The following is a 72,089-nucleotide window of genomic DNA, read 5'->3' on the forward strand; positions in this document are numbered from 1 at the left end:
TTATATTCATTATCAGAATTTCCGGAGAAGATAGTAAACTTTCCGACGAGGGACAGATCGAAAAAGTGTTGCCAGAGACTTAGCTCTTGTTTATGCTAACAAGGACACAACATGTCTTCTAGAGTGAAACAGATAAGAGGCATTGATTGGGAGCTTGTTTATTTTGAACATGCACAGTAAAGACTTGCTGAACTTATTACCTCATTTGACATTTTGGTATACAGAAAAGAGAACTGTTTCCAGAGACAATCCATTATTCAGGCAAAGAAGGACAATCGTTCCAGTATCTGCAACCTACAAGTAGAAACAGCAGAATCCAGAGCTAACACTATTACCTAGAATGTATTAAAGAGGTAGTTTTATTTCCTTGGATGATTCTAGATGATCGAGATTGGCAACCAAAACAGCAATCTTGTCATCCTTCAGGAGAAGAGGCGGTCGTATTATCCCAGAGCTAAGTGTTGCAGGTCAACCAATCGGGGAATCATGTACCTTTGCATTGTATTCATCATTGTTTTACTGTCACTGACGTTTCGAACTGCATTTTTTATTGGTGCACAAAATGTTCCGATCCCAGTGCACCCACCTAATGATGCAAGCATGAAACCCACAAAGGTACCCAGACCTTACATAGTTATTCCAGTCCCTAGAAGGTCTGATAGTGGAATGGGTGAACTTGAGATGGATGTGATTAGCAATGACACACACACACTTTTAGTAACAAGCAAGTTGAAAAGCCAGAGACAGGGTCAGTAGAACAAGCACGAGAAAAGGTTAATGAAAGACACACACACACAAACGATGAGTGCACCTACAACAGGTCTAGTGTCAATAACTGCAGAACCACAGTCCAAAGAATGGGAGAAGTTTGAACAACCTACAATGAGAAGTTCCACGCCAAGTGAAGCTGAAAGACAAATGTAGAAAACTGAACTTTTAAAGAGACAAGAGGAGTTGGAGAATAAACAAACAGAGACAGCGTTGACAGGCACCCACAATCCAGCAATCAAAGGGACAAGTGCAAGTCCTGCAAAACTGACACGTGTGGAGATGATAGCAGAATCAATATTGATGTTCATAGCCAGAGCCAGGAAAAGACAAGAGGACAAGGAAAGCATTACCAGACTGTCTCCTACTCAAATGGCACAGATGAGAATGCCTGGATCATGGATGGAGATGCCTGAGAATCCTCCAGCGAGAAGAAGCTATATGGATGATATTAAGGATGTGATGATAGCAAACTACATTAAAACCTTGAGAATCAGGAGAAGCACCCAAGAAGACAACAACAAACTAAACGATTACTTGGACAGCACAGCACACTTGGGAAATAACATCTGGTACCAATACATGAAAGAAGTTTGAAGACGAAATTCTGAGGAAGAATGCTTTGTGCACGCCTACCTTACAGCATAGGGAAGTCGAAGATCTTTGTAGCTGTCGAAATAGATGTACAAACAGCACACTGTCTATCACATGTAGCAATGTGCAAGACCGGAGGCCCGTTCATGGGAAGTGATGCTTCACTCAAATGGGCAACTGAAGCAACTGATCCAAATGAAGACAATTATGTCCAGGACATAAAGACAAGAAACAATGGAAAAACAAAGAACATTGTGATCAGATATGAGAAGACTGGAGATAAAGGAGCAGAGATCAGAAGAGAAGCAAACAAGACACTGAACGTTCAAGGGAAAACTCCAGAAGCAGCTCGGGTTGGAAGGACAGAGGCCAAATGCAAATTTGGGGAACAGTGCTTTCACCAGAAGGATGGGAGAAAGGAGTAGTGAGCTGCAGAGCATGGATGGTCATTGGTCGTTACCAGGTTACCATTGACATAGTGCAGAATGGATGCAAGCCCTTATGGCCGAGACTTGCTAAACTATTGACAGGGGTCGAGGACAGAGGAGGACCCTTGCAGATAGTACCATTGGAGAGCCTGAAATTCTGCTTCAGAAATAATGGTACAAGAAAAATGGGAGAGAATCAGAATTGTGGCTGAGTCTTTGACGCTCTAGGAATGGTACATGGTACTGCAGTGATCATGGATCATTATTGGGCATGTGGATCCAAAGCATATATCAGATTGCCGAAAAATTGGAGAGATATATGCACACTAGTGAATGTCCATGTTCCAGGGTTGGTGATTCCAAAAAGTGATTTGAATATTGACAGTTTTCCGAAAGCAGATGCTCACCTGAGAAAGAAGAGATCTCTAGAACTGATGAGCCGAATGAAGAGAGAGAATTACTTTTCTGCTAAGTCAGAAGAAGCCTTTCATGCGATCCCAAATGAAAACAGGTTGTTCAGCCTAACCTCATCAGTGTTCATGACAATTCTGATGCCAAGAGTTCAGATTGGAACAAATACTAAATGGTTTCAGATAACCAGATGGGAGTTACTGCAGACCATCAACATGACCATAAAAGGATTCAATGCAATCAAGGAAGAGTTAAGGGCGATTCGACTAATGAATCTCCACAACAGATATGTCCTTGACATGATCACAGCTATGGATGGAGGTGTTTGTGCAAAAATCGGAGAATCATGTTGCACATTTATACCATCTCAAGATGATGAGAATAGAACCTTAACAGAAGCCATAGGTATGCTGACAAAACTACAGAATGAGATGATTGATGATGAAACTGACGAAGTTTATTTATTTTATTTATTTATTTACATTTATAAAGCGCTCACACAGCCCGCAGGCATCGAGGCACTGTTACAGGAATTGTTTGTTTTTCTTAGTTGCGTAATTGTGTTTTTTTGTCTTAGTTACGTATTTATAACGCGCTTAAACACCCGGAGGTTTCTAAGCGCGGACCCGGGGATCGAACCTGTTGCTGCTTCGTGTCGTCTTGCTTCCAAGACGCGCACGCTGCCGCTGAGCTACCCTCCCGGGACGATGACAGTTGGATTGGATCACTATTTTCATGGGTTACACAATGGATGGCAGATGCATTCAAATTCCTAGGAGCCCTGCTAGTAATGATATCGCTTGGATTCTGCGTTATCAAGATAATAATATCTCAGTGCCAGAAAACTGCAAAAAGGCCGTAGGGATGAAGATCAAGATTGATGTCGAGTCAAGCTGGAAGCCTAAGGACCTGACTGATGGAGGAATAAGGGACTTTGTAAACGCCAGCATTTATGCACCAGAAGGAACAAAGTTTCGATATCCAAGGAAATTATGACAGGAGATGGATCTATTGTAGTCCAAGTGGACAATGCCAACTAATGACTTGGAACAAAGATGAGCACATAAGAATAGCAGGAAGCTTGAAGGGAGTAATAAAGATATGGACCCCAAAGAGATATTTCTTCAGACCTCTATGTGTGGACCCAGATGATGAAGTAAAAGTGGATAAAGAGGATGAAGTAAATGTGGTTACAAAGGAAGAAGTGAAAGTGGTTGATGAAGCACCCAGAGGGGGGAGTGTAGAGGAGGTACCAAGAAAGATATATTCTCCAACCGCCATTTTGAAGTACCTGGAACATTCACACCGAAATATGTGACGTATGATGAACAAATAAAACAACAGAGAGCCGCAGTTGGGCTCTGTTCAGTACCTATCAGAAGAACAGCACATGGTGAAGTACTGACACCTAGGAACACCTGGACAGTAAGGTATCCATTGAGAAAACCATATCGACAAATGAGACAGAATGACGATTGTCAGAACACAATACCTGAGGAAGCTAAAAAGATGCTGAAAGAGGACGAATGATGACATCATAAGAACCCATACAGACTCACACTTAGAAGATATGATGTCCTATGAATGATGAAAAGAGACGAAACACCATGGATAAGTGACATCCTGAGCCTAAAGACAAATAATTGCTGTCAAGATGTCAGAAATTATGCCACATGCATGATGAAGATATTCAGTTATTTTAAACATGTACATATGCAAAGTAACCACAAGAAGCACAGAAATCGTGAGGCTTGCTTATGCTTATTAGTAAGATAGATTGCGGCAAGCGCCACCTATATATATGTCTACCTCAAGGAGCACTTTATATAGGTTTGCTTCCACTATGCACAAGAGCAGAATCAACCAAAGGTTAATAAATGTCTCAAGAGGAGAGTTTTGCAGCAAACAAATCAAGAATTAAAGACGGAGAGAAAATCATACGAAGACAATCATGCCAAGAAGCCAAGGTTGTATCGGCTTAAATAGCCCAACATTGGATACATTTAATGAGAAGAAGAACAGACTATTCTGTTCAGAAAGGTCAAGATAAGCCAAAGATGGCAGCCGACTGGCAGAATTGAATCAAATACATAAAATTGCATGAAGAATAAGATGATTTCACGTTGTCGGAATCACTTGACTAGTCAAGCTGAGGGGATGAAACTTTCACACCTACGCATGGACCTTGGCCAGGCACGGATGCCTTAACTTTCCCAGACCAAGAAGCAGACTTGAGGCCAACCACAAAGAAATAATTGACACATGACCACGGAAGTGATGATTGATTGTAGCAATAATTGGAGGGAAGCTGGGGGTGCAGACGAACTCCCGGCACCTGGCCGACTATTCTGCATGCTGCTAAGCAAGTGGAAAAGTATGAATGGGGTTAATGCCAACCCAATCATAATGGACCATGTAAACTGGAGTCCTATAGTAGTAGAACCAATGAGACGTTGTGCTTTTAATGACATTTACAGTAGCCAGTTTGAAGGAAGGGCTTAGTCGCCCCTCCTGACATTGTTTATCCTAATCCCCTCTAACCGTTACCATATACAGATATAGTGCCTATATTAAAGTTACCTTCCTAGAACCAATAGAGTTGGATGCTAAAGTTTTAAGAGTTACATGTCAGAAGAGACGAGTTTTTGGTGTAAATACTATGTTTTTTTCTGAAATTAACGGGAGTTGAAGCGAGAAGGAAGATCGAGTGATTGCTGATATTCATGATCTCCCCGTTTTTTTGTACTTGTCTTTAAACGGACTCCCTTTGACAAACTATTGAGTTGTCATTATTGATTTGATGCAAGAGTATTAATCTGCATCCCCATCCATCTCAAGGGTGCTGCTACTCATCTTAAAGTGCTGTTCGGGAAACCCCCAGTCCTATGGGCCGGCTGGAGTCCCTGCTGCACAGAGCTATGCCGCCAGATTACAAGTGGTGCTTTGGTGATGTAAATCCCTGGATTCTGGAAGATATTACCTCCGGATGGCAATACTGGATGGCAATACTGCCATACTGCAATACTGCCAATTTTTAAATGAAAAAGTGGAGAAGTTACTTCCAGCTTGCTGGAGGCAACTCCCCCACTTTTACCTCCAAAAATCTTGTAATTTGGCAGTGCTGGAAAAATTGAGGTAAACGGAATTACCTACACTTTTTTCCGTACCACCATGTACTTTATCGAAGGAAGAAGGCAGCTCAGCACTTCCCATTTTGTCAGACATTCCCATTTTTTGGACTTTCTACTCTCACAAAAGAACTTACTGGAGTGATCATTAAAGTGATCCGATTCCATTAGCCCCAGCACTTAATCGCCAACCTGTAGATTTTTTTCTTAACTCTAACATCAAAACTGAGAGGCACAATTGGGCTCAATGGCAGATTATGCGATTCTCCTTTAAACGCTTGTAATCAGATCCCACTTGAAATTCCTTTGGTTCACAAGAACATCAAAGGGTGAATGTAATGTTGGTTAGCTCAGCCAAATACATATTTGCAATATCCCATACAAGCTCAGGCACTACCCTGATCTGTGTCCCGCTACATATCTTCATTGAAAGAAACACTTGTTCATAGCTGTTTCTTTTTTCCACCACAGTCATACATTAAAAGGTTGCTATAATAACCCATTAACGTGGGACCCCATCCACCAATTTCCACTGCACCATAATTCACGATAATGCTTAGTTTGCTTAGTTTGGTTGCAGTTGCTTTCTGTGCTTGAATATGACTGATATTATTAGTGAATATTGTTTTTTTTAGAAAAGGTGGTGGTTGAATCACTGGAAATTGTGACCCTAAATATTATTAAAAGTTAAGGGAAAACGCTAAATATATAATACAATTGGATAATCAAATTTTCCTTGTTGTAGCTTCATACTAAAAAACACACAATGAAGCATGTTATGTGCATGCATTTTTCTTCTAATTATCATCGGCTGGAATTGACATTCTTTATTGCATCAAATTATCAAATTCTAGAGGTCCTCCTTAGAATCATGTTATGCTGGGTGGGAAAGCGACCGCACACCAGGCACTGGTCACACGTATTGAGTTCCCTTTTGTTGTTATCACCAAGATAAGCTGTTTGCAGCAGGATTAACTTCAGTGAGGTTTCTAAACACTACCAGTGCCAATGCAATCTGGTATTCTCTTGAAGCACGCAGTTCCCTTAATACGGGAGGTAGAGCAAGTGGCAGAGGTGCTCTTCTGCAAGTAGGAATTTCCTTTGCAATAGGGTGCACATCTGGTGAGAAGAAACGAACAGAGATGAGCAAGTCTTTCCAGCCCTTGACTCCCTGCCTCTAACCCATCCTCTTTCATAGGACTTCCTATACTTACTCGATCACTATTCTCCACTCTTGGTACTTCCTTCCTTTGGGCTAGGATGTAAAAGACAGATCTGTCAGCAATGCCATTACCCTCCTCTTCCCTATCTTTTCCTCAACTCTAAGCAAAGCTGTATTTGTGTGTGTGGTCCCACCTCTAGTTAATGCTTGGAGCTACATCCCATTCTCTTTACCGATCTGCTTTCAGGAACAAACACCCACATTTATCAATGGCCTAATGCCCCAAGTCCTTGGATTTATTATTAGAAAAATATTCAGTTGGGTATTTGATCTGTTGGTTTTTAGGGTATAGCTGAAACTATATTATTAAGCACGCTTGCATTCCATCCCTCTCGAGATGGTGGGCCCTTGTTTACTGTGCTCAGCGGGAATTGCTGTCAGCCATCTTGGCTGCTCCAGCACCATGCTTAAAAGGGGGGGTCATCTGCCAATCTCCACATGTTCCCTTTACACAAAAGGCATACATTTATGTAATTTGAATTCCATCGCAGGCACCACTTTATAGAAAGAGCTGTCATGCCATCCTCCAGAGCTTCAGTCAAGGGAAGGCCTGCACTGCTCTGAGGTATGGTTACTTGGGTGCCTGTGTGTTGCCACAGTACTCCATGACTTCTGGCACTAATATTCTTTCATGTTCAGCAAGGCAACCGAATATTGTTCAAGCATATGCCGCAGAGACCTGGTTCAATTTGTAATTTACTATCTTCAGATGCCTCTCTTATCCCTCCCTTGTTCACAAAAGCATGCCACATCCCCACAAGTAAACAACGATCTGCACTATATAATCATAGTAGATGAACCGTCACTCAACACTGCTCTAGATCAGAATGGCTTGAGTCCAGCTTTTTAACGTATCCCATAGCCTGCAGTTCCTAAAGGGCTCTTTAGAACCAGAAAGCAAACCCATAGCCATTGTGTGTGGCTCTCTGTCACTAGAGCAGATCCAATTCAGTGCATTGCATCTCTGGGTCAAGAGACAGCACATACTCTATTAACAATTCACTGCAGCAGAGAGTAAGCCTCCAGCAACGAGTACAGCTACACAAAACAGCAGAATATAATTATGGCTGTTATTTGTGTGTTAAGCTGATAGAATGTTCGTTCATCATTGCTCCTGACGGCTCGAACCATAATCCTAGCCATTCTACACAATGACCTGGAAACAAATGCTGAGCAGATCTGTAGAGTGGCAGAACACAGCCACTGCTCTAGACGGTATCCAGCACTAGCATAGCAATTCAGCAGTGCTCTTTAACATATCTCTTGACCATCAGACTTTATTTGTTGTTTATTGTATTTACATAGGAGATATATGAGTTGTTTCTACTAGAAACACTGTACATGAGCTCAAAACAATACTCATTGGAGCAGTGTCTTTTGCTGGGTGTTTTAAAGTAGTAGATGCTGATTAGTGGGCAGAAAATGATTAATGTGGTGAGGAGGAGTATACCTGCAGCGAATTGAACGTGGGACATCACACATTGAGCAATAGATGAAATATTGTGTTTTAAATGAGTCAAATAAATGCATCATTTGGGATAGAATGGTGGTAAAATGGACGGGACGATGCCTTGTAGGCCTTCTTTGCCTGTTCTCCGACTAGGAGTTGATTGCTAAGATTTCATTTTAAGACCTGAACTGTAGCAACGTTCTTAATGTCAGGTGGTAGTAAATTCCAGCTAACTAAAAGGTTGAAGGAGCAGAAGCAGGAAGCAACTGTGGGGGCAGAGAATTTGAAGTAAAGGTGACTGGAGTAAAGGGCGGAATCTGAAGAAGGACCTGTGATGCATTGAGAGTCATCCCTCATGAAGGAGGAAAGCAGAGATGGACGCCGAGCATATGTGGTTTTAAAAAATATGGGTATGCATGATCAGTAGTTTGTTGGGGTGGGGGAGCCAAAGTGTGAAGATGACAGCCCAAACGAAGGCTAGTGCAGTAGTAGAGTCAACTGAGGGCATGAGTAGAAAATCAGGGTTTTAGTTGAGCGGTGGGTATTGTATGTGTTGAAAGATTGTATGCTCAGTATGTTGATTCTGGCAACTGTGGCTTTAGATGTAATGATTTGTTGAAGCTTAAGGTCAAAGAGAACCCTAGCATTTCCTGCCTTGGGGGTTGGGTTGAGGAGGGCAAGGGTAAAGGATAGCAGAGAACAGCGAAGTGGTTGATTTCTATGAAATAGACTTCAATCTTAGGAGAGTTGAGCATTAGGCAGTGAAATACCATCCAGTGAAATATTGTAGCCAGAGAGCGAAATATTATGAAAGATAATTTGAGGTGAAGAAAAGGATGAAGAAGATTTACATCTCGTCTTACAATGAATGGTAGAAGAAGCCACAGGAAGAGATGCATTTACCAGGTTCACCATTGAAACGTGTGAATAGACATGGTGAAGAACAGACCATTTGCGAAACACCCACTGAAAGGGGCGTAGGTATGGATCGGGCAGTGTGCCATGAGATAGAAAAGGATCAGTCTTATAGGTAAGAAAAGATCCCCAAAGGGCTGACCTTCAGGGGTTGAGACAGGAGAGGGAAAGGAAGAAGGAGAGGTCGTTAAGAGCATTAAAGTGTCCAAGAAGGATGTCAGTCAATGGAATTGCAGAATTATGATCAGTGGAAAGATCATTAGATTGTAGAATTATGGGAAGTGGTATGATCACAAAGACTTAGTGCACAGGCACTGGACTGCTTTATAGAAGGGTACCCCCAGCTCCTCACTGCTACTGAGATGTGTTCCATTTTTGCAGTAGCATGTGCACATAATTGGTGACAAGGAAGTGTGCAGCCAGCAGAGGTCAAGAATTGTGAAACCTTAGCACTCACTCAGCTGCGACAAGCAGCATAGTTCGTGATTCTGAGCCAGCTGGTGTTAACAGATACCTGCTGTCTGCTTTGCATGACACACCACAGAACGTGTGTGCCCAAGTGTCCATGCAAGGCTTCACTGTTTTTTTTCCCAGCCTTGCATGGGCAATTGGTTATGTCAGGGGCAGTACTGGAGGCTCATTTTCTACTCCCTCACATCCCCACTAACTCAGGACGAAAGCAGGACTCAGTGAAAGGTGTTGATTAACATCGCTCCCTGTTCCGTACTTCCTACCTTCATCTTAGAAACATCCAATTCCATATTGTGAGGAGTGATGGAGGCAGCAGCATGGAGTCTGGAGATGGCCTGATAGAGCCGGAAAGTAGAAATAAAACGATATCTGTGTGATTGTGTGCCTGTGTATGTAAATGATGGTTGTATGTATTCTTTGACGTTGTGTGTGTGTGTATGTATGTGTGTGTGTGTGTGTGTGTGCTTACACATGTGAGGCAAACATATGTTTCTGCATTTGGATGTGCATGCATATGTGTTTGCGTGAGTGTGCGTGAATGTGATTGATCATGGACACATCTCAGCCAACATCGTGATCGCTACTTTACACATCAGGGCATGTCACATGAAGAGAAGAATGGTTGTTCCCCAGCCTGCCCCACATGGTTGTCCTCCATAATGCAAACAGTAACTCCATGTGTGACGCTGCCCACCACCCTGCCTTTATCGAGCTTGACCCCTTCTTCTTCAGGGGGTTGTCACACGTGGTGCAGATTGATTGGCTACTGATCTGAAGCGAATGACTCTGATATCCTCTGAATCAAACCTAGATGCTGGCCAGGTCAATGGCAGTTACACAAACCCGATAACCTCTTTGCCTGTTCGCCTGGAGTGCCATCTGCAAATAAGGTGGCACAGATCCATTATGTAGGCAAGCTGAAGGGTTAGGGTTCCACTCCAGATTCGTATTTGTTCTCTAAACAGACCCCTCCTGCTTACACTCCCAACGTTGCCTTCTTTTTACCGCTGAGGCTTCCTTCCTCTACATAATAACACTTTTTAAAATGCACTGCAATTCTACTTTCCATCCCTGAGAACAGCAAACTTTCCTCTCAGACCTTCCTGCATGCCAGTGCCCCACCCATGACACTCTTGCAGGCCCATTATCATGGATCTTATTTTCCAAATAGAATCCCCCAAAAAATAAAACAACACATGGTCTCCTTCTCCTTGCACTCCTTACTATGTATCTCTCATATTACGTTATGTTATGTTGATTTATTCCGAGCACCGCTACCGCCCAGGCGCGTTGAAATCCCGTCAGTACAAATTTTCAGTGGCTAGTATCCACATTGTTTGCTGTCCTCACTGAATACTGTTCTCACTGTCGTCTCCATCATTTATTTCCATTAATGTACATCCCCAGTATTGCTGTTCTCATTAATTGACGTCCCTCCCCTATTGCTGTTAGAATGTATTTGCATTTGGACATCCTTATTGACCTCATCCCAACTAATCAGAATGTTTAGAGTGCCATCAACAACTACTGGTATTTACTGTATTCTGAACATTCTGTTTTCAGACGCAGACATGGAAATGCGATTTCCAGGCAGGATTTTGTTTCAACAAGACACTTCCTCTCTGGGGTGACCCTCTTTTTCCTGTAACATGCTAATGAACACACACAATATAAAAGCAATGGAAAATGCTTTCACTTCCAAATAGAGAAACCATGTACTTTTACATGACACCTCATGCATGCTAATTTTAAACCTATTACAATTCAACCATGGTGCAACTAAAATGATTAACTTGAAGTCAACCATGACATTTAAATACTACACTATAAAACCACATTTAATTTACTAACTCAGTGTCTGTATTTACTTTACTCACTCATAAAGCACGATTTTTTACTTCAGCACAAAAACTTCAAACGTGTATTGTTACTACCACTGTGTGCTAATAGCTGTATAGACCTCCGCTTTGCCTCGGGCCATATCTTGGTGGCCGGTCATTATCCCATGATAGCTACCTATCCCTCAGTCTGTAAGGCTATATTATTGCTTCCATTGATTTGTGTTCCCCTTGAGTGTTGTCACCACTGATTGCTGTGTCCATTGGTTGTTATTCCCATTGATGGTTTTCACCATTGTCCCGTTGACTTCTGCTCGAATTGATTGCTGCCCTCATGGATATTTGTTGCTATTAATTGATTTCTACATTGTTGTCCCTATTCATTGCTGCTTAGATGTATTGCGCTTCAAATTGATTGGTGTGTCCTAGGGACTCTTTTCCCCACTGATTCCTTTTCCCATTACTAGCTGAATGATTATTTGCCATTGATTATGTATCCCATAGTTTATCACCCTTTGATTGATGTCATCCTTGATTGTGTATTCTCCTGCCTCCACTTCCGACTCACTTTTGTCCCCATTCGAGCACAGCCATCTTTGGTTGCACATCCCATGGAGTCTTGGACACTTTGATTTTTCATAAAGAGTGTCCCTGGTTATCGCTTCTTTCCTTATGTTGTTACTATTAGTGATTCTGCCACATATGATTGTGGACTCACTGAAAATGATGGGTTGTAATGCTCCAATGGTAGTCATGTGTTAGAGCTTATCTTTGAGGATCTGCAGTAGAATGCAGTACTGGGACTGCCTCCACATCTGGGAGCCCTCCCTGACAAATATCCCTTTATTGTGAAGATACAGTGAATGCCCTTGTACAGATTTAGCTCCCAAAGAGAGGACAATGAGTGGTTGATGTTTCTTGGAGTACTCTTACATTAAGTCCAGTAATACAAACACTGACCCTTCAAACCACTTTTCACCTAGCCCTGTGTCACATGCCAGCATGCACACACTCAAGTACCATTTTTAAACAGAATTTCATCACTGAGTGAAAGTACAGGAGCTCCCAGTTCCAAACAGCAGCGCACATTTCTGAGCCCCCAGCATAAGTGTTTTCCTCTAGACACATACTTCCCCACACTCACTCACATCTTCCAAATAATATACTATTGGTATACAATTAGTATGATCCTAATAACAATGGGATAAGGTGACTATGAAATTCCCTATCGCCACAAAGGCACTGGACAGGTGCTGAGATTTCAATAACAGGGGAACTATAGTGCAAGGAACTGTTTCCACTAAGGGTAATGCCTATACAACATTTTCACACTGTTTTACTTCTATGGTGGATGCTGCTACCACCCTAAGGCCTGGGTTAGTCCTACCATGACTGGATCTAAGGGTCTATTATAGTAAACAACTGGCTTTTTGTGACTGTGTGCCTGTGTGAGGATAGGTAAGACAAGTCCATTCCTTTCATGATAATGGAGTGTGAACTTCATTTTGTAATCTAGTAACCCTAATATGGGCACATCTGATAATTTCTCTCCTGTCATTGACAAATTCTTTTCTGCTTCTGGTGTCCTTGTAGGGGTTACAGCAATTGCACTTGTAGGTGTTTCAGTATCCAACATATCCACTACCCGCAATGTCCAATCACCCCTGAAAACACTAATGTGTGTGTTTCTGTCTGGGATCTAGGTATCTTCAGATTAGCTTCTGTATGGGGGCCTACTACGAATGCATGCCCTAACATAATTCCATATTCTAAATCTTGAACTCTCTCTATACAGAACTACAGTTTTCATCTGGATGCCTTGTTTCCTTTATTAGCAAATGTGGTTAGTAGTATCTGATTCCTGTTTGCAGGCTATATATGACTACAGCGTGATTCAAACATCATCTACATACTGAGCCAAAACTGACTTTCCAAGGAATTCAAGTGCATCTAAGTACATCTTGAGCTGTTGTGAGAAAATCATATGTGTTCCTGTGTATCTCTGTGGGAGCCTAGTCCACATGTACTGGAATTTCTCGGAATGCAAAAGCAAACAGAAACTGGCTATCTGGATGCATGGGAATTGAAAAGAATGCTGAGCATACATCTACGACCGTAAATTGGATAGCTGTCAGAGCAATACAAGATATTATGGATGCTGGGTTAGGGATTATTGAGAAAGCTGGTATAACTATGGCGTTGACATCTTAGAGTCCTCAAATACATTTGTGCATATCGCTTCCTGGCTCTTGACCAGCAACATTTGGTTAGTACAAGTGCTAAGTCTGGGACTATTATGCCCTGCTTTAAGAGGAAGTCTATCATGGACGCTATACCTTCTTCAGTGTCTGGGCATAATGGATATTGTGGAATCATGGACAATCTTTTGGACTGACTGACCTTAATCGTAACTTGTTCTGCATTTCTGATGCATTCTACCTCGTTGTCCTGAGCAGACTTAAGAATGTTAGAAAGGAAGCTATTGAACAATTGTACTAACTCTGGGAACCAAAGTGTGCCTGTGTGTTCTGCTCGTTTTTTTCTGTGCAATGTGCAATGTTGCTGGCACTGCTTCAGCATTTCTACGTGGGACATCTAAAAACACTCCATCGGGTGTGAAAGGCATAGTGCAGTTAAGCTTATATAACAAGTCCCTACCTAATAGATTTACAGGGGCAATAAGGAGACATCATTATCTGTAATAGGTTCCATGGTAAAAGACACTGGTTCAGTGACAGGATGTTGTACTGGGGTATTTAAGATCCCAACAGCATTGACACTTTCAGAGAATAAGTGTAAAAGTCAGAAACAAATTGCTGAGCTACTGGCACTGGTGTCAACTAATAATGAAATAGTTTTCACACTAACGTCACCCCAAACATACAGTCCATCGTGGTCTGCATGGATCAAAGAGTTCATGGTAAGGTCTTCTCTCTGGCTTCCCCAGTATTGTTCCTATCTAATGTTGGATACGTTGGCTACTTTGTCCTGAATTTCGGGCCATTTGGATTAGGATAAGATTGTTCTGATCTCTAGGTAGATGCAGATTATTCTGCTGTGGTATGCACTAACATTTGTTCTTCCAAGTGCCATCGAGTTTTCAGTAATTACAGTCTGCTGGGCTGGGGAGCTGTCCTGGCTGAGCTTGATGTGGGGCATCCTTCCTCTTCCTGGTATCATTGCCCAGAACTCTCCTGAAGGACTATTTATTTACTGGAGGGGCTTGTCCCTGGAGAATATTCAGCTGTAATACTACAAGATTGTGTTCTATGCTCTCTTTATTTTGTTCTTGGCCCATTACACAGTCGCTTACAACCATCACATGTTCAGCTAGGGATTTATTCTGCTATCCCATGTGTGTTTTTTTCAACTGTGTAGTTTGGTCTGCAGTCCAGTGACACATGTGTTGGCTATTGCTTCTTCGAAAATGTCATCGAGTTTTAATATGCCTTAATGCATGGTGAAGACTAACTTTCTATGGTCTAAATAGTCCACCAATGTCTCACATTTAATAATTTTGCGCCAAACAATCTTTTTGGGGCACAACTCTGGGATGGCATTCAGTAGCCTATTAAATCTTGAACTCTTTCTATACATAACTACAGTTTTCATCTGGATGCCTTGTTTCCTTTATTAGCAAATGTGGTTAGTTTCATCTCTGTTCTAGTTCATTTCCTTTTCCCGTGTAGTCTCTTAGCCATTGACTCTGTTGTACAGGTCTCTGTCTGACATACAGCAGCGGAGCACACTCATAATGTGATTCATACCAGCCCTAGCAAGAGTGCAACATTGGATGATGGTCTGGGAATCTTCAACATATTTCCGGGCTTCCTCACTCTTTGCCTCTCATCTAGGTACACCTAATGTGTTCGATAAAATTTGGTCTGCAAGTTACTGGTTCTCCCATAAAGCACAACATTTGGGAGTAGCAGGCACATGAATTGTAGGAGAAACCAGGCTCACGTCAACTTGGTTTTGTACCCGAGACAGAGACTTCTTTATTTGTGTTGGAAAACAAAGATCAGACAGACATGTTCACAGAAGTAGAACTGACCCCATCAACCTACCCCTTCCTGAAAACATCTGCTCTTATAAGTCAACGTCAGCTGATAGATACAAAACCTACCATGAACCTTCTCAAATTCACTGTTTTAAGCCTATGTGGTGAGAATAGGTCCTCCCACCCCAACAAATACCTTCAAACATTTCTATAATCGTCTGTCGTCGATGCATATGACTCTGGGACAAAGGTCTTACTGAACACGCCCATTAGGACACATTTTGCATTGTCAACACAGTCCTTTTGTACTTTATAAGCTCTACAAGTGTCTTCCCTCCTGTGTTCATGATAGTCATTGTCACTTAAAAATGGCAGACAGCACCTTTGAGTTCCAGTCTGCCTATTTTAACTAACACAAGATATACACAAACAAGCATTGCCAAAGGAAAAATCAGTTCATATAATGTGCAATCGAATGAGTCAGCTGTTTAAATGAAAGACTGTTAGTAAAGAGATAAAACAACATGTTGTTATAAAGAAATTCACTTTGAGCGTTAGACACAACCTATGCAAGATCAATGATTCACCCAAAATGCTAGCAATCACTTTTGAATAGCCAATTTGGCACATGAGTTTATGATAGCTACCAACTCCTACATAAAAACCGGTCCCACAAAAAAGTTTGTGGAATGCAACTCGTTTTCCCAGAAACCTAAATATGTACACTAATACACTCCAAAAATTATCAATCCTTAGATTTTCAGTGTAGTTCTCTCTTAATCCAAACAGAAGCATTAGCATCCTCATTGCCTACTGACTGTCCATTGCTAACAATCAAATCCTTGAGTAGTGGCTAGACTTTATGGAGATGGTAGCTAGTTCAAATTATTGTGATAGGAGACTTCAACCTGCACCTCTAGGAGCCCTTTCTGGTGTGTCAGCTAGAAGATCACACATGTTAAACCTGGTTTTTGACGGGTTGCTGCAGGCCCTTTCTCATGTGAAAGGCAACACGTTTGATGCAATCTTGTCTGGATATGTAACTATCATGAATATCACAATTACCAATCCTTTCCGGTGTGATCACCACCTCATATCATGCTGATCGTCCCGAATTATAAATTGGAAGTCTCATTTGCTGACAAAGAGGTCAGCCAAAGCCAATACTGACTCTACAATAAAATCAAAATACATGTTTTCAACCATCCCAGTACCCAGCCACCCAACTATCATGATGCAAAAAAAAATGACTAATATTGTTTTCACCAAGCATCTAAAAGACATTAGACATCCTAGCACCCCTTAAAATGTGAAAAAATAAAACCAGGGTCAGCGTCTTTACAAAGTGAAATGAAAAAGATGTGAACCTTCTAAAAAGAGATTAAAGTAGAGTTGGGATTCATTGGCACCAATCTATGCAGCCAAAAGATAAATCAGCATGTAAAGTCCATGTCAGTGGGTACCAAAAACCTGTTAGCCAAGAGAAAAAGGCAAACCTCCTGAGCGAATTTCAGAAGTACCAAATACAACATCTAAATTGTTAAAAATCTTTCACTGACAATCTAATACTCCTTAGCCCATGTTTTTAAAATCACATTCCGTAGAGATGGCAAAGATCATTGTAATGTCTTTCACAAAAGATACACTTTGACATTATCTGAAAGATGTACGGGCTCCAGCTGACCAAAAAACCTCCATAATGTCCCACCTCACAAATAATCCTGCTTCTCGTCTTTCCTAATAATTCCTGTGGAAGGCATGCTCGTAGCGGCCACCAAACCAAAAGACTCATCTGTGGAGACCTACCCTTGCTCATCACCCTTCATGAAGGACCATCTGGTCACACTGGTCCCCTCCATCACATTTATCATATCTCTCAGCATATGGGGTACATTCCTCCATGCTTTTGAAACCAGAATGACACCCTTCTTAAACAAAGCCTGACAGTGATCTGTATATCCTAGCCAATTTCCATCATAAGCTAAACATGTATCTGATGCCTAAATCTTGGAAAATATGCTGAAGGACCAATTTGCAAATTGTAGGCACTGCAGATATACCGAGATTATCCTAACCAACATTTGAAAGGAGATTGCAAAATTGTTGGAGGCTAACTGTCCAACAATTCTGATTCTATTGGACCTACTAGCTGCATGTCATACCATGGAGCATGGGATTCTGAGATAACATTTAGAGGTCAACAGGGATTACATGAATAGGCCTGAATTGGATCACCTCCTTTATCAATGGGAAAATATTCTGAGCCTCAATTGGCAGCCACAGATCCAAAATGTATAGCCCAGATGTTTTGTTTCTACAAGGATTTACCCTTTCACCATGGCTCCTGATTCCCCATTCCATCTGTACATGGATGACTCAAACATTCTCACATGGTGGGGAACAACCAGTGCAAATGGACAGTACACCCCACAGTACCTTATACAGATCTGGTCTTAGATGACAAATACCTTCCTATGCCTAAACAGGGAAAAAAACAAAATATTGGTATGTGACACACTTAACACTACCAACCTTCCTTTTAATTGACTGTCATCTATGGGGACCCATACTACACCAGCATCAAAGCAACTGAACTGGGTGTCACCTTCGAAGCAGAACTGTCATTCAAATACCATGTTAGTCTTCCAAAAACTAACAATTGAGTATGTAGTGTCACAAAGTATTAACACTTGATCCATTTTGGGGTAGATGGATTTTATCTCAATGAGAAGTGGAGGTTCACATTGCATGCACAATATTAATGTTATGATGGGACAAGAATGGATGCGATATTTTTACAATGTTGCAGTTTTGCATGTATCTAGAATTGTTAATTAAGGTTTGTTAAAGATTACTTTTAGTGTTACTTTGTGTCTAGTATTATATATTTAGATGTGCATACATGTAGCAACATAATGAAGATTGGGTGAAAATGATATGGGAGCACATTTTGTAACTTAATGCAATGAGATTTAAAGCACAGAGCTTCATAAAAAGTGGAACAAGGCTTTTGAATTGGAACTCCATTATGAGGGGATGCAGTAGTGTTCATCACACTTAAGCTGAGGCGTGAGTTTGTGAAATAGATGTCTAGTTGGTTCGGAAAAATGGATGGCTAAAAGCAAAAGTTTCAATTGGCATAGTGACAGCTGCAACTACATGAGAGCGGCTATTTGGATCTGAAATAGAATGCCGAGCGATGTGGACCCAGGGTTTTCAGCTTGAACATTTTTGAGCAAGTGGCCGGAGAAGCATCTGCCACTTGGGGTTAGTGGCTAAAATTGTAAAAGGGAGACTGGAAGCAAAGATGACAGTGGGGCTATGAGAAAGTCAAATAATTTAGCAAGGAAAAGGGTATAATGGGAGGAGGCCAGATGGACTGAAATGGTGGTCCCATAATGAAAGGGCACAAGAGGCTGCCAATAATAATATGCAGGGTGTCAGACTATTTGAAGAAAGGAATAGTAAGTGCCTGATGAAAGGAGCCCGTGTTAGCTGTCTACAGCCTCATAAAGTGACCAAACATAAACCACACATGTCAGATTTATTTAATATTTATTTATTTATTTATTTATTTATTTAATATGTATATAACAATTACAGTTTTACATATATAGTACATAAAATCCCATCTTTGCTCAACACATATTATACTTCTTACACTTTATCTTCACTAATTCAAATATCTCTATAAATATTTTAAAACACCATTTTATATTTCAGTTAAAATCTCTAAAATTTTCACAAAAAAACTTTTTATATTTTATAAATATTAAATTCATGTCTTTTCCAGCCATAAGACTCGTCCATATTTCAGACATTTTGCACATGGATGTATCATTGTTATATTTCATTAAATATTTTCTACGTATTCCCTTGATACTTTCACATAGGCTTATAATGTGGTAGGCAGTTTCTAACGTGTTCTTCCCACATAATCTACAGTATCGACTGTCCTTGTGGATACCGTTTTTTGCACCTAGTATAACTAGTGTGTTACAAATGTTGAATTTAAATTTTAGATACCATCTAATCGTTATACTCTCTGGGAATGCATACTGGTAAGTGGGTATACCTTCACTGAGCATCAATTGTTTTAGGAAGGAGCCGCTATTTGCTTTTTCGCCCAAATTCACTGTCATCTGTTCTTTATCTTGTTCACCAATTAGCTTTTTTAATTTAAGCTTGATCTGCGCAATGGAGTGCAACAACCAATCATCTTTATCTCTTTTTGCCCACTTATCGTAGGTCGTGTGCACCTTGTTTATGGTGACAACATCCTGTTTGATTGTAGATCTAACATATTGATCCATGACTTTTATTACAAACGTGCCATTTGAGAGACGGCGAAGCTTAACATATAGCGTGGCCACCATTAGCTCTATCCGACTATTCACACTAGTCAATCCACATTCTAACAATATGTATTCATTAGACAGATTTTTTGGCATTCTCACTAATATCTTAAGCATTTTAGCTTCGAATACTTTTAACTCTTTTTTAAAAAGGCTACCCCATATTTCCGCACCATAAAGTAAACAAGAAACAATTTTGGCAGAGTATTGCGTAGCCACAGTATTCACAGAGATATTTCCTTGGGTACCAATAAATTTACTTAGGGCCATGGTGGCTATCATGCATTTTCTCTTTGTTTAGCACCAATGTTTTTTCCAGTCGGGCCTATTATCTATAACCACTCCAAGATATTTGTATTCATTTACAACCTCAAGCTGTCTCATTTCAATCATCCATTTTATTTTATGGTTTCTAGTCAGATTTTTGGAGTCAAATTTCATCACTTTTGTTTTATCAGTATTGATGACCAGATCATTCTTATTTGCAAACTTTACTAATTCATCTAATTTTACTTGGAGGCCCTTGGGTGTGTAGTCAATTAATAAAAGGTCATCTGCGTAACCTAAACACCCAAGCACATGTCAGATTTAGCGTTGTAGGTCTGTGTCCAAGTGTAAACGGTACTTAGACTGTACTGTATGCCCGTGTTAGGATTGTGTGTCTTGCAGGAAGGAACTTAAAAAGTGGGTTGGACTTGTATTTGCAATGACATAAAATGTTTAAGGGGATGCCGCCAATGAGATTGTGAGAACTAGCTTTCCTTGTACAGTGCTAAACCATTCGAATTTTGAGTGATGGCTTTACAAGAGTACATGAGAGAAATTATATATATATATATATATATATATATATATATATATATATATATATATATATATATATATATATATATATATATATATATATATATATATATATATATATATAATACTGTATCTGTTCTGTGGTTCAGGGACATTTAGGTTAGTTCAATCTCCAAGGAGTTATCTAGCCTCTCTCCCAGCAGCCGTGTTGAAATAAATGTGGTTTAATGACAATGTGCATTCACTTCTTGAGAGGTCATTATTTTAAAGTGCACAGATCTGAGGTCTGCCCTTACATCCATCAGACCTTTTGGAACACTGACCCATCCAGCCAATCTAGAGAGGTGATCTGGCCAATACAACCAAGGAGTCTTAGATCATTTGACACTGATCTTATCAAGTTGGCAAGATTTAAGCAAGGGTGGTTTGACTCAAAATGTGGAAAATCATATTAGACTATGGGAGAACTACTGATGTTTTTAGACATGGCTGAAAAGTTTCCTGTTCGTGGAACCTTTCCCGAACCTTAGGCAGAGCTACCCAGATATCCTTGCTTTCTGAATATTTATTTATTTTATTTATTTATAAAACATTTTTGTAACATTTAGCCACATGCCCATGGGCCTCAGGGCACACACAAAAAGGACGAGAAGACAAACAAAAGGCACAAATACCATTAGAGATGACGAAAAGAGAGAAAAAAAACAGGGGAAAAACTCAGGATCCAAGTAATGACTCATGACTCAATAGAAGGGTGTTTCCTCCCCACCCTTCTCACTCCAACTGCCAGTACATTTCCCCCAGTCCTTAGTATTGGTGGAGAACCAACCACTGAATGTAACCTTCCTCTTGGAACTCACAATGCACCGTGCACCATTGTCCACATGGCTTTCTGGGGCATGGGACTGCTCTACCTTCAACTTTCTCTTCCAAAACATCTTCTTTCTCAAGCTCTCCACTCATCAACCTCCAACTCTCTGAGGGTCAGACGCTTCTCGAAGCAGAGATTTGGGGGCAGATTTATCTCCTCGGCTGGGCCTCCCTCTGGAAGAACCTCCCTGCCTCTCTCAAACTTGAGCAGAACCACCTCCATTTCTGGAAACAACTCAAGACCATCATTTTTGCTTTTGCTTTCTCTCTGCCTCTCCCCTGCTGATACACCCTGCTCTGCGCACTGGTCACCCTCTGAACTTGGGCCCAGGTTTCTGCATATCCAGTTGCCCTTGCACTGCCTATAAGCTCCCCACCAGTTAAGGGTCTGTATCTGCAATCCTACAGTCCCTTCTCTCTGCACTTATGAACCACCCGCTGGCTGCACTTGTGAGTTAACTGCACTTCCCCCTTCCCCTCCCACCTGGCACTTCTCCCCTTCCCTCGTCCCCACACTTGCATGATCTGAATGATACAAGGCATAGTAAGATCGTTATTGTGTCCTCCCTTGTTTCCCCCTCCTTGTCTTGTTGCGCCTAGAAACATTTGTGAACAGGTGCGTTATAAATGGCACAGCATATCATATCATATCATATCACCTGGTGGTTATCCTCTTCTCTGTGTAATGTTCCACATTCATGCCCCATCTTTAAGGGCTGAACAGTCTAACAGGCACCTCATTGCAAACACATAAATGATGGCATCTCTAAGAATCCCTTACCTTCCAAGTGCTCAACGAATTGGGACACCTGCCTGCTAACTCATAAATACTGGGAGTCTGACCACTTGCACCCGAAATAGTGTTAGCATCCAGTGGATCTCTGGGTGTGCTTACCATAAGAGACACTGTTCAGTACTGCTCACAACGATCAGAGGAGGCTGGTTCTTGCAGTGAGTATTGCCATACTGGTAAGATAGCTCAGCAGTTTGAGCGTTCACTGCTGCGATCTATGTTAGGTCTGCAGGTCGAAGGTTTGAAACACGGCAAGGCCAACTCAGCCTTTCATCCTTCTGAGGCTGATAAATGAGTACCAACTTTGGTTGTGATGATTTATGTATGTACATATGTTCTAAGTACAGTGCTTAGGTGCATGGGCATAATTTTAGGGGGGGTAGGGGTGTTTGCCCCCCCCAACTTTCATGGCATACCATTTTGTCCCCATTGATTTGGCTGGGGCACCTTTCTTCAGATGTCATGTCGCCCGCAACATTTTCAGCAAAGTTACTCTACTGCTTAGGTGTAAGCGCTATATAAATAACAAACTATTATCATTAATGACAGAATTTATCACCTGATGAACCGCTTTCATTTTTCCAGGTTGTTCAAATGGGCTCCAATCTGCCCAAAAAATGTAGCTACTGAAACACATTCAGTGATTCAGTGCGCAAATCTAATGAATTGATTTATTGTAACTGTTCTTGCAAATCTCAGTCACAACTGAGTTTATATCACAGGCCAGACGAAATGCGTATGAGTTACAGACAATAGGACAACGTTGTGACTGTGATGTTCTTCCAACAATAGCAACTTCTAACTGTTAATTCAGGAGCAACGGACAAGAAATGTGGCAGCCTGTAAAACATAGACAGATGCCCACATCATCCTTTTGGATGGGGAAGCGCATGCGTGGGTCCGCCCACGCATTCGATAACTGGAAAGAAAGAAAGAAAGAAAGAAAGCTTACTCTGTCTCCGCGATTCTGTATGTTGCTGGCAAATGGCGATGGTACTTGCCCATTGCTGTGTGTTCGTCGTTTGCACTTTAAGACTCTGTTTTGTCTAGATCCATTTAAACGGATCTGAAGACTCGCATGCTGCTGCAATGTATCCGTGGCTGTACTGGGTACACAGGGAGATATTGCATGCCATTGCTTACTGAAGTGGGAGCAGTACGTGTTCAGGTAGTCACTTCACAGAGAAAAAGTAGGTCAGACCTCGATGTGAGTAATGTGCATTGCGTTTAGTGCCAGCTGGTAGCCAGGGGTTCTTTCATGACATCCTCTGCATCTTTTATCACTTTAAATCAAATGCTCCACTTTACTGCTCGGCAGGACCTTATTAACGTGACATTCCAAGACTCAAAATAAAATAGCTACAGATGTCTAGTTCCAACAACTGGGTACATGCGTCAATTGCCACAGATGTTTCCATGTTTCCTGCAATTAAATACTCAGGACACATACCATTTCTTACACATTGCCACGTCATATTGCTATTTTTGTAGATTCCCAAATCAATTATTCCTAGTATAATACTTTTTACTTAATTAGAAAATCTATGCTTATAGCCAAACAGCATATGAAACATATAATGCTTTCACCAAGCCTCTGCTGCTGCAGACACAAGGGGCCTCATTACGACCCAGGCGGTAAGTTACCGCCTGGGCCGTGACTTTACCACCATGGCGTAAACTACGTTTACGCCATGGTGGTTGGTGGACTTACCGCCCCATTCCGAGGTCGGCGGGGCGGTAAGTCCCCAATCCCCATTTACCCTTCCCCATTCCCATTTTTGCCCCATAGGGCATAATGGGAGTGGGGAAGGCGTTAATTACGCCACCGTAAATTACGGTGGCGTAATTAACTCCATGGTCCCTTAGCGCCATGGATTTTAACACCTGCTAAAAGCAGGTGTTAAAAGCGCCATGGCGCTAAGGGACCTCGTAATTGGCGGTAAGGGGTCGGCGCAGCTAACGATGGCGTTAACCCCTTACCGCCAGGGTCGTAATGAGGCCCAAGGTGACAGCCTTTTCTGAGGGCAATGGAAAGATTTCATTTGGTGTCTTTTTCCTTACCAACCCTCTGTCGGCATCCTATGTGACCTACCCCCATTCTGATCGGTGCCGAGGCTCAAGTGACTGCATCGAGGCAGACACAACTTCACAAGTCTGATCCCTCTGCCTTCCCCATCCCTCCCACTGTGGAACAACGGGCAAGAAGACAGCTCTCTGCAAGGTGCGCTAGGCATTTTATGTTTCTTCACTTTTCCCGCTTTTTGGTGCCTTTCCCTGCCCCACAACCCTGCAGCCTTCCCCAAATTCGGATATGTGTGAACTGTCATGTGACCCTAAACTAAGTCACACACCTAAATTTGTCCCCAGATCAGTTTTGCCGGACAGGGGGTAAAGGGCAACTGCAAAAGGGAGTCTATCACTATGTCTCCCAAGCATGCTTCTTACACTGCTCTTAGCTGGCCAAACGGACCATCCCAAAATCAAGTAAGGGGAAATGGTACCCGATGTATTTTGCTCCATCGTTTTCCGACATGAATTGTTGTCCCATTATTTTGCTCCCAATTCACCCTACGTAAATCGTCCCCTCACTTCATTAATTGTCATCCCACTGTATGTTGCCTCCCATTTACTCTAGATGCATATTTCCCTCACTGTATTGATTGTTGCCCTGCTCTGTTTTTGATCCCTGGTAGCACATGTCCCACTTAAATTATTATCCAAATGTATTTTCCCCCTGGTTGTCCTGGATTCATTTTCTGCTCCAAACTAATTGTCCTCACACTGTATGGCCACCCCACTGTATTCTTAATTCTGCTTGCCCTATATTGTGTTCCTGCTGTTTTAAGTGTCACTCTGTGGCATTATGGTGCCTAGTTAAGGCAGGTTATGTGTTGCAACACTGAATTAATTGTCATGCCACCCCATGTTGCTCCATTATTTTCCTAGATTAAATCGTTCCCCAATGTATTTAATCTCACCCTAATTTAGTTTGCCTCCTGGCTTGTCCAAGATAAACAGCTCCCCCAAGATATTCAAAGTTACCTTGGTTACCTTGGTTGGCCTAAATTCATTGTTGCCCCACTGTATGCATTGTTGCCCAGAAGTGGGAGAGCTGATTGGACTGTATAAGCTTGATGTGCTTTTTCTGACTGAAACATGGTTTTCGGAGGGCTGCCAGGCCATATTTCTTCTGTAGGTCCCTAAGGATTATCATATTCAGTTTATCAATCTAGCTGGGAAAAGGGGATGTGGGGTATAGCACTGATGTATTGATCCTCGCTGGAAGATTCCCATTTTGAAGAGCTTAAAATGGGGGAATGGGTCCCAGGTAGGGCAGGTTTCCATTCAACTCCCACCTAATGCTACAGTGAAAGTCATCCTGGGATATAGACCCTCGGTCACGCAGCCAGATTTTTGGAACAACTTGACAATTTTCTTACATTTTCAGGGAGTAAATACAAGGACACATTCTGTGTATAGGGGACTGGAATTTCTGGATGGACAATACCCAACATGCAGATTCGAGGGAGCTAAATGAAATAATTGGGAATCATGGGCTCATATCTCTGACTATGGATCCCTCACATGTCAAAGGTCAGTGTTTGGACATATTTCTAGCTAGGGGTATTTGCAGAGCAATGAGGGGAACAGTCCCCATCCTTTGGTCTGATCACTTTGTTCAATTTTGTTTATTTTGTTACTTGAGTAAATAGAAAAGAGAAGGGGAAGGGCGGACCAGGGGTGCTTACTCACACCATTAAGAACTTTGCCAATATCCCAGGAGAGGCGGTATGCAAAACATGTGCTAATATTGACTGTTCTCTTTGAAGTGACACATTTTTTCCCATTGTGCTGCAACTTTGTATACCATTTGTTCCAAATATGTCCCGTTAAAATCTAAAAGGTTCAGACCTTCAAAATCCTGGTTTACTTCTGATCGTATCCCTCTCAGGAAGGAGTCCCATCAAACAGATAAAAAGTGGAGAGAATCCAAATCATTGGAAAACACTGAGAATGCAAAATCTGCACTGGAAAATGACAAACAAGCCTTCTTTAGGGCTAAAGTTTTTTTTTTTTTCATACGGATATTAGCAATACTGACAACTAACCAAGAGAACTGTTTGCAGTGGTTACCAGATTTTGCAAACCATGCTGTATTGCCTCATCAGTTGAGCCTTTGTTAGCACAAGCGAATAGGTTTAATGTATTTTGTTAAGAAAAAATTGAGATCATTCAAAAAAGCATTAGGGCAAAGACTGAGGAGATCCAGACACCCCATAGTCGGACAATTGAGTTAAGGGTGAATGCTCAAATAGATGTAGCAGCAGTTGGAAATAACACAGAATGTGTGTAGTTTGACTTTCACCTAGTGACAGAGGAGCATGTTCAATCTTTAATACTAAAACGTAAACCTACTAACGACTCCCTGTTTCCGCTGCCTGAATGCTAGGCCAAAAATCTAGCAAAAAATATTGCTCCCTTTGTTACTACATTTGTCAACAAATCATTGGTCGAGGGCTCGGTACCCATGGAACTAAAAAAGTCCATTGTTACCCCCTTGCTAAACAAAACAAATTTGGACCCAGCTGGGCTAAAGAGCTACTGCCCGGTGGCGGGACTATCATGGCCAGCTAAAATATTAGAGAAAGTGGTGACCTCACAACTGCAAACTTTCATGGAGAAGGGGGCACTACTTGAAGAGTTGCAATTGGCTTTTCGGCCCAAACATGGGACAGAAACAGTCTTGTTGAAAGTGTATGACGAGTTGTTATAAAGGTTGCGGACAGAGGTGGACTTACTTTTTTGTAATGTTAGATCTGTCCATATCCTTTGACAGAGTTAAGCATATTATTATACTGGAGCATCTATCAATGCCTGGTAATGTTTCTGACCAGGCCTTGAAATGGTTTGCATCCTTCCTTGATGATAGACATCAACAGGTGAAATTTGGGGGTATATGCCAGACCCTATTGCGGTGAGCTGTGGAGTGCTACAGGGGTCTGCAATTTCCCCCTTGCTAACATATGCAGCCTTTCTTTAATATCCTGAAAAGTCACGGCGTAAGCTATCATTCATCTGCCGATAATACTCAGGTATATATCAAGATCGACAATATCAAAGAGGTTTTCATTAAAGGAACCAGTGTTGAGAAGATATAAATGGATGGATGGCTAGAAACTAACTCCAGTTGAATGCAGTAAAAACAGAGCAGATTCTGTTCGGACCAGAGAAGCAGATAATAGCTGCAAGAGAATCTTTTGCCCCATGTATTCTTGGGAGAAACCTCAATTCTCTACAAAGATTAAGAATTTAGGATGATTATAGCAGGAGAATTTGGGTTGTGAGGCACAGTTGGGGGCAAAAGGTAAATCTGTCTACTATGCATTACGGATGTTACAAGTTATTCCATACATTCCCAAAGAAGACAATGCAGTGGTAGTTGGAGCTATGAGAAATAATAATCTAGACTACTGCAATGGTCTTTTGATGGGTGCACCAGCCATACAACTGCATAGGCTCCAGAAGGCCCAAAATGCAGCAGTTCGATTGATTGGTAGTCTGAGGAAAATAGATCATGTCTCTCACTTATGAAGGTCACTGCATTGGTTAATGTTTGAGGACTTCATTAAATTTAAGGTTGCTTGCATGAGTTTTAATACTTAAAAGGATTAGTCCCAGAATATCTAAGCACTACAATCTTACCTTATAACCCAGCGGGCACTCTCAGATCAAGCAACCAACTACTGCCAAGTAACCCACTATCAACTTTTGTTCCCAGAGGGGATAGGAGATTTGCAGTTTTTTGACCTAGATCATAGAATAGCATAACGCAAATGATCAGGGAATGCCAGACACATGTTCAGTTTAGGAAGGATCTGAAAAGGTTTTGTTCCAGTAATCAGCTAATGGCTTGACAACTAATAAGGACACAGTAACAAAATAACTATCAACTGATTATATCTTAATTCAATATTCTTCAATATTGACAATTCCAACTGTGCTCCTATACGGTTAAGTCTGTTGTGGGCATGTTATAAAAGAAAAAAGAAAAAAAAAGAAAGAAAATCACTGTATTTTGCTCCCTGGTTGCCCTAGATTATTGCCTAATTTATTTTGCTTTATGATTGCCCCAGGTTAACTTCATGACAGCTATATTTGGCCTCAGTTGTCCTAGATTAATTGCTTGACCCCCTGCACGTTGTTCCCTGTTTGTCCTTGATTAATTGCCACTCCTTTGTATTAACAATCTCCCGTTATTTTGTTCCACATTACCCCAGTCACTAAAGAGTTTCATGCCTAGCTATCAATAATGCACAACCCCCCGCCCCCCCTGAAATGTTCTAATCCAATGGACATACCATCCAAACGTGTAAACTATTAGAACAATTCAATGAGAACGGTGAAAGTAAAGGAGGAGCCCCTGGCCTAGACTACAGCATGAACTAAGATGATATGACAAACACAGTTACTAAGTCTAATTTATAAGGAAACAACACATCAGATTTGCAATCTGGAGAAATGAATAACATACACTGCAACTTGATCAATGCTTACTCTATGTCCAAGCACCAAACAGAGATCCTCAAGATCCTCATAGAAGGAGGCATGGACATGCTGTTTCTGATGAGAAGGTTATTGGATGAATACACGGTAGCAGCACATTACAGCACATTAAACCATCCCAACCAGTTTAAAATTCCTACAGGCCTACCAAGAAGGAAAAAGAGAAGTATGTATAGCTTTGTTTTAGGGAGATCCTTTCACAACCCTCTTGTGACAGCTGTGTAACAGTCTAACCTTTTAGTGGGACAGCTTGTCAACCAGAAGGAAGACAAGACTCTCAAATAATAAGCCTAGCAGAGCAGTCAGGTTTAAATTAAGTAGGGAGGAAAGTTAGGTACAATTAATCCCAAAATACATAACAGAAGAATACTCCACTCTGGTAGACTAAAATATATCCACTTTATTTTGAAGGTCACACAAAGTTTTCATGATGTGGAAAAATAAGCACTCAGGTGAACCTCACATATATCAGCGAATAGTGTAAATAAAAAAAAATAAAAAAGTGAATTCCAAGTTAAAACCTAACTCACTCTTTACCCTAAAATGTAAACGCCATATCTGGAGGTAGCCACATACACAACAACTGCCAGATTTCAGTTAAAGAGTAGACCCTTAGATAACATTGATTTAGATGTAGTACACAAGGGTGCAAAATGTCCAACACATTGAAGATTGTAATGTTTTGTTTTGAAGAAGACAACTGAACTTCTGCCAAATCACAGAGCTCCTAAATGGACAACATTTACCTTAACAAGATAGTAAAGGGGGCAAAACACTCAGACAGACACACATTGGATGCAATTTTCTACAAAGATGGTCTGCCACCTATGGCCCCCTCCCATTCATAGTCTGTGGGCCAACCACCTCATGGTACCATTTCTGATCAATGCACCAACTTGCATGCGCCCCACACAAAAAATGAACTAGCTACCATTGCCTGGAAAAACTGGAACACCCTCAGTCCAAATGATTTTGCAACTTGAATGAAAGATACTAAGCCATCATATCACCACCTGATGATAAGCTTCTTGAATAAGTAGCAAAGACACTTAACAACTGGATAAAGGAAGCCGTGGACATCCTAACATCTCTGAAGAAATTCAGCCCAACTGCTTCAACTGCAAACCCTTAAGAAAAGGTTCAAGAAACTATTAAAAGCATGGCGGAAACACTACAATCAGCATGATGAAAAAGCCAACAAGCGACAGATCTGGCATTACAAAGCAGAAATCTTAAAGGCTGAGGAACTACCTTAAACGGAATGCACCAAAACAGCAAGCAATCCATAGAAAGACATATCATTATCATCAAGGAGATGAGAAAGCCGATTTACGGCAGAAAATCATCTACACAATTTGAAAAGCTATGCAATAACATCTCCAATCAATTTAGAAATAAAAACATTCAGCAGGCCTTACTTTCTGCATTAATGTAAATGGATGACAACATTCATCGCAAAGAAACTGCATAAAACAACCACAACTGTCAACGAATTCATGATCATTTCTATATGCAATTTTTCAAAAGTGGGCAAGGAGAATAACAAAGAAGGCAACTTGCCAATGGACGCTTACCCACAGTACATCTATAGAAAAACAAAATGAGTAAGAAAACCCCAGCTTGATGGAATCCAGAATAGTACAAAAATGTTTCAGGTCTACTGTAAGGCAGACCTCCAGACAACCAGCCAGAGAAGAAAAAAAATGCTCTAAGGAAAAAAAGCCTGGTGCACCTCTTTGCAAGAAAAACACATTTATTTTGTATACAAAAATGAACATGGTGACAGGGGTTGCTGTAGAACCCAACTGCCATGGAGCTCTTGGTTAGGTCAAAGCAAATATGCTGTTATAAAGCAAAGCATTGTCACTTGTGATGCACACAGTATACAGTGTTCATCCCCCAAACTCAGTGGCTACCACATATATACATACTACCAGTCCCTTATATTCCTTTGGCCGATTAGCCACACTCTAATCTACCCCTGTCCTCTAAAACGTGGTCTAATCAGTGGATACCTCTGAGATCAAGTAGGCCCCCTAGATTAATGGAGCACTTCTCTTGATTCAAAATATCGGGCACCCCCACCATGTTTCTCCATCGGGGGACTACATTTGTTGCCATTAGCTTGTGCTCCTCGTATCACAAATCATGTGATGCTTCACTCCTGACTCCCCCCTTATCAGCTGCCCCTCCTCTAGGCCTCTCAAGGGCCACACTAGTCAACCAAATTCAGATAGATTTAGGTGCTCACCTTGTGGCCATCTGGCAGTTCAAACGGGGTGGCCATCTTTCTGGAGGCACTAATGACCTAAAACTAGGCCAGGCCTTTTGGCAGCTCAAAACCTCTGCCCTGGCTCCCATGGGTTTGTCTTTTGGGACTGGAGCAGCCCTGTGCGTACTTGTCCATTTACATTCCTTTCTGATTTTGCAGGCCTGCAAAATGAAACATTTGACTTTTTATCTATCAGACCTGAAGGCATTTATGTTTGGTTTCCCTGCTGGGGCTTAGGATGTGAAGGTGATTCAAAACTCATTGCCATGCTATGCTGCTACTTTCACCATGGCCCGCGGCAGACTAGATTTCACTTCAAATATGGTGATGCTTCATTGTTTCTCGCAATTGTGACCCGGTCCTTCGTTATACACTATATTTCAACTATTGTACTTCTATATCTATATCACTCATCCCTATACCTGTGTGCACATAACTGTTACAACACCCCGTGTTTGTTATACCTACTTTGCATGCTTCACAAAATTACAAAAGTAGTCAAAAAAGGAGTGTATGCCGGTGCAAGAAGTAATGCAGTTTTATTCAGAGCCTCAGACACAGCTGCAACAGCAAATTCAAACATGTCGTGGAACAGATCTGCATGAACAGGAGCTGTCAAAGAAATTACCCTAAGGTTATACCTTTTATAGAATGCAAGTAATTACTATTCGTGATAGTGTAACATGAAAACGTCTCACATCTGCACTTTGAATCCTTATGGAAAAACACACTTTGCAATCAATAATTGGGTCCACGAACCTTCCCACACCATCCTCATGTACACCTGTGATGTCACAATCCACCGCCAATTCCCAAATCACAATGTTAAGTCAATGAAACATTTGAGTCAACCAACCAAACTTTAATCAACTGTCTTGGTCACCTCATCCTGATTCTCATGAGAATGGCTTTCCACCATGACACCACCAGAGCCTTGAACCACGGACATACTGCTATACAAATGTAGCATATCGGGGACACTCTAACCTGTTTCCCAAGGGAAATGTTCTACGGGGCAATTTGAAATGGCTGTGGTTCTTTTCAGCTCCATTAGAAAATCATATTTCATAAATGATTCCAAATTATAAAATGGTCATGTATTACTTATTTGTTGGTGAAACCTATGAACTCCAATCTATGACCTTGAGAAATAATAACCACTGTGTACTTCTGTCAGCGCTGGTCTGCGATCGCAGACTCCGCACTAATACACCAGCCACAGTGGCCTTTGATGCACACAAAATGCTAACAAACATGTTTAAAGCAAAAGCAAGCTTTTAAGGCCTATTTACCGCATTTTGTTCTACCACTAAGTTTGATTATACTTATCTGTGCCACTGTATCTATGGATTAGTTGTATTAAGGATTTTATTTCACAGGTATCAGAAAGAGCCCCCTCCCCTTTTACAGTGCTACTCCTGCAGCTGATAAGTGTGCTCCTTTATACTGTGTTGAACTTGCATCTGTATTACATTATTCCCCCCTTTACTTAATCTATTAATAACTAAAACTTTTTGGACCTCTTATTCCTTTATAGCTTCTTCATCTTTATGTATCCACATTTCTTCCAATCATGTCATGTCTCCCCCTGTCTCCTCCCACCCGTTTAAATCTCTCCGCAGCCATGCACCCCCGGTCCTTTTTTTCATACATTGAATCCAGAAATCTTTGTAATTTTCAATGTCTGCAGGCTGTGTAAACACCCATCCATCAGGATCCTCCTCTTCATCTTTCCCCATTATGTTTTTTCTACTCTTCATTTCTGAAATCTTTTGGTAAACACTCAAGGGTAACCTCACACATTCTTTTTGTTTGTTTGTTGAGTGTACAGCCAGTCTTTTGCTTGCACACCATTGACCTTGCTTTTCATCTTTCCCCGGAGTCTGGTGTGGCCGTGCAGCAACTTGTCCCAAACCTGGAACAGACAGCTCCTCCGATGGCTGTTAGTAGGTGCAGGGCAAACTGATTTTGAAGGGCCACCAAGTGCAAGACCCTAATCTCCTCTTTAATTGCATTCAAACCTTTTGCTGTTGAGTTGGCCAGTTGCATTAACTCATATTTTTGCAGCCTGTACTCCTGGATGCAATAATGAAGTGAAAAAGGTGGTAGCCGTGAACAATAAATGGTGTCCATTCTGGATAGCAGCCAGGTCTCTGCACTCTTTCTTGAGAAATAATTGTTTTCCCTTTTTCTCCTCCTCCTTATTTTTTGCTGCTCATTATTTTGCGCCATGTTTCCCTGCAGTGCAATCTTAATGGAAGTGCTATTCTGAGGAACCACAAATGCAGGGCTATGCAAATTGACAAGAGCCAAACTCCACTCCAGTCCGGCGGAAGCTGGGCATATGCTTTGGATATGCAGGCCCAACAAATATCCAGCACTGCTGCTGTTCCCCACATCAGCGCAGCATTCTTCACCACCTTGGCACAACTAAAATCAGTCCCCAAGAAAATGGACCCACCTTACCTGAAACACAAGGGAATTGTGTAAAGCTCCTTTTGTCAACTGGTTGATGTTTTTCATGTAGCCAAGTTAGCATGACCTTTTTTTCCCCAAGTTGTTAGGCAGCTCTCACTGACCTTGGATGCCACAATTGTGCTCAAAGGCCACCAGTCCTTCAGCACAATATTGCATTATTCCCCCTCCCATTTGTCCCATACCATACTGCTCCTTTAATCTTCATTAGTGGCCTTGTGTGACACCAGGGGACACTTTGCCCTTCTTTAGTTGTGCATTGCAATCTTTTATGGTCTCTTGTTTATAATTCTCCTTGTTTAGACCCCTCAGTGACATACTCCAACACCTTCAGCCTCATTTCCTCATTTTGAAGCATTTATGTTAATTTTACAAAATTGTCTTCATATACATTTTCCCCTTCATCCACCCAGTGAATGGCTACTTTTTCTCCTGGAATAAACTTTGAGTGCTACAGAGAGAGAGATGGATAAGGCAATTCCACCTCCTCATAGGACACAGCTGGGGGCAGGAAAAGCTTGGACACCCCACATACGTGTGGAATGAGAGCACATGCAGCATGTGCCATGTATTCTCTGCCCACATGCATCATTTCCTCATACCAAATGTTTCCTGTTAATTAATTATTCTCCTCCACAGTACCATGGTGGAAGTCCTCCCCATTCATCACATTTATCAGTTCCATTTTTCCATTTTCCTTCATTTGTGTTTCACTTATTTTTTTAAAACATCAAATGAAACAACAGTATTAATACTAAACTAAGACATATTAATATCATTACGCTCCAGAAACCTGAAAATGTCTTTTTCTTTTCCACACATTTTTCATAATAAGCTTCTTCAACACCCTTTTTTGCAGGCTTTTTATAAAGTGTAAGGGCTGTTATAAAATGAAGCTAAAGTTTGGCTACACTCCCCATTATGTTGTGCTTTGGGAGTTGGTGCTTTTGTCTCTGCAGGCGTCTGCTATGTGGACCAATCTGCATCATCCTTTGAGCCTAACAGCAGTTGGTGTTAAACAGATGACAGTGTGTGGGCCAGTGAAGTGCTCCTCTTTCCACTTCCTGACGTGGTTCCGGGTTCCGCACAAGGACTTGGTAACCCAGAAAAAGAGTTGATGCTTGTGGGAAATGTCTGTTTGGGTCACATGAATGTCCAGATTGGTTTTTAGTCCTCGTCTGCAAGGAGATACATTTAAGGGACTTGTAAGTTATTTAAGATAAGTATCAAATTCCCCCTGCCCAGAATAGCAGAGGTAGTGATTATACATTATGTCAGAATTGGTGCATGCATTCTCCCCACTGTAACAATCTCATGAGGAGCCAGGTGATGACCTCCTCCAGACATATTTCACAGGGCAAACAAAGGAAGAGGCAAGCAGTGCACCCATCATTTTTCAAGAATTTGTGTTAGCTTAGCCAATCGCATTTTCAGCAGTCCATTCATCTTCTCTACCAAACGGTTGGCTTGAGGATGGTAAACTGTACATAGCTTATGCTTTATCCTCAGGAGTGTTGTTTCCTTTATCAAATCGTTGGCAAAGTGCTTCCCATTATCAAAACAAATTTCATCTGGAATCCCTCACCTTGGGAACACCTCCCTCACCAGAAATGTAGCTGCAGAGTGGGCATCATTTCATTTACATGGACCAGCCCAAAGCCAACATGAGAATGGACACACAATCACAAGCAGGTACTTGTAAGAAGTACACCTTTCTTGCATATCAACATAATCAATATCCAAGTGCCAGAAGGGGGCTTCCAGTCACAGCAATGTTTCCTGTACAACTCTCAATGTGTGACCTGGCAGAAACATCTGGCAGGTTATGATGTTATTTACTTACTCAGTGACATATTCAAACAGATTTGGCATGAACCAGTCTTCACTTATCCCTGTAGTTACATGCTCTTTTATTAAGTGGGTAGGATAGTGAAGCTGTTTCAATGCCAATTGTAACAATTTCTTTGGCATGACAACCTTTCCTGTGCTGTCATGTCACCAAATCAAGTCATTTGGGGACAGGGAACATTGTCTCTTTTTCCACAGCTCTTTTTCAGCATCTGATGCTTCTCCCTGCAATTAAATTATTTGCAATATTTGGGTTGATATTTTCTGGCAATGCATCTTTTTCATTGCTCAATTTGAATACTGCTATTAGGGGTATTTTTTCTTCTTCACTAGGGAACAGCACATGTGATCCCTCTGGCATATATGCTGCCTCTTTTGTTGCTCTGTCTGCTCTTTCGTTTCCTTTTTGCCCTCCTGTATGGGTTTTGCACTTTATTATTGTTAACTCTACTGGCCGCAGTAATATTTCTAGTAGTTTACTCAGTAATGCTGAATGCTGAACGGGAGTGCCATCACTTCTTTAAACCGTGTCCATTCGCACCTTGCTAATCCTAAGTGCACTGTAGAGGTGACATAGGCTGAATCAGAGAAGATGTTCACTGCTTGACCTTCTTTAATCAAGCCCACTAGCTCGGCTGCTTGTGCAGAGTAATGATATGGTAGTCGTGTCTGTGAGTACACTATCAACTCCTCCCCTTTGTGTACTCCTTGTCCATACCCCACCACTGGGCACACTGATTGCCTTTGCCCCATGGTCTCGTCAATGCTGGAATTTCTGTCAATGAAAGTCATGTCCCCCCTTCAATGAATTCTTTCTTATCTAGGGGGTCACCCATGCTCCTGCCGATGCATGCTACACAGTCATGTATATAATCCCCTTCTTCTATTTTCTCTGCAATGAACTCTGCTGTGTGTATTGTCCTGCACCCCACCACTTCTAGGGTTGGTTAGTATTACCTCATACCCTGAAGAACTCTGAGTTGTCAGTGTTGATTTTGTTTTCTCCAGTATGGCAAATAATGCATTTTCCACATACAAAACTACTGAACACCCCGTAGGTATTGTGAACGCCTTTTCAATAGTGAATGCAGAAGCAGCAATTTTCTGCTCACATGGAAAATGTCCCTGCATTACTGCATCCGGTGACCCACTACAATATGCAAGTGACATGTGTCCCTGTCCCCTTTTCTGTGTCAGTACTGCTGACATTACCTTTCTATCTGTATGTGAAAACAGGTGAAACTATTCTTTGCAATTGGGAGTTGCTAACACTGGTGCATGTGCTAGCTCGTGTTTTAGCTCAAGCTTTAGCCCATTTCACCTGTCCCTTTTATGTGTGTTTTGATTTTCTGTGCTTCCTTTAGTGCTTGCAACAATGGCCTGGTGTAGGTGGAATAATCAAAAACCCATGCTCTGCAATAGTTGCACAAACCCAACAATTGCTGCATCTCTTTCACTGTTTTTGTCTTGTGTATGGACTCTACTCTTTCTGGTGTTATTTTTCTCCCGTCTGCTCGCACAATCGGACTCAAATCCATGAACTCTCTTTGACAGCATAACAATTTCTCCCTGTTCACCTTGTATCCTTTATCTGCTTGTACAGTTAGTAGTGTCACTGAGTCCCTTCTACAGTTCTCTTCTGTCTGGCTGCACACCAATAAGTCATCAACGTGCTGTATTACTGTGCTGCAACTTGTTCAATTCCATTTGTATTACTCTGTTGAAGATGCTAGGCCCTTCGCATTACCACTGAGGAATTCTAGTATGTTCGAACTGAGTCCTGCGATACATTAAGGTGGTGAAATACCTGGAGTCTGGGTGTAGTGCAATGGAGAAAAGGGCATTTTTCAAGTCAACTACTGTGAAATAGTGTGCCTCTGCAGGAATGTTAAAGAAATGGCTGCAAGGTTGGGGACCGACGGATACTATGCCTCAATAATGTTATTCAGAGGGTGCAATCTATGTATAAAATGCCACACCCCTCCCTTTGCTTTCTTAATCAGACAAATAGTTGTATTGCAAGGAGAGGAGATCACCTGTATTATGCCTTGCTGCCATAGGGCATGCAGCGTCTCCTGTATTCCTTCATCTCGAGAAGGTGGGTACTGCTTCACTTTTGGCAATTTTGGTCCCTCTTTTAACTTGATGTGTACAGCCACAGCCCTTTTAAGTATCCCTACAACATGGGGTCCTGTTGTCCACAAACTCTTGGGCACTTCTTCCAAATCTTCCTGCAAATATTGTGCTTTCCTTTTTGTTATGTGAGTCATCTGGGGCACTGCCCTTTCTTTTATGTTTACTGGGCAAAGTATGCTCAGTTCAAACCTTGCCTCTCCTTCTTCATTTTCTTTTATTGCAAACAACTTTGTGTCACTTACTCCTGTCAATGCCAGTGTGGGGTCAATACATAATATTGAACGCCATTCCATGTTGTTCTCATCAGTGGCAACCAGTATAATCATGTCTTTTCAGACCGCTACGTCCTCCAAGTGTAGTAGAGTGTGTGTGCCTGAGCTAACTGAGGAGGGACACTGAGGCCTGAACATAAATAGGTTGTACAGCTGGAACACCTTACCCTCAATCCCGGTAAACATCCCAATAACACAAGTACTCCATACACAAACACCTCTATGGGCCTCATTACGACCCAGGCGGTAAGTTACCGCCTGGGCCGTGACTTTACCACCATGGCGTAAACTACGTTTACGCCATGGTGGTTGGCGGACTTACCGCCCCATTCTGACCTTGGCGGGGCGGTAAGTCCCCAATCCCCATTTACCCTTCCCCATTCCCATTTTTGCCCCATAGGGCATAATGGGAGTGGGGAAGGCGTTAATTACGCCACCGTAAATTACGGTGGCGTAATTAACTCCATGGTCCCTTAGCGCCATGGATTTTAACACCTGCTAAAAGCAGGTGTTAAATCCGCCATGGCGCTAAGGGACCTCGTACTCAGGCGGTAAGGGTCGGCGCTGTTTACGCCGGCGTAAACCCCTTACCGCCTGAGTCGTAATGAGGCCCTATGTGTGTGGGTATCCCTCTCATTGTGATGTGTGCATAGTGTGCCTGAATCAGTACTGCCACCCGAGCAGGAAACATTCTGGGTGTTGTGCACACCATTCATTTCTCTGAAAATTAAATTGTGGTGTTCAGTTTGCTAGGTCCCTCCCTAGAATGCCAATGGGAGTGTTTTCTGAATATAGCAGAGGTGCTACATTGTGCTGTGTCCCTATTGTCAATGGTACATCTTTTGTAAGAGGACATTTCAAAATTGTCCCCAAAAAGCCTTGTGTGTCCAAACTTTTATTAGATCATTGACATTTTTCTTCCTTGGTGTATGATCTACTTTCTCCAGTAACTTCAAGAAAGGAAAATCCCATCTGTACTGCCTAAATTGCTACCTCTGGTTCCTCCTCAGGGTCTTCAGTTACTGTTAGAAAAGGACACACTCAAACTCCCTAATGGACACCCCTATTGGGAAAATGTGTTTGTATATGACACAAATGGGTTACCACCTACCAATATCACTAATGTGTACTGGGGCACAGCAGTCTTTCACAATATTGTTACCCCTTCTGGGATTTGTGTCTGTACTGGTGCCTGAAGTGCACTGACTGTACCTCGCCATTTCCCCACGTTGTACCTGCACTTGTCCCTGGGTAGTAATACCCTTTGCTTGTACGCGCTGCATCTGTAATTGCTGTTGATGCGGCATTACCTGCACTTATTGAGGAGTCTTCTGCTGCTGCGTCATGACCTGCACCTGTTGTGGTGTCTGCTGCATGCATGTCTGCTGTTGCTGCCCTGCCTGTGCAATAAGTGGGCATGTTTATTCAAAATGTCCAAAATTCCCACACGTGAGGCACTGCACTCCAAAATGTGGAGTCATCCCTCTGTACCCCATTCCCTTCCATGTGCCTAATATCTTATCCCATTCTGATACTATCCAACGTACCCATTTGCCCCTAATACATGCATGACAACTGACTGCTGAACGTTTATGAATGTGGGTTGCTGTTGCATCTGTACCTTCCCCCACTGCTGGTTGGGTGGTACCTGAGTGTAACTTCCTCTCTGCACTACCATGGTCACTAGAAGCCCTCCTTGCTGATATTGTGGAATGATAACTGGCCCTGTGAGTACTGCTCCCCATATGAATTTTCACCAGTTTTTTCAGAACCAATTTGTTTTCTATTTTGGTTGCATTGTCGACCATCTCCTTATCCTTCTCCTGTTTGCTTTTGCACTATTCTACAATACTCACCTGTATCTCAGGCAACCCCTTTGCCTCAATTCCCAGTACCTCTTGTAAAGCGACCAGCACATTTTCGGGAAGCCACCTCACTAAGGTGTGGTAAAACAAGAGTATTTTTTTGTCCCATGACTGTCTATTTTCCTGTGTCCACTTTTCTTGTATGGATCATATGTATTCTGTGGGATCCTCATCAGGCTTCATTTTGCGAGCCAATATAGAACCCATGTCTGACGTGTCTGAATACAGCTCCCTTAGAGCCTTCCAAACATGTGCCTTATAGTTGTTGAAGGGTGCTCCATTGTGTACATTAGAGCTTAATGTTACCACCATGTATCCAGCCTGTTACCATATTTTGTCACTTCTCTCCCCGATCAATACTGGCAATAAACATTTTGTGTATCCTATGGCCAATGGAATTCCTGCTGTCTCTTTTCCAAAAACATAAATCCACTTGCTCGCCTCCGCCATCAATGAAGTTAGACTGTAAACTAAATTGTCCCTGTCCATTGTCTGCCATGGTATGTAATCAACCTCGCCCCTTGCTTTCTGTAAAAGGGGCAATTGTGTGCGAGCTCTGTGGTTATAGCCACATTGTGGTCTCTTTGTTACTGCTATTCTGGTATTCCTGCTCCAGAGACTATTTCCCCAGTCACTCAATGATTCTTCTCTTTCCTTCTCTTCTCTCTCATCTCTTCTCCTTTCCCTTCTTCTGTCTGTCAGACTGTATGTCTCTATTTTGTCATACCCATGATCACTGTCACCACTGTGTTCCCGGTCCAATATGGTGTGCCCTTTTTCTGCTGTATCAGTTTCACTATGGTCCGAGTTCTGTCCCCACTTCTCTATTTTAAACTTCATGTGTCCTGCTGTCCACCCCTGTTAATTGACTCCCTTCTTATGTTCTGTTACTTTCTGCTCTATTTACCTTTCCATTGCTTTTTCTACTTCCTTGAACACACTGTCAAGTTGCTGCTGTGCGCTCTTTTTTATGGCATTTATATATTTCCTCTTCCCTTTCTCTACCTTGCTGATAATGCTTGTGTCACCGGCTTCTTTCTTTTTATGTGTTCTTCTTTGTCTTGAGACACTCGTTTAGGATTTGAATACCCTGCAACTGGTTTTAACAATGGGTATATCAGAAAGGGAGGGGGTGGTGCACTTCGCTGCTCCTCCTCTTCCCCTTTCTCTGTCTCATTTTCCTTCTCTTAGTTAAATTTCCGAAGCCACAAAATGACTGTCTCTTCTTGAGCATTGCTCCTTTGTATGTAGCTGCCAAATAGAATACATCCTTTCAATTCAATAATGTCTTTATCGAATGTGCCCTTTTTGGGCCATTCTTTATAAAACGTCACCCTTGTGTAGTGCCCCCACTCAAAATGACACTTTGCTATGTTATCACAATATTGGGGCAACTTTTTGCACATGTGATTAAACGGAACATCCAACCAATAGTCTCTGCCTTATTACTTTCTATTGAAATGTTCTTCTCTCCCTTTCCCTTTCTTCCTCTTATTATGTTAAACCTTTAAACTCTCACTACCTCTTCAAACAGTCCAATTTCTATACTTAGCACATTGCTTGACTGCCCTAGTTTCATTCTCTCCGGCTGTCTCTGAAGGCCCTGCCCTTTCACTCCTCGCACTCCATGCTTGCACACAATGGCCTTCTCCACTGACCCACCTTGTTATATTGTATGTGTACAGAAATGGCTCTCTCCCCAGACCCACCTCCCTAACAATGAGGCCCTATGTTAGTATGTTAGAAAAAGCGGTGACTCCTCCTCTCGCTCAACTGCATGAGTTACTCGCGTTACAAGGCTTTTCCCTATTTACAAGTAATTTTGGCTCAGAATCTTCCGTATTTTCCGAAGTCAGATAAAACACACACTATGATCACTTTCCACAACACTAAAGAACAAACTGCCACTACTCACGAAACAAGTGCATGCATGTGATCCAAAAGAATTGTTCCCCAAATAAAATAAAATAACGCAACTATACCAATTGCCTACACTACTTTTAACGCGTCTAACATGATCCGCCACTTACTACGCAACCCTCTGCTCTAGCGCAGATGTGCCAGAATCTACCTGCTCCTTATTGGAATGGAAGACCGAAGATCTAATACTACTTTGGTCAATCGCCCTACACCACTAATGAGGGTGCATTCTATTCACCATAAAAATAGTTCCTCCCGCCACTAGCGCTTTCATGCACGGGTACACTCACATAGTAATTTAGGAGATTCGTCACTTCTCTCGACCTGAGTCTCACTTTAAAAGCCTGCACTTCTGTCGGAGTGAAGGCAGTGCGGGACCAGGAAGATCTTTGGGAAGTGGCATCCGCACACCTCTCCTGCCTCGAGCTATTAGTACTGCCAACGGACACTGTCCCACAATCCTCTAGGAGTACAGCTGGAATTCTCATGCCTTGGTCGAATGGCAGAGATATCTCGCTGGGCGCACCAAAAATGTTTTGGGGGTTGCCACATAAAACTCACAAGAAATTAAAAAAGTAGTCAAAAAGGGAGTGTATCTCAGTGCAAGAAGTAACACAGTTTTATTCAAGGCCCCAGACTCAGCTGGGACAGAATATTCAAACAGATCTGGAACAAAACTGCATGAAAAGGCGCTGTCAAAGAAACACCCCTAAGTCTAGAACGTTTATACAATGCAACTAATTAGTATTTGTGATCGTTTGACATGAAAAAATCTCCCCACACAAATCTGATATGACTTCGCACTTTGAACCCTTATGGAAAAACATACATTGCGATCAATAAATGGGTCCACAAACCTTCCCACAACACCCCCCTTTACACTCTGTGACATCACAATCCACTCCCAATTCCCAAAGAACAAAGTTAAGTCATTGAAACATTTGAGATGACCAGCAGTTCTTTAATCAACTGCCTTAGTTGCCTTATCCTGATTCAATGAGAATGGCTTTCTACCATGACAACACCAGACCCTTGAACCATGGACATACTGCTATACAAATGTTGCATATCGGGGACACTCTAACCCATTTCCCAAGGAAAATGTTCTACGGCAATTTGAAACGGCATTGGTTCTTTTCGGCTCCATTAGAAAATCGTATTTCATAAATCATTTTTTAATTATGAAATGGTCATGTATTACTTATTCTTTGGCAAAACCCATGAGCTCTAATCTATAACCTCGAGACACAACAAACACTGTGTACTTCTCTCACCGCTATCCTGGGATTGTACACTCTGCACTAAACCACCAGCCACAGCGACCTTTATCACGCACAAAATGCTAACACACGTTTAAAGCAAAAGCAAGCTTTTAATGCCTATTAACTGTGTTTTGTTCTACCACTAAGGTTGAGTATACTTACCTGTGCCCCTGTATTTATGGATCCATTTTATTAAGGATTTTATTTTACAGGTATCAGAAAGAGCCCCCTCCCCATTTACAGTGCTACTCTTCCAGCTGATAAGTGTGTTCCTTTATACCTAGTTGAACTTGCATCTTTATTACACGTTACCCCCCAGCAGCCGTGCACATTAATTTTCTCATGCACCAATATATTTTCCTCAGCCTAAATCGTTTGGGTGGGTACGGGAGATAAACGCACATCTCAACACTGCTTACAAAAATATATTCTTCAAAAACAATACTGGAAACACAGGAAAACCTACGAAGTATTGACCAATTTAAAATATGCAATACCCAGATACATTCTAACAAAGTGATGGCTACAGTCAAATCCTGCAACACTTTAAGTAGAATAGCATTCTGCACTTCTATCCATTTTAAATGATCCCCACTCTGATCTACCACTGCCCTCTAAAATGTGGTCTCCTGCTACCAGATTGGCAGGCCTCTCAGAACGATACCCTTCTCATAGGCCTAGTCACATGGTGTGCAGCTTGTCGTTAACAAGAGCCCAGTGAATACCTCTGAGGTCAAGTTGGCCATCTAGAATAATGGAGCGCTTCTCTTGATTCCAGACATGCAGGCTCCCCCACCATGCCTCCCCGTTGGGGGACTAAATTTGTTGACATCGCCATGTACTCTTCTTATCACAAATCCCGGGTTGTTTCACGGCTTGCTTTTCCTAGGCCTCTTTAGGGCCACACTAATCAGCCAAATTCTGATAGATTTAGACTGCTTCTGGGCATCTCGCAGTTCAAATGGGATGGCCATCATTCTGGCCATCATCCCAGATGCCAAGATCACCTAGGCCCTAGTACTCCAAGACTTTGTAGTAGCTTTCAACATTTAACTAAACATTACTAATAAAGAGGTGAGAGAAAACTGGACTGTGCAACAGTGCACTACAAAGGCAGAGTTCCTTCCTTAGGTCCGAGCAGAAAGGAGATGCTTACCCCATGTTTTTAAGATCTCACATATCATTACACTTTGTGTACAGCATGGTTCAAGCCTAGGAACTCTGATCTTCAACACATACATGACCATAGTCATGAAAGTGATCAAAAGACAGAGACTTAGGTGCTACGACTAGGCAGATAACACACAAATAATTTTCAAAATGACAACCAACAATGACACAGACATCACCATCACCAATAGCCTCACATAGGTGATAGCATGATTGGCTAACAATAATCTTAAACTCGACACAAACAAGGCACAAATGCATGCCTACTCCTCCAATACCCTGGCTTATTGAAAGGGATTCCCGCTCAAAACCTCAAACTTGATCGAAAAAATGAGGGTTCTTATAGACAATGGGCTCACCTTTGAACCACACATCAGTCCATTGATGAATAAATGCTTTGCAACTTAAGCTTGATCAGGTGGATAATTCCTTTCCTGAACTTTCTGCACAGGACACTCACTGTCATAGAATCTGCTATCCGAACAGCAAATAGCTCTTCATGTTGGAGTGTGCTGCTAAGAGACTTCAATGCATCACAAATAAAGCAGAATGACTTCTTAGACTCTAAAAAATGACAAGAAGATGGAAAATGTGTGCATATGTATGTTCTCAGTTGATTAAGTTATATTCTAAAAGGTGACACAATGTTCAGTTGTTGAATTGATGTTTTATTTCACCCATTTTTCAATTGAGTGATTTGTGCTTTAGACACTTCCCTAGGACCAACAATGGAGGATATTCTTGGGGATGGATGGGCAACAATTTTAGAATGCATGTGTATCATTCTATTGTAAATGTTACAAGCCAGGAAAACATAGATAGGTAAACGGCAACCTTACGATGTTCACCTGATGGCCCATCCTGTCTGCAGGTAAACACCAGGCTGCATTTTAACAATGCACTTCACTGTATTTCACTGTAGAGAATCAGACACGTATTGTAATAGCAGAATATACAGAATATCATTGGTCAACAGGCGTTCAACATCCTTTGTGGATTATTTGAAATATGGTCCATGTAGAAAATGAAGGGTTTGATCAGACTCATGATGAGCACGTGTTTAATTTTCCAAAGAGAATAGGCAATGGCTGGATGTCTTAACCTCTGGCATTGCTCTCTGCAATCCTCCATAACATCGTGCTTTGCCTGTCCAGCCATTACAGAAGGGGAAGGACCATATGCAAATCCCTTTCCCTGATCCCTACTCCTCATCCTTCCCTTATCCCTTACCTTCCCTTACCTAGGTAAATTGTTCTATATATTGTCTCGCTGGTTTGTCTCATGATTGTTATTATGCCTCATTCATTATTCTTGTATCCTGTTGTTATAGTGTACAGGGCTTTGGATTAAGACGCTATATAAAACTAATAAAGATACAAATACAAATTTGGATTTGTCCCAGCCCAATAAGGGGCAGTCTAGCCCAAACTGCTCGGTCACATCGCTTCTGCACGAGACCACAAGTGTCCCCAGACATGTATAAACCGTGTTGGGCCTCATCAGTGAGGAGTAGCTTTGGTCTTTAGGCCCAGCAGGCACAGGACCCATGTCTGGGCATACCTGTCACACTCGGGGGGACTATAGCAAAACATAAGAGGTGATGGCTGGAAGGTTTTGAATTATTCTTAACCTCTGGCATTGCTCTGGGCAACCCTCCAGACCATCGCTCTTCACCCACCAAGCCATTACAGAAGGGGAAAGACCTTCTGCCATCACCTCTTTTGTTTTAATTTTCAATACAGGACTGCATCTCTAAATACCAGTTTCAAAATTGGCACGTATTACATACATGTCAGTTGCTGCTTTGATCACAAAACAAAGACAACAACTCCCGCCAAAGGAATCATTCAGATTCAACAGAGGTGACCAGGTGTGGTCATTTTGAAGCCATGCATTGATTGCCTTCGTTTGGGAACATCTTCGTTGATATGAATGAGGTTGGCTAATGCAGGCAGTGCTGCTGTTCAAGGGAACGACTCATCTGTAAGTTAGTCTGCATTGCCCACACCTGTTGCTGTGACAATTACTGCAGAGTGAACCGTTTTATCCTTTCATTTATTTTGCAAGGTGTCAGAATGAAACCGTCTTTTTTTGTCATTGCCATCAGCTCTGCGTTTTGATCTATCTGCGTCTGAAGTTGTAATGAAAGGTTGCCTCGCTTCCGGGGCTCTGGATGTCTTTTTCATCCCCCCAAGCTCCTTTTACAGGAAGGAAGGCGCCCAGCTTCATTACTGCTTCACAAGGGCCAAAGGCCACCAATTACTACCTGGTGTGTTTGGATGTCGGGGGAATACCAAAATCGCACACATCACACGCACATCTCTCTTTCGGCTATGATTGTTAATCGTCCTAATACACCAGGCCCTATTTTCGCAAGAGCTTCGTCTGGGACTGACATAGACATATAATTGTGGAATAATTTCTTGTATTGTTGGATATAATCAACTCTATACACTTTAGCTAATATGCTGGCATTACTCAAGCATCATCACTGACATACCACACATGGGAGCGAAAGTCCACTGGAATTGCCTGCTTGCTTTTTGCATGCATCAGCTCATTACCTGGACCTCAGAGGGGTATTATTGATTGTCCTAAACCTTATCACAGCATTGTTTTATTGCACCGTTAGAATTAGGTAGGTCGGATAGTTTGCTAAAAGAAGCAATTCATCTTGTCTAGCAGAATACAATTATTTGTGTGATAGCAAATAACACTTTAGTTGTTCAAGGTTAAATAAGCATTGTGATATTCATCCTGTCAAACTAATGTTGCAGGCTTGTTTTAGAAGCTGTCACATTTTATAGCATTGCAGGATCCTATATGTTAATTTTAGAAACATTGTTTTCAACACCTACAAAAATAACCTATACTGGTTTTGTAGAATTCATATAGCTGAACTCGTCACATTAATCAAAATAAGTAATTAAGATGAATCACAATGGCAAAGAAAATTACATATTCTAACTCTGCAAGTGATATGCAACAAGTCTTATATTTAGCACATACGCACATACAATCTTCATATATTTGAGACCAGAAAAGGAAATACGGTTAAAAGCAATTGGCATATGGAGATCATTATTGACATCCTGTCAGCCAATCAGAAAGTTTACAATGCAGTCAATAACTACTGGTATTGATTGTATTCTGAACATTCTTTCTGCAAGAGCACATAAAGAAACAGCAATGCAATTTACAGGCAAGATTTCTTGCAACAAAACACTTCCTCTCTGAGAGGACTTTTTGTTTTCTGCAACAATCTAGTTATCACACGAAACAGAAAGCTAATACATGGGAAAATGCTTTTGCTTTCTTATAGAACAATTTTTCCTTTTACATGAAAGTTTTGTTTATGTTTGCGGTGTGTTTTTAAGTTTTGAATATACAGTTGCAAAACCCAAATGTGGTTGCTTAAGCTGACATTGTTTTTCATTCTTCCACTTAAAAAATTCCATTGAGAATGGGAACAAGAAACCTACAATGAAGATTGCCAATGCTGAGGGATTCTATTAAAGACAAGGAGGCGAGCATTATATCCCACCAAGGGATATATGACATAAAAATGCAGATAGTGAACACAAAGTATTTTGAAGTGACAGTATATGTGTCAGACTGTGTGCACCCCCCTCCCCACTTATAATCTGTTATCTATTGGTTTCAGGGGAAGATCCGAAGCAACCCTGAATACAGTTAAGCTTGAGGGCAAGTGTTTTGTTCTACAGTTCCGCCAGAGCACAGGGCTACGAGGAGGAAGTTCCAGCTGAGCTTATGGAAAAGTTCCCAGTTGAATTGAGAGCTATATAGACTTTAACACCAAAGAAAGAGTAAGATGATTACAGAAGAGGATGGTGTATACCTGAGGCCAGAGCCTGATTGGATACTGGGGACAGGCAAAGCCTACAGGAAAACAGGCACCCATGGGATTTGTAGTTTGGAAAAGTACATTTTAAAGGGACTTGAACTGACAACCCTATTTTGGTTTCAATGCAGAGGAAACAAAATGTTGTAGTCAGGTAAAGTGTTGAGAAGTTTAAAAATGTTCAAGATTTGAAATTGCTGACATGCAGTAATAAAGAAAGAAAAGCATAGTGCTCAAACTCCTGTCTCACCATAGAATCATACACCTTTTAGTTGACACACACAATTATATATTTATCAGGTTTGTTCATATTGTGATTTTTTATATTTGTCATCTCCTTTCTGTAAAATAGAGAATTATTGTTTTTCAGGCCATTGATCAACATGAATTTCTATAAACTAGACCTAAGAAAATCAGTAATAAATTGTCAAAAACGCTGACTCTCAGATCTCAGATGCACCTTTTCATCAGAGTGTGTGATCATGGCCAAATCATTGTATCTATCTTCCAAAATTGCAGAACAGGCCATGGATTTTGTATTATGATCAGTTGGGAAGAAGCACTAAGTATGTTGTGAGTGGTCTTGAAGTAGGTCACCAGGGTCCATTTTGTGTTGCGGGGACAGGGAGGCAGGATGATCTATGTGGATGAATGTTATGTTGTGGGGTTGAGTAGGCAGGATACAGGGTAACGGTCTTGTCTAGTCTTGTGGGGGAGAAGAGTGGAGGCAAGATGCCAAGTAGGGGTCTTTTCACAGATATGCTTCTGTTTGTCTGTAGAGCCAAGCCATAACCCCTTGTTCTGCTGTGGCTTGACTGTACCCAAAAATCTTCTGGCTGCTCCACACCTATTGAGAGACTGAGCAGGTTAAATTGGCCAGACTTTCCTGACTGGCATAAAGTTTACTAATGCGGATACATTCCATGTGCTCTTATCGAGCAAAAACATATCTAACTGTGCCTGAAAATAATTCCAGATCTCCTCCTACAGAAGCCCACATTAACATTGCAATTTCTCCTAGGATACTTACCAACAGACCAATGTGGATTCTGCAATAAGCATTATAGGTATTACACGTTTATTTTTAGGTTTGGCAGAGCTAAGATTATATCACTGTCATAACTGAATGTGGACTGCTTGCTAACCAGCATGTTTTTTGCAGCTCCCTGACTTGCTGACTCTACCCAAGAGTTTCCTAGCCCTGTGTCATCTGCTTTGTCAGGTGTTGCATTGGACAAAATGAGTGCACTGATTTTATTTTTGAGATAGTACAGGACCTGTCGAATCCCGACGGTGGCTAATTGATTATTTCTTGCGGGCATAAACCAGCTACACATTAAAAGCAGCAGTGGTGCTCTTCGTCAGCCATAGCGGTCAGCATTTTGGTGACAAGCGTAAGTTGAAAGGTTGCAGTAAAGGATGAAAAGACAGCAATTTGGATTGCTAACCAGGGAGTCATAGTCCATAGATTAGCTAACAGGCTACCACATTCAGGCGACACCTGCATGCAATGTACATCACTAAGGATCTGCATAGGAATGCTAGGCTATACTCATGTCAAGGAAGTATGGCGTGGTGTAATATGATGAGAGGGTTCACTATTGAATGGGAGGTTCATGCAAACAGGTGCATCAGTTTTCAAGACATCAGAAGAACACAGTGAGAAAGAGCTGGGCGGGACAGTATATGCAACACAGATGGTAAAGCAGAACTTCCGATTTCTGACCTAGGGTATCCTGGGTATCATAACCCAGAAAATATAGACTACAAAACCGATGGGAAACCCAAATGAACGAGACACCACAAGAAACCATATGCACATGTGAGGGAGAAGGCATTCACAGCAAGAGAGTGTGGACCAATAATGGGGAGATACATGTGAGGTGGTGTGGCTGTGGGTAGGACTCCATAGAAGGACAAGGTTAAGAGTAGCTATGGCACACAATGAGTTCTCCGAAGTTTGGAAGTGTCAATGAAATTAACATACACAACACACAACTCAGGATACACCTAAATGGAACAGATACCATGTAAGAACGGAATGGTACTGCTTGGTTATGCTCATGTGAAGACAGGGGGCCTGATTCATGGAATGTCTAGGGCGGTGCAAAGTGACTGTGCACTGGCAAAGTGACTTTGCACTGCCAAGAAACATCCTGACTCACAGAGCGGTGCAAAGTTTATTTTTGCATTGTAAAGTGACTTTGCACTGACTTTGTACTGGTACAGTGTGAATCAGGGTGCATTTTTGCAGTGCAAAGTGACTTTGCACTGACTTTGTACGGGTTCAAGGTTACTTTGCACTGAAAAATACTGTGTGCACTGCTCTTTGAATCAAATTGTGTTTGTTGGCAGTGCAAAATGACTTTACACCAGTGCAAACTTGTTTGCACAGCGCTAAAAGTTCCATGAATCGGGCCCAGTGTGTGTTATGGATAAATAGGAAGAGAGTGTGGATGAATGAAGGGGGGTACATTTAACGCGGTGTGGCAGTGGTCCGAATTCGGTCAGAAAAGACAAGGTGGTAGCAAGAGAGAATATCAAATGCCACAAAGTGCGGGAGAGCACGACTTCTTATTTCGAATGTGAGTCATCGTGGGAGGGAAAGTCCACTTATTAGTTTACAGACTACAGCACTCATGATACAATGGAATGGCAGTGATGTCACCAAATAACTGCTTTCAAATGCTAATGTGAAGTAGTGTGGCTTGGGAAGTCAAAGGAAGAGAGTGTGGAAGAATGAAGAAGAGGTTCTGATAAAGAGGTGTAGCAGTGATCAGAACTCTAGGAAGAAGGACAAGGTTTGGGTTACCTGGGGAAGATGCCGGTTTGTGGGAGCAAGAAGACAGGAAATTAACTTACAGACAACAACACTCAGGAAACGCCTCCTGGAAATTAACAGACAACAACACTCAGGAAACGCCTCAATGTAAGTGAAGGCATCAAGGAACTACCTGGCTGCTTCGGTATGCAAATGTGAAGGGAGTATCATTAAGGGGTTACTAGGAAGACATTTTGGAAAATTGAAAGATAGTTTCACGTGAAGGTGTGTGACAACATTCAGGAGTCTGGGGAAAGAAAGGCAAGGCAAGGGATAGCTGGCGATTAAAGCCTGTGCCACAAAAATGTAGGAATGCAGAACTTCAACTGTTACCGACGAGGCACATTCTTGAATTTGCAGTCCAAAAATTAAAGTGCATACTACAACACTTAGGGTATACAAGAATGTAGGTGACGTCACTGTGGAACTGAAGAGGACTGCTGACTTTGCTCATGCGAAGGGAATGCCGATAGGATTCATCTTTAGACCGTATGTAATGAGGAAGTGGAGGCTCATGTAAAGGGGGAGGCAGTGCGAAGGATTCTAGGCAGAAGGATCAGGTGATGAGTAATTTGGGAGGGTGATTCTAGTCTTAATGTGTGGCAATGAGCAATTTGGAGTTCTGAAATACAGTAAAATAGGCTAACCCTGAGGGTACACCTACATGAAGTAATATCAGAATGAACTGCATGGGGCTCCTTGGCTATGCTCCTGTGAAGGGAGTGTGGATTGGGAGTTGATGGGAAGAGTGTGAGTAATGGAAATGGGTGTGGTAGTAGTCAGGCATCTAGGGAAAACCACACGTTGAGATCTACCCAAAGAGGACAGTGTAGTCCTGATGATTGGGAAGTTATCATATTGAATATATGGCAGCATTCTGGCGCAAAATCTTACAGCTCCCAAGAAACAACCCCATGCCCAGAATACGCTTTGAGATAGCCTTACAATCGCTTGCCTCAATAGTACGATGGAAGCAGTTTGATCTCCTTCATAAGGTCATAAACGAAGATACAGTCTCAGAGATGCAAATTATCAAAACAACACCACAAGTAATGCATAATACCAGCTTGAAAGCATGGAAGAACAAGTTGTTCAACCAAATGATAAAAGATGAAATCACAAACGAAATGTTGATAAAACGGCCACAGCGCGCAAAGATCAAACTTCAGTGTAATGATTGGTCTAGAACAATAGCGGAAAAGGCATCATACTCAATGAATACACAATGCTCAATTGACATACAAGCACTGAATGAACTTCCACATTATTTGGAATTGTTTCCGGACCCATTCATTCGAACAATCTTCATGAAATTACGACTAAATATCCTCCCTACCAGACAAAGACTATCCCAAATTCGAAATATACCAAAGGAGGAAAACATTTGCCGCTTTTGTGAGAATAAAGAAATAACAGAATCTGTCATGCATCTAACCACGATATGCCCTGCACTAGCGGACAAGAGAATACTCTTTGGAGACCTATTCCAGATCTCAGAACAACAAGAACAAGGCGATTCAAGATGGCTAAAACTCATCCAAGGCAAAAACAATAAGCTGATATACACAGTCGTACAATTCCTTGGCAATATCTTGGAGCTTACACAAGCTGCCTAAAGTAACACCCGGTTTCGTGGCCCTCGTTTCTTTACTGTGGTGTTTAGTCTATAAATAATGCAAAAGGTCTTATGCAATTTAAATAAAAAGTTTATGTATAAACTATATCATTTTAATTAAAAAAAAAGAATATATGAGCATGACAATCTGGAAATCAAAGTGCAGTGCAAATCATACACACCACATCACTCATTATACATCTACATGGAATTGGTTTCACCAAGTAATTGCATGTGCCTGTTTGGATTTTCCCAAGTAGTGTTTCTTGGAGATTCACATGAAGAGAGTGTGGAATAAAAAAGGGGAGGGTGTTGTGAAGGAGTGCATCAATCATCTCTATTCTGTAAGGATGACTCTGCAATCAGTAGGTGTCTCAGAGTGTGGTGAGACATGGCTCTGTATGTCTTTCCATAGGCATTTAGGGAGTAGTAGTGTGGAAATTAATTTGCAGAGTACAACACTCAAGGCACCCCTCTGTAAATGGAAGTAACTTCTTCATGGGACTGAATAGGGCTCCTCGGTGCTGCTCTTGTGAAGTCTGTAGGAATTGGGGGTTCAAAAGAAGAGAATGTGGAGTAAGTAGAGTTCATGTTACGGGATACAGCAGTGGAAAGGTATAGTATGAGAAAGGCAAGATGAGAGATTGCAGAGGATGGTGGTAGTTTTCAATGTGTGGGAAGGTATCACATCAGATTTCCTTATCAGGGGAATTCTGGGAGTAGTATTCCAGACATTAACCTTTAGAGTAAAATTCTCAGGAAATACCAACATCAAATGGACCTCACCAAGGAATGCACGTCCTTGTCAATGCCCTTATAAAGGCAGTAAGCTTGGGGATTGTCATGGGACGTTAGTATGGAATAAGGAAGGGTAGGTTCAAGTGAAAGTATCTGGCTTGGGGAGAAGTGAAGGAGTTTGCATTGGGTATGAACTGAAGAGTTTATATTTAGGATACATTGCAGAGAGTATGATTTGGTTCGGTTTATAGTCATAATGTCGAAACCAATAATGTTGAAAGTCATTTTTTCGAAAAATAAATGTCGAAAAAAAAATGGCTTAGGTTATCATAGATCCTACCATGCCCCATACTACCTCTGTGCCCTTGATACAATCGTGTTTTGTTATCCAAAGGTCCCAGTTCCAGTTACATTGTTAGGAGAGGAACTACTTTTCATATTTCTTTCTTTTAATATATGTATTTAGCTCCAGGAATCAACAGACAACTGTACATCTGTAGGTGTAGAAGGAATATATTATATTGTTTCAGAGTGGTACAGTCCTTACAACATAGAATGTAATATGGGAATAGAGTAGCCTGCTGATGGCCAAAGCAGGATGTGCAAGCAGCCTGGTGGCAGAATCAGCATCAGGCTCAGGCAGAATAATGGCTGCAGCCAGATCTGCACATTAGGTTGTGTTGAGGCCGAAAGTCAATTTGCTGTTGCCTGAATGGCCTCACTTTGGTTTTCCCCATTTTGAAAAAAGTGTTTGGTATCCCTTCTCATCTTTATCAGAATTCTCATGAAGTTGGGATAAAGCGTGAGACTCATCTGCGTCACTGCTGGTAATTTCCCTTTCGGGGTCCTCAATGGTTTTATTCCCAGTGAGACTAAATCGATGGTTTACGGGGGACCAGAGCTATCGCACATTATGTTTTGTGTTGGCAATTTCTAAGGTGCGCCCTTGGGTCACACCTTGGAGCCCTGTTCACATAGCGGGGTGACCTTACTCAGAAAGTAAAAAGGGCTGGTGGCAAATGGGTTTCTCTAAATCCTTTGTTTAAAATGGCTACCCAGCCATTTTACCACATGGGTGATTGTGAACACCCTGAAAGGACAAAATGGTGTTTGTCTCCTTCCTGTTTGACCTCAAAGTCCTCATGGACTTCCACCTCCCCCCTTTGCAGTCCTTGCACTGGAGAGAGAATGTGGCCATTTATGGGCGTGGTCTACGTGCATCTCCAGTTTAGGAGCGCACAGCTGCCCATGACCAGTATGTACTGGTGTGTACTGGGTATGTGTATTCAGTGCTGCAAACACATCCTGGCTGTCTGGTTGGGGGTTGCCTGAAAATGTTTGAATGTGGCATGTTTCCACTGATTGAAAATAATTCCCAAACTCTATGGGTACATTGTGTGTGATGGAGGATAGAGAGGGCCATCCCCGCACCTGTGTGAGTCTGACTGTGGATAAAAATGCAGACTCCACGCCATTACCTAGTCGATAGTCTACATTTTGTCCTGCTGTTGTTGCTGAGAGGAACATCTCAAAGAATTCCTGGAAGCTCTGTATTCTTAAAGCATCTTCTCTCCTAGGCTACTGCTTCTTCTACAAGAGGGAACCTGCAACGGTTCTCCCTTTCTCACCTAGCATGGACAGGCACACACCTCATCCTCTTCACTCCTTTGGGCCCTGTGCTGCAGCTGGCTCCGGACATCCTATTAGGGGGTGCTGGGTGAAGACCTTGAGTCTGCTCCATTGGTGCTACAAATCCTCCTTCCTCGTGAGTGAGACATTCTTATGGAGTCTGCCATCAGATGCTTCTGTTCTTCCTGGTGGGACTCTCAACTGCAACCCATGACCCGACTGGCTGCTGCTGTGCGCTGGTCTCCTGCCCTGGCAACATCTCGAGCTGCTGGGCAGACAACATGTCCTCTTTCAGTCACTCTGCTTTTGTTGTGCTGATCTGAGGACTGCAGAGACTGCCTTTGCTGTAGAGGTCCCCTTGCAGCCCAAAGACTCAGAATATTGGGGAATCTCCCAATCAGTGCCTTGCTGGTGTCATCCTTGCTGCTGCTCCTCGTGTGGGGCTCTCCTGAACTGCCTTGAGATCTCTGATCTACCTTAAGCCTCTTCGGAAGGCTATGGACTGCATTTGTTCACGGACCACAGGTCTGTGAAAACCAACACCCCCTTGGAACACTGAATCCTCGGCTGCAGCTGCTCTGTGGTACTTCTCTTGTTTGTGTTAGTCCTCAGAAGGTTCATGGGGCTCGGCTTTCCCTTTGTTTTGGATGGCTGGAGCTCTTGTACTTTGTGTACATACCCATTTCCCTTCATGATAAACAAAGGACTGAAATTGACTCACCTGCTCTCCTTTTTTAGAACTCTCCACAAGAATCCACTGCATCAGAGGGGTACAGCATCCTCCTCTGGACTGGTCCTATGGACTCACACACTTTGAAAATCCTGACTAGTAACAACCCATGTTAGCCTACAGCCTATTAAATACCATTGGGACACTCTAACCCTAAACCTCTATTTTAGTAACAATTATGTTTCCTTGCCTGTATTGGTGGTAACTTTAAAAGTGGTGCCGTCCTATTCTGAAATAACCTGTTTTCTTTTCCATCCTGGAGTGTGTTTAAGTATTTTGATACATTTAAATACGTTTTCTATGCCTTGAGGTTCCATGAACCACTGGATCTATTCGTGTTGGGGTCTCCACTGCCTTTTATTCCTAGGCTTCTAGGTGCCCTAGGAACGTGCTATACTTTAAGTTTGACACTGGACGGACCTGGTTACTTACTGGGAATCAACGTACATTCTGTAACTGTTATTACTACTGCAGGGCCTGGTACTTGTAGGAGAAAGGTTAATTACTTCTCGATTAGTTTATTATGCAACTGTTGTCTCCGTGCCATACTCCTCTTTCCCTAGTAACCTGTTTTCAGGCTCTAGTAACTATAGGAGAATTACTCACCGGTTATGGATGTGTTTTGGAACACAACTGCATAACTAGTAACCTTTGCCCTTGCTCTCTTGTGCCTTTTTAAAGTGGCACACTTACCTTTCCTGAAATATTCTCAGGCCTACTGCCTTTCAATATTCAATTTGGGTTTTACCCTAAAAAGTATGCTCTACATGCTGCTTACCTGAACGTAAATGTATATACGTTCCACCCACATACTGGGTGAACCCTGTTTGATATTATGTGCTGGTGTTAGTGAAGAAATGTCACATGATATATTATTTTGATTGTGCATACCTATGTTTCCCAGTCTTTATATAAATAAACCACTACTGTTATAAGTGACAGTGTGGACATTACCTGCTATGTACTTGTGGTTCTCAACAGGCCTAGGTCCACCATACTTCCCCTCCTGAGAGTAAAGCCCAGACTGCTTTGCCATGCTACCATGCACTGGCCTAGTTTGATGTGTGTAGACCGCTCTGCAACCTCAGGGAACTCTTACTGTAGGGATCACCAGAGTCCCTCTAGGAAAACCCTCCTAACAGGTTGTGAAATGTTTCACACAGGAAAGTGGCAGAAATTGTCTCCTCACCACACACCCAGTTCACTACCACTGGATTATTGTGACAGAGAGTTATCCTTTCTGTTCATCAGATTGGCATCAAAGGGACATGCTATGTATATGTATACACATACTGAATGTAATATTGAATTTAAAAAAGAACATCTTAATTATTTTAAAAAAGACTTGTTCAAGTTGTTCCCCCAAAGCCTAATGAGAGCTTACCTGATAATGTAGTACCTTCGAGTAAATTCAATGTATATCCACACATAGCAGAGCTTAGTGAAACAACCACCCTACATAAAAGAAAAGTGCATCAAAACAAACATCCAGAGGTAAATACAAATATGTCACTTAAGATAGAGAAGCTAACTCTGAAAAGTTCCAGAGTGCAATCAATCATCATATTGCTATCTGGCCACTGCTTGTGAATCCTGAAGTTGTGCAAAGATCCCCTAGAGAAACATATACTACGAGAAGATTTATGACGATATGAGGAGCAATCTATTCAGTTAGCTCAATGACCAGACTGTTCCTCTCCCTAGTAACTCTCAAAGTAGATGGCACACTCCACCTTCTTTGTACCAGCTTAAGAATGTGATGTTATTTAAAAATGTGTTGAAACTAGGCAGATATGTTATAGAATCAAAAGATTGTTTTCCTAAAAATTGTATTCACTAGGGTTGGCACGTAAGGGGCTGTTATTCAGTGATAAGTAAAGCCATAGTGGGATGTTCCCTTTATCATGCAATGAACAATGACACCAAAGATTGGATCAAAATAGAACACAGAAACCACTATATCGCTTAGGACTTGTAACACTCGAATAAAGAACATGCCCGAAGAGTGGTATTACTATTAAGAAAAGACCATTCTTGACAATGGAAACAAGCTTAATGTGTTACTACCTCAAAGGTGCTTATTGTTAAAACAGGGGCTGACACCTTGTTGGAGGTTTCAGAAAAAAACATTCAAATTAGAATCAGATATGATATGATAGGTTATTTATAATGTGCTTAATACCCAGAGGTTTCTAAGCACGGACCAAGGGATCGAACCTGTGGTGCTCTGTGTCCTCTTGTTTCCAAGGTGAGCACATTGCCCCTGAGCTATCCTCCCAGGACAAGATGATAGAGAAAATGGAGGGAGGACACAGATTGAAATATAATCCCAGTAGAAAATTCTCTCCCTCTCAATAATTGAAGCACCACTATTCATGGTATTGAAATGGATATACATGTATTGTCCCGGAATATAGCAGAGCTTAACTAAAACCGCATAGATGTAAACTCGAATACTTTTATAAGCGAACATCGCAAGCCTTTTTGCTGCAAGGTTACATGCGTTTTTCTCATTTTGGCAATCAATGGATGGGAAGGCAGAGACTGCTGTAGATTAACTGCTGGGCTAATTACATCACTGAACCTCAGGATAACATCTATAGATATTGGGTCTAATGATTTCCAGGAGCTGCATAGTGCAATGGAGAGTGGACACAATGGTCTACTTATCAATGTTTATAATGGACCAAATAATGGAAATGGAACACCAATTATTTTACATTTGATCAAACTCCACATAGTGTTCTGGATTACCACATAGATGCTGGCTCCCTCTGTACTGATACTGAACAATTTAAATGTAATGTGATATTCTTCTTTCTTTAGTGGAACAGTGACTGTTGAAAACACGAAGTGGGACATACCAGAACTATGTGAAAAATACCATAAAAGGAAAGGATAAATATGGTGCATGATGTGATAGCTGAGCAGACGATGGGTTCCAGCTCGGCATGGGAAAGAGGGAAAGAAGTCTGATAAAAAAAAGCGAGAATGGGGCTGGAGAACAGAGGAAGGAAAGAGCACAGTCAGAGGAAAAAAAGGGTGGACAAGATGTTCCATATTTTGAAAATTCGACAGAAGTAGGATGCGAGTCATCATTGAAGAGGAACGAGAATCCGAAATTAAGTTTGGGGGTAGAGAGGGAAAATGGCCTGGAAGATCTTAGTAAGCTTGAATGAGTAGGAACAGAGGGAGTATATATATATATATATATATCAGTGAAAAAACTTTGTTAAAGGGACGTTATGGTTCAAAGTAAAACCGAAAAACCCCTGAAATTCGGCAGTTATGGTAAGATAAACAACCATAACTCGCGCCACCACCGTGCACTGCTAACACTAACACCCAGGATATCAAAGATGACATCACAAATGTCATTGATGACATCACTGATGACATCACATGTGCATTTACCTTTCATGAAAAGTCTGTACATGGGATTCTTAGTGTTATGTTAATAAAAAAAGTGTCAAAGATTATTGGAATAAATATCAAGTGCTAATCAGTGCATTAAGCTATGCATTGATATAAATAGCATTCTATTATTAACTTCAATCCAGTATACTAAGGTACTCATGTAGAAACATAGGCATTGTGTGCAGCATACATGATGGAGGTGCAATATTCATAAGCTTGCCATATTGAATATTGAAATTATAACTGTTTTCATATTAGAGTTGTGCGTACAGTGAAACTTGTGATAAGTAGGTAATAAAACCCACTTACTACATAATTGCATTATTATACACAAATCACAAAGAGACAACACCACATACAAATATGAATATATACAAGGGAATTGAAGTAGGAAAAAGAAACAGCAATAGTAGCAGAAAGTGTTCATAACCTAACTGATTACCTTTATGGAGAGAAATTATTGCTCTGTTTCAAAGCTGTTACTTACCCTATCTATATATGTCACATGATGTGTCTGGACCCTAAGGAAAATAGTGTGAGTACAACATATAAAAATATGAGCAAATACAGGGAAAGTACAGTAATAAAAAAACATCAAAAGTATCAGAGAGTGCTGATAAATCTACTGATAATTTTAATGCACAAAAAGGATTGCTGTCTTTCAAGGTTGTGACTTCTCCTATGTATATGTTTCATATGATATGACTGGACCATAAGGGAATTATTCTAAGAACATACTTGAAGGATAAGTCTACGAATAGAGTAATTTACAATTTTTAGTTCCGGACTGTTACTGAAGAAAATCATGTGGCCTAGATATGTCAGGAAAGTAAAAAAAAGGGAGAGCCAGCCACGTGATGTCATCAGTGATGTCATCAATGACATTTGTGATGTCATCTTTGATGTCCTGGGTGTTAGTGTTAGCAGTGCACAGTGGCGGCGCAAGTTATGGTTGCTTATCTGACCATAACTGCCGAGTTCCAGGGGTTTTTCGGTTTTAATTTGAACCATAACGTCCCTTTAACAAAGTTTTTTCACTGAATTTCATAGGTTTTTAGTAGCGCAACTTAACCATAACGTCCCTTTAACAAAGTTTTTTCACTGAATTTCATAGGTTTTTAGTAACACAACTTAACCATAATATCCCTGACTTCATATACATGTAACATAGAACATATTAAGCCCCTTGTAGTGATTTTCATGTCCGCGGACTACGCCATGTCCGCGGACACATCGAAAATCTGAGCGTGGTGAATGTAAATTTAAATATTGTGCCCCATTTCCCCTTTGAAGTTGGCTCTGAAAAGAGACGTTTTTTTTTTTTACAGATGCTTGACAGACACCTGTTATTTTGTATTTTTTTTCTTGTTTTATTTTCTTACTTTACTCCTAAAATCTTTACATAACCTTCTCCAAAGCAACCCTTACATTACAAAATAGAAAGGCATTTCCTGTAAAAGATAAAGAAATGCCATCTTCTTTAAAATTAACAGCATTACAGGCATCAATATTCTCATTGTTACAGAAGAACATACCAGCTCTAAGCATGAAGGCACACATGCCTCGGTTGATGACACACCTAGCAATGTTTTGCTGAGGACAAAAAACTGAACTATTGTCCCATATTGCCCTAGGTAGTAATCCAGAAAAAATTACTTTCCCATTTGGAAGGATCTTCATTACGGCTTGAACCAAGCGTTCCAAATCAGCCAACAAAGTAGGGGCACTGACGTTGCCCAAATGGAAAGCACCATAGTGCAAAACTACCACATGCGGACTGTTCATTGTGGCCATATCCTCACAAACTTGTACAATTCCCTGTACATTGCAATCAGGCACAGTGCTCCACACCACCTACACTCCTTTCACATCAAAGTTCTTTGCAACATGCCTGCATTCAGCGTATTGCTGTAAGCTGTATGCACAAACATGTCTCCGAGCACCAACACCCTGACTTTCTACACTTCTGCCATCTTCACCACACACAGTCTCTTTCAACACAAATCCACAACTTTGACATCTGATTGGCTGATCCGTACAGTCTTCTTTCCATGTTGGAGTTCCTGGAAAAACCCGGATGTACCACGCCCTGTCCACGAACTGCCGTGGTGTCCGCGGACGGCGTCCACTTTACTCTCTGTGCCATTCCCTCATTGCATACAGCTAAGCAATCACACAATACGAATAACGTCCTCAGAACACCCCCATTTTGTGAATTTCTGAACATTTCAGGACAATTATCATTTCATTATTCAACATATTAACATTTCAAATATTATACTTTCATCTTGTACTCTGCACACAATGCTATGTTTCTCCATTAGTAGCTCAGTATACTAGATAGAATCCCATAATACAATGCTATTTATATCAATGCATCGTTCAAAGCACTAATAACGGTATGATATTTATTGCAATATCCTTGACACTTTTTTCGCAACATTATAATAAAAATCCCTAGTACACAAATTGCATGAAAAGTACATACACATGTGATGTCATCAGTGATTTCATCAATGACATTTGCGATGTCATCTTTGATGTCCTGGGTGTTAGTCTTAGCAGTGCACTGTGGTAGCGCGAGTTATTTTTCATAGTTTACCATAACTTGTGATTTTCAGGGGTCTTTCGGCTGTACTTAGAACCATAACGTCCCTTAAACAAACTTTTTTTAATATCACGCAAACAATATACAAACATGGCGTGCAAAAACTAACTTCTCACAGATGGCTTTACACAGAATGTTGCAAAGTAAGAATTTATGCTCGTTCACAGTGAAGGTCAGTTGCTTCCATTTTTTTCTCGGGCCCCGGAGAGGCTCATGAAGCGAACTATAAGGTTGTATTGTGTTTTGACCTTGACAGACAGAGATTGTGATGAAAGACTTCTCTTGAAGGAGTGTTGCTAAAACGTAAGAGAAGATAAGGATGAAATTCATGAAACGAAACCACTTTTATGTATTATATCACTATGCGAAAGATCGTTGGCACACGCAGAGTCGTATTTTGGGACTGCACCACTCGTAGACAATGGAAATTGCAATTGTACTGTAAGTAACCCTTTAGATTATTTTATACCAAATATAATTACAATAGCGTAGCATTAAAGACCGCTCAAGTTGAACTTGTTCGTTGAAAGTGGCATAATGTTTTCTACCACGCACTATCACCGCCAAATTGATCCCCTGTGTTTAGAGGGCTCTGAAAAAGGCAGACGACACAGGGTGGGTTAATATAAATAATGTAACCGGTCTATAGGCGGTCAAGCGCTCTACTCGCTGTGCCACTTCACTGTAGCCTGTCAAGTGGCACAGGGAGTACAACGCTCGCTTTGACATCCGTGCACAGCTTGCTAACGCAAGTTCGAATCCCGGCACGGCCAAACTCAGCCGTTCATCCTTCCGTGGTCGATAAAAGAGCACCGCACACCGTGGTTAATAATAAGCACTGCTTAGATACCTCATGGTTCTTAGCGCTATATGAATGGGAAAATATTATTATTTTATTATTAACATACTCCGTTGCACTATCTTCGATAGCAAATAGTTTCACGCCCTAATAAATAAAATGATGATTTTTAATGAAGATCGACTGGTGAGACTAATTTATGTTTTTTAAAACAGGTATGTGGCCCCATTTTGCTATGTCACGATTTACAGACTCCAGCGGATGGGGTCTTCAACTGCCAGGTGAAGGTCCAAATATGCAACTTCATGACCCTCGCCATTTTATGGGACAATCGCCAAGGACCAATATGCCCTTACACAGTACTAGTGGCTACAAACAACATACCAACCAATAGGGTGGTCTAATGGCTCGTTTTTGGAGCAACCTTCCGATTATCATAGCGACCATTTACTGCTTTTATCATAAACCAACAGCCTATCTACCGCAAAGGAACAACGCGTGGCTCCAAATAAACTTTTGTTGATCGACAGCAGAGACAATAGCAAATCTCTGAATATTCACTAAACATTTCATGTGCAATAAATGTACTTTACCAAATGTACAATCCTGCTGTTTACTTTTAAACCATAGTTTCATATTCCGAATTGTCGCGCACTGAGTTGTAAGCTGATCTAACACCCTCTGTACCACAAAGGAACATCGCGTGCCTCAACATGAACTTTTGCGGATCGACAACAAAGACAAATGCAAATTGCTGAATATTCTCTAAACATTTGATGTCAAATAAATGTACTTTACAAAATTTACAATCTTGCTGTTTGCTTTTAAATCACTGTTTCATATTCCGAATTGTGGTGCGCTGTGTTGTGACACAATATGTGTTGTCTTCCGGGTTCTGTGTAAAGTCACTTAGGACTGGAGAGGACTGGGCGCGTTTGATGATGCACCCTGTAACGTCACGGAGAGAGGCGGGGAATATGAATGCTTTGATAATATCAGGCTTAGGGGCGGGAGATATGATTTAGTGTCGCAAAAGCAAGTCAGCCAGGTCAATAGCACCAGTCATAGGATTATCACATAATGTCGGCGCACACCAGCCGGGTTTATCGTTTCTTTAGTGGACAAAAAGTCGGTTGACGCCCATAGGAAATTGTACTATTAGCGGACAAAAGGAGTGGTCTTAAAACACATTCACCCTGACAACTAACAATACAAACAACGTTCTCAGAACACCCCCATTTTGTGTAATTGCAACCATTTCGGGACACCGCGAGTGTTCTTAGAACACATTCAACTAGACAGATTACAATACGGACAGCGTCCTGAGGACACCCCCAGTTTGTGTATTTACGAACAATTAAGTACACCGCGAGTGTTCATAGCTCATTTTTACCTTCCTTGCAAACAAAAACGGCACATACTCCGTCCTCTAAACACCCCACCATTTAGTTTATTTACAAAATGTCAGAACAGCCGTGTTCTCCGCAGACAAATCGAACGCAACAAAAATGTCTAGCACATAAAAAAACAAAACATTGAACCTATCTCATACTCCCCCATCCTCCCCAAACACTCTTACACACCAACACAGGGCACTAAATACAATTTTTTATCCACATTTTACAACGCTGTACCCGGTCGATGGCGAATACAAGATGGCGGGCGCCACAGAAAATCTGAGGTGCTCCACGCCCCTCGCCGTCCAAACAGCGAACACGTCACATGTCCGCGGACATGACGCAAGGCCATGGGCCAATCGGGGTGCTGTCCGCAGAGCGAACAGGGAAGTCCATCCGCGAAGTGAACACAGATATCACTAATTTTTTTGCCTTACATTTTGGTCATTTTTTAAAAAACTACTGGACGGATTTACACCAAATTTGCAAAAGCACGCTTTCGGGTCCAGGCTTGCCGGAAATTTGGTGTAAATCCGTCCAGCGGTTCGGGCTGTAGCCGTGCGCATAGACTGAATGGGGAAAAAACTTAGCTCATGCCTAAAGGCCAAACCGCTGGACGGATTTTCACCGAATTTGGACCAGGAGCAGCAGCTTGGTCCCAAAAGCGTGCTTTTGCAGATTTGTTGAAAGTACGTCCAGTAGTTGTTTTTAAAATGACCAAAAAGTTTGTCACAAAAAATTAGTGATATCTATGTTCAGTCCGCGGACAGACATCCCGGTTTGCTCCACGGACAGTGTCCTGATTGGCCAACCGGCTTGCGTCATGTCCGCGGACATGCAACGTGTTCACTGATTGGACGGTGAAGAGCGTGAATCGCGTCAGATTTTTTATCAGAAACGCCCGCCATCTTTGATATGCAGACGTCCGCGGACAGCGCGGTGAAACTTGGTGAATAAATACTATTTAGTAGAGTGTGTTGGTGTGTAAAAGTGTTTGGGGAGAGTGGGGGAGTAATAGATGGGTTAAATGTTGCATTTATTTAGGTGGTAGACCCCCCTGTTGTGTTTGCTTTGTCCGCAGACAACGCAGATGTTCTGAAATGTTCTAAATAAACGAAATGGGGTTGTTCTGAGGACACTAGGCCTGTACGTATTGTTCGCAAGCAAGCTGAAAGTGTTCTAAGAACACTCGCGGCGTCCTGAAATGTTCAAAAATAAACGAAATGTGTGTGTTCTGAGGACAGTAAGCCTGTCCGTTTTGTTCTCAGGCAAGTTGAATCTGTTCTAAGAACACATCATTTGTCCTGGGATGTTCCACAATAAACAAAATGGGGGTGTCCTGAGGGCGGTATGCCTGTCCATACTGTTCGCAAGCAAGTTCAAATTGTTCTAAGAACACATGAAGTGTCCTGGGATGTTTGTAAATAAACGAAATGGGGGTGTTCTGAGGGCACTACGCATGTACGTATTGTTCGCAAGCAAGTTGAAACTGTTCTAAGAACACTCATGGTGTCCTGAAATGTTAGAACATAAACAAAATGGGTGTGTCCTGAGGACGGTATGCTTGTCCGTTTTGTTCGCAGGCAAGTTGAAACTGTTCTAATAACACATGCAGTGTCCTGAAATGTTCGTCAATGGACGAAATGGGGGTGTCCTGAGGACACTGTCTGTATTGTTCGCTGGCAAGATGAAAGTGCTCTTAGAACACATTATGTGTCCTGGGATGTTTGTAAATAAGCCAAATGGGGGTGTCCTGACAACGCTATGCCTGTCCGTACTGTTCGTAGGCAAGTTGAAACTGTTCTAAGAACACTCATCATTACCGCAGACATTCAAAGTGCCAATAGTTAAAATGTTTGACTCTATGGGTGTGATATGCTGCGGTGGTTGTGGCCAGGGCATAGAGTCTCGGGAGCATGGCCATATGGCCATGCACCCAAGACTCTATGCCCTGGCCACAACCACCCAGCATATCACACCCATAGTGGCTTATAACTTTGGGATCCAAGAACAAATTTATAAGCAACAAAGTTATAAGCCACTATGGGTGTGATATGCTGTGGTGGTTGTGGGCAGCTCCTATAGTCTTGGGTGCATGGACAAGACTAAATTTATAAGCACCAAAGTTATAAGTCATTATGGTTGTGATTTTCTGTGATGGTTGTTCTTCATATAATATACTTACTGTTTGGTTTAGTAACTGGAGTACATGTATTTCTTGTTTATTTCTGTGATAAAAGAAAAGATCATGTTAGTATTGGTATTTTGTAACGACTTATAACATCGAATAATCAACATTTTTTTTTTACCCTCATATTTAGTAGATTACAAACCAGTGTACTGTGCAATTTGCTCAGTTTCTGTGTTTGTTGCTAAAATCATTGGGTCAGTGGGAGAAAAATAAATCCATGTTGGATTAAAAAAAAAAAAAATGTGTTATGCTACAGTCTATTTGTTTGTTTGTTTTCAGTGTTCACTTGTTGTTTCTGGCTAATGCTCTATAAATTTGCTTGTTGCAGATTTTTCGAGCAGTTACATACCTGTTGACATATTCTGTCTATTTTTTGTTATAATGAAGTGGTATTGATTTATCTGTTGGATATTGTAAAATTTTGGTTATTGAAAATCTTGCGCAGTGTGTTTTGGTGAGCCTGAGACTGCCCAGGCTCTTTCTTCTGCTGCCTTACCTGTTACCTGGAGTCTGTGGAGTCTGTTTACCATTACTGCTACTGCTTCCAGGAGGAAGTAGTTCAAAACCCCCAACACACGCGGAGCGCGCGGTGTGCGCAGTGTGTTTTGGTGAGCCTGAGACTGCCCAGGCTCTTTCTTCTGCTTCCTTACCTGTTACCTGGAGTCTGTGGAGTCTGTTTACCATTACTGCTACTGCTTCCAGGAGGAAGTAGTTCAAAACCCCCAACACACGCGGAGCGCGCGGTGTGTGCAGTGTGTTTTGGTGTTCTGGTGTGGAGGTGAGGGTGAGGGGCAGGTAGTTCTTCATCGATGGAAGAAACTTTGTCCTACCACCGCGGGAAAGCTGACATCAACCGTCTGCCCCCCCCACACCAGACTGCAGCGGCGGCGCTGGAATTCCGTGGCTGTTCACAACTGCACTGAAGTATTGGCCACATCTCATGTAAGTACTAAACTAACTCTCTCTAACGACACTGTCATGAAACCTGTAAAAGACTTCCATGAGTGTCTCACTGGAGCTCATGCAGATGCAGGCCTACATTCGATTCAGCCGATTCAGCCGTGCCTTAAGAACCGAACGGCGAAGAAAAACGCCCTTCAGCCTCTAATTTCATCACTGGTTTCCAAGCCTTCATCTGCAGACACGCCTTCGTGTGTCCACCCTCACCCAAAGCACTTTTCATCGCCTGGTACCCTGTCCACTCCTCTCCCTTGCTCTCCACTACGCAATTCTGTGGAGGGCACCAAAGACCCCTCATTGCGAGTGTTGTTACCGTGTCTGGGGAAGGAGGGGGGGGTTTGAGGGGAAGGAGGCCGGCGGTCACGTTGACTGCGTCACGGCCGAAAACACAGCAGAAAACCCGGGACTGCCGTACCCCGCTTACCTTGGGCCATGTGGCCTGGCTCGAGGGGTTGTCGGGGTCACTCTGGACGAGTGCGGTCCTGTGGCTGGGTCTGTGGACGTGGACGGGGTTGCTCCCCGTTGGTGTTCGCCTACCTCTGCCCCTGCCTCTGCCTCGGAGGAGTCCGCGTCTGACCCGACAGTGGACGCGGAGTGGGAGGTAAAGTCTGGAGTGGAATCCCGTGTGCTCGCACCTATGTCGGATGTGTGCGACACGGAACAGGAACCTGTGCCCACTCCTAGTGCTCCCTGTACGAGTCTGAACACACTTTACTCACCACCCTCTATATTGCACCACGCCGGAAACCTTCCTACAGCTACATTGCCTAAACTAATGGTATTAGCTTGGCGTGCCCACACAGTGAAAAACTGTGGAAATACTGATAAAATCGAGGGTGGACTGGACCTAAATCGGTCAGAGTCGTCTGAGTCACGAATGTGCCCCCCACACTGTGTGCCCTCTAAAGCAATTTTGAAAGTCTGTGCCCAAATTGACTTAGAGCCTGGCAACGCTGAGAAAAACTGCGAAATGGAAGAGGAGGTATTTCGTCCCCTGGCCACGCTCCCACATCCCTTAAGCACACCACATGAAGGATGCGCCTCTCCGGCACCCATGGACAATAGGAGAGACTCACTTGAAGTGGTAAATAAAATCTTACAGGGAATTTCACAAATAAACAGAGCCCGCAACCTCGCATCTAGAAGAGTCAGCCCCCCAGCTGGTCGAGAAAAACAGTGGACACCCTCAGTGCCCATTCACGAGGCACAATTAGGGGCAGACAGGACCACCTTATACCAAAACTCGATGCTCACTCTGAATAACACACCGCCTCACCAAGAAAAATCTGTGTGTCCGGCTTCGCCTAGTTTATCTTGCTCTCAAGCGCGGGCTCCTCAAAGGCAGGACACTCTGCAAATGCGACCAATTAACTCTAGAAGTGTAAAACACATGAGTGCACAAAATGGTGTGGCAAGCGACTCTTCCCCTTCCAGTTTGTCTTCGTCTGATACCTGCTCTTCTGTCTCTTCACTCATAGAACGTGATTATCCAAAAGTCAGAAGATCTAAAGCTCAACTACATAAAAAAGACCGCTGCTCAAACGTTAGGCTCGACGCGATTTGCATAAAAGAACTTCAATCAGTACTAATGTCATCTACTGGAATTTCGATTGCCCCCTTTCTAAAGCTCTATAATTGAAGGATAATGTGAAGGACCTGTCAACGTTAGTGGCGCTTATGAACTCGAAACTAATTAACATCAAAAAGATTTGAATGCTGAGAAAAGGGAAAACAAGACTATAAAAGCCAAAACAACCTCGGCTTTGCAAACACTAACAGATCAGAAAGAAACAACAAATTGAACAGAAAACTACTGGCTGAGATCGCCAAAGAAGCACTAAGCGCGCTAAAACATCAACAGGTCTTACATCAGGATGCGAACCAACAAGCGAGATTGGAGCCCCAAGGCCACCAAAAAAACTACAATGGGCAACTGTTCACTGACCTCCCTGTCCCCATACCTGTCAGCAACCTTCATAAGGAAACTGGAGCTCGGAGGCCGCAAATCATTATAGAAGCTTTGGGAACTACAAAGCCCCCTGGCGAGCCAACAGAAGTTCTAAAAACAACAGCACAAAACGCTGACTGTTTGGTCCCAAACAAACCGACCAGTTCTATGGGGAGTTTGATTGACTCAGCATCTGCAATCTGGTGCAACCAGGGCCCAACACCTAACATCGCAAAATCCTTGCTGGAGGCCCCTGTCCTCGGTCTAGAAAAACCGACCGACGACGTATCCGAACAAATGAATTTTGCTAGTGTCTTGGAAAGTAGCAAGAGCTTACACAACCCTGCGAAGTTGGACCCACAAACACCCTCGACATCAGCACCTACATCGGACACGGGTGACCCTTGTGTGTCTGGGGTGTCCTCAATTCCACAAACAGATGAGCCAAAAAGTCAAATATTTGACATATTTAAAGGAACCGCATCTCAGAAATCAGGCCCAAGGGCCTCCAAACCAGGACAGACGAAAAAAACAAAAAATCAAAGAACTAAAAATCAAAGACTTGGAAATAACTCAAGAAAATTTCTCTGGAACCTAAAAACTGTCAACGTCACTGTTAACAACACTCTCACAGATGAGCGAGGCCCTGTACCGAAAAAAGATCTTCCCACTGACAATGCAATTGTAAAGAGTAAGATCCCGACATTGTCTTCTGAACCTGCCGACGAACCTTCTATTGACCTCACTAATCTCTCTGTGTATGAGGACTTGGAATCCGAGGTCTTAGCCGCTGACATGGGAGTAGAAGTCCAGGCAGTTGCCCCTGAATCACAGAAAAAAAGAAATGATGAATATGATCTGGAAATCATCCAACTACCAATTGGAGCCTCAAGAACATGTACTTTACCTGAAATGTCCACTGTGCAGGAGATGCCGAATGCCGTCCCTGTGAATCCTACTTTTAAAACTTTGGAGGACAGACGAAAAGCTCTTGTGCACTTGTAGCCAACTTCTAAACTGATGACGAAAAGGGCTCTAGATCTGGAAGAGGGCCTAAGAAATTATGGCACTCCAAAAGGAAAAACTCATGACGGGCCTGATCCTAACAAAGAGAACAAAACTAGATCAAGACCGGTCCGACATGAGACCAAGGATTTAGGTCATGGCCTAGACCTAAATGAATGGTGCCAAACAAACGGGATGGACAAAGGACGCAGCGAAAAAGGCCTATCACTTCACAAAGCCCGGCTAGAACGCATAGAAAATGGCGACAATCTCATCTTAAATCGTACAAACGTTCTATGCCTATTTCAGCACGTGCCATCTCTTAGAACGATTCGTTCCGACGACATCAAGACCGTAGAATTTAAGAACGAGGATCAAAATGATAAAGTCATCCTCCATTTTAGATCTAGAATCGTCCTGAACATTGTCACGGATGCTGCATCTGCACTCATGTCCATGGGATACGACATCTCAGAAGTGTCTGAGAATGCTAAAACGGATCATATGCCAGAAACTCATAAACCTGATAATGTGCACCAAGAATTGTCTTTTGCAAATAGAGACTCCGAAATCATTTCGTACCATAATTCAGAAATATTTAGTGAGAGCGAATTACATCTTGGACCCGACAATAAGAAAATGCAATCATCCTGTAGTCTCACTGGGAATGACATAGGGAAATTCTCAAAAGACGACAATATCAAGATCACTATCAAGGGTACCGGTGCCACTGAACAAAGTTGTGGTGACTCAAAAACCCCTAAAAACTCAAGTGTTGATCAAAAAGACTGGTCCTGGCTGGCAGAAGCCCTATGCAGATCCTCAAGAAGATAATGCCATGTGGCAGAGGAGCAACGGGAGTTCAGGATTGGATCCTGGAACACCAGGGGCTTCTCCCACCTCTTTGAAGATCCCTGGCCGGATGAGCTTGATGTGGTCTGTCTTCAGGAAACATGGCTAACTACATGTCCGACCGTGGATACCTATGAAGTGGCATTTAATCCGGCCTCCAAAAAAATCAGAGGAAGACCCACGGCAGGCCTGCTGACACTTGTTAAAAAAAGTTCTGGGTGCCGTATTATAAACACTTCAAATCTTTCGCCATTTATTCTAGTAACAACATTAGTTTCGGCAGGGCCTAAACCGGACAATGTGATCCATTTCCATCTATTGAATCTATATTGGAACCATATTCAGGCCGGCACAATTCCCTTTATAGATCAAGTCTCATCAATAATTGACGACCTAATGCTCAAAAATGAGTCACACAACATAATTATATGCGGAGACTTGAACATCAACTGCATGGACATAAGACGGAAAAACAACGAAGTCCTTAATGCATTGAATAACTTGGCCCCGAAATGGATGGTCGAAATGGAAGCCAGACACCTGGCAATGCTTAACGGAATCACCGCCGGCGATATACCTGCCGAACCAACATGGAGACGACTCGCACAAAAATCTATCTTGGATTACTTTTTTGTCTCAGAAAAGATTCAACAATCAACTCTGTCTTTCGTAGTAAAGCAGATGACTCAAAGCGATCATGAGATGATAATTCTAACCTTGCGAGTCGCGAAACAACCACCTGACAAATGCTAGAATCACCAGATCTTGGTTGAGCCTAACCGAGTGAGGCTGTCACTCTACCCTGACGAAGTCGCCAAAATCTCAGAGACGTTTATCAAGACGGACCTTGGAGTGGAATATGTCCACCTTCTTAAATTGTTTGTGGAAGAAAAACATGGATCGAGAAACCCTGGATTTGCAAACAAACACAAATTTGATGTAGAGGTTATGAGGAGAAAGAGAGAACTTCGCGCAACTAACAGACACATAAAATTCAGAGACCCCACAACTTTTTTGCAAGGAAAACATGCTGCAAAACAGAAATACAAAAACTGGATTTGATCTCATAAGGCTCTAATGCTCCAAAACGATGCTGAACTGATGCTGCAAAAGATGAGAAACAAAAACTCGTCTGAATTTTGGAGTTTAATTAACAACGAAGGTGCTCCTCAAAGTGCACTGATGACAAACATGGTTTCAGAAGCAGGGTGGACCTCACATTTTGAAAATCTGTACAGCAAAAAAGGGAAATGGTTGTCCCCGACGACATCAAATCTAACAAAATGGGACCTCACTTTCCCCAAAGCTGATTTACTTCAAATTATTAAGAATGTCAGCGCCTCAAGGACTCCAGGGCCGGACGGTCTCACTAACTTTACTATAAAGCAAAGTCCAGCCAATGGGCAGAGTTTTGTGAAGAGCTATTCGCCCGAATCTGCAGAAGATGTGAAACTCCAAATTCTTGGAAATCTGCAATAATAGTCCCCATCTTTAAAAAAGGAAATCGCCTCGAGCCCAAAAACACCGACCAATAGCGCTCGTGGACGTATTAGGCAAAGTGTATGCAACAATGCTCCAACAGAAACTGTCACAATGGATTGCAGATAGCAACCATTTTGACGTACGACAGACAGGCTTTGTAAAAGGGGTCGGCTGCGGCCTAAACCTTTTGCTAATAAATTTGCT

Source organism: Ambystoma mexicanum, chromosome 5p, assembly GCF_040938575.1.
Source record: "Ambystoma mexicanum isolate Mex_15411 chromosome 5p, UKY_AmexF1_1, whole genome shotgun sequence".
NCBI classification, from domain to species: domain Eukaryota; kingdom Metazoa; phylum Chordata; class Amphibia; order Caudata; family Ambystomatidae; genus Ambystoma; species Ambystoma mexicanum.